The sequence below is a fragment of the Conger conger genome, chromosome 17 (genome assembly GCF_963514075.1).
Source record: "Conger conger chromosome 17, fConCon1.1, whole genome shotgun sequence".
Classification (NCBI taxonomy): Eukaryota; Metazoa; Chordata; class Actinopteri; order Anguilliformes; family Congridae; genus Conger; species Conger conger.
This window is the reverse complement of record NC_083776.1, coordinates 15,976,441-16,048,529: the sequence shown is the minus strand read 5'-3', so window position 1 is coordinate 16,048,529 and position 72,089 is coordinate 15,976,441. Positions and strand designations below refer to the sequence as shown.

The following is a 72,089-nucleotide window of genomic DNA, read 5'->3' as shown; positions in this document are numbered from 1 at the left end:
TTAAAAAATGAGCTATTAATGTATGACTTTAATGTGATTTGTAATTCTGAAAACGATGCCATGATTTGATATATTTTACCATAGTTTACAAAAAAATGGCTTTAGCTGCACCATTGAATATGCAAACCTCAGGGTAACCAAATGTTAGCTTGGCTCACACCTAAGGCATTGCAAACCTTAGTACAAAAAATTTTAAACCAACAATCAACTGAGACTGGTTGACAACAAACGGTAAATTCTTTCTGCTCTCAAATAGGCATTAAAATCAGTTCTGATTATCAGCTCTGATAACTTATTTTTACAATAAATTTGTGGCTAGAACCGTTATTAATTTACAATGTAACATAATCCAGTCCTTTTGTGGTTATATAATTGTTATATAATATATGGACACTCATGGGGGAGCCAATAAGGACACAAGCCACCCAACACACAGTATCATTCTGACGGAGGGCAGCTGATTGAGAGGATTAGTAGTGAACCAGCTGAAGCGCTGGCTAATGGTAATGAAATACAACAGACTCAAACACACTGAGCTCCCAAACACTCTGTCAGACAGACAGCAGCTCTGGTAAATAATTACCCCTTGCCGAAGAGTTTACTGAAATTTTTTTTTCTTCATATAAAAAATGAGTGCACATACTTTTCTGAAAGTATAATGATACATTCATTTCATGGTGCTGTATTTCGTATATTTGCCCATACAGTATATTTCTAAGTGTTGCATATTTTATTTGAGTGTATTGCCATACATTCTAAATGTTAGGGACTGTGGAGTGGAAATTGGCTGAGATAAATGCAGCGAGAAATAAGAATGTACACTGATTAACTATTCTCACTCATATACATACGCACACACACACACACACAAGCAGACGCACAGAGATATAAATTGAGTGGGGTCACCGGACCCAGTCTCACGCATAGAGACAGATTGGGGCGAGGCCGGGGTACTCGTCCTTTTGTTTGGCGGCCATGTTGTGACACTGAGCCTGCAGGCTCCTGTGGTGAAGCCAGGCCTCTGGCTACGAAGACCTGGCGGATGAACAGGTTGGGCCCATTCAGCCACCCCACAGTTTGTAATTATCTGCCTTCAGACAGGTGTCTTCCTGGAGACGGAGAGAGAGTCAGAGCGATCAGCGGGGGATTGTGGGTAACGGCCTGGCTTTGTAAGAGCGCTGAAGTCCTGGAAGGGTTCCACAGCCACAACTCCACTGTGTGTCCTAACCCTCACATATGTTCCATCAGCATTATTAAGGGAGTGAGTCTGAAGACTGCAGAATTAGCCTGTAATCTTTAATAATCCCAGCATTATGAAACTGCTGGGGTACAGTCTCCTCCTGCTCAGGGTCTGTCTCAGCGCTAATCTGGGTATGCCCATGAAGCCATCCCTCTCCTGCAAACCATGAGTAATACGCACTTATTTTACCATCTTGGAGCACGTGTAAATTCATGAATAAATCTGACATGGCATATTTAGATGTGTACTGACACTGCATTGCATTCTATGAGGTTTGAGAGTAAGGTCGAAGTATTGTAGCAGTATCACAGCTATAATGATACCGCTGTACGACAATTCTCAGTAATCCAGGGGCTTTGAGTCACTGCTGTTAATAAAGGGTGATGTAACCGGTGTTGTGACGGAAATTCAAGAATTAAAATCTGCCATTCAGTATTTCTCCTGCCTCGTCAGTGGTTAAATGTCTCTCTATGCTGACAAAAACCTTTACAATCATCTTTTTTTTAGGATTAAAGTCCTCTTTTTGAGCGAGTCTGAGGATATTGGCAGAAATGCAAATGTTAACAGCGAGGGTAAAGCAATTTTAAAGAAGGCCTGCCAAAGTCTGGTACAATGATTAAAGATAAAATACCACAACAAAAAAAACAATAGTCTACCAACAAGTCATTTTTGTATTGAGGAAATAGAGTTCACAATATGATCACCCAGAAATGTGTTATGAGCCCTATGAGTGTAATCGTCCTTGTGATGTTTTTTTGTTAGTTTGTTTTCTTCTTTTGTTTTCCTGTTTGTAAAGGAAGGTGAGGTGAGCCTCACCTCTGTGTGTGCACGACCACCCAGCCCACTTGGTTCCCTTTAACTTTTCTCCGAATTACTCGTTCCATTTCCCTGAAACAATCAAGGCCTGATTAGCAGAGACATGCTGGCATCTTGCGCTACATTAGGTTCCCACATTATCTGACCTGGGAAGCACTGCCCTGCCACATGTCGCCCGTGTGACTAACTGCTGAAATTATACCTCCATAGCTTCTCACACTGCAGACCTGCTTTCTTTCAGATGGGGGGATTAGCTCTTGTTTTATAGACTGTTTGGTCTGCAGGTCTCAGGCTTTCTCCCGTGGGCGTTTTTAAAGGCAGTTTGCAGGATTACGGGAGCCGTGTCAGCCCTCACCTGTTGAGGAACCCGGTGGATCTCAGACAAAGTTTCCCAGGGGGCCCCAAATAAGCGCGCACAATGGAGGGTGTGTCCCAGCTGACACTCAGCGCGAAGATGGCGTGTAAAAATACCCCTCTCCCTCCGCCACGTTTTTCTTAAAAGGATAAACTGTGAAAGCAGGAAGTGAATTGGGTCCGGTGTCGTAAAATTGACCTGACAGGCCATGTGATGCCTTATGACATATGGGCTAGCACAGAGAGTCAAGATTAAACCTGCTTATGGACCAGGCCGGGCCATAGTCAAACATGCGCAAGGCCCGCTGTTACAATAGCTGCACCTGTACAATGCTGGACGCCCTACTGATAACCACGTATGGCGCTATGTAGATCGCCCCCGCGTCTTTCTAAACCCCCTTTTGAAAGATTACCAGGCCAGCTTCACTGCAGCAGGTCACTCAGACTTCTCAGGCTCCACATCTTACTGCCCTAGTCAAATAATGTGCCTTGGTGCTCTTGTCAAAGTGCGTGGTCACACTCCAGCATCACGCTGAACCTTATTGTTGTGGCCGCAAAGGGCCGTCCGGCAGACGCAGAAAGGAGAGAATGGGCCTCTGCGTCCGAAGGCCTCCCCCGTTCATACGCTGCCCATTGTCTCCTGCCTGAATTAGAATGCGCATTGTCGCGAGGCCGTGCTCATAACTCCAGCCACATGTGTTACGTAAATCGCCTCTCAACTGTTTAACAGAACAATGCAGGGATGCCGAACCAAGGGGGGACCGTTCTGAATGCGCTTTCATACTGTACGCATTTAAACACGTCCTGTGAGCCGCTGTCGTTCCGGATGGTTTTGCTGACTAAAATATCGACATATATATTCAAGTTTAAAATGCTAGTAGTGATTTAATGATATTTTGATTAAAAAAATGTGTTGTCAGTGTCTAATTGAATTTGAGGACACGTATGATGGTGAAATTGAAAGCAGTTATTTCGAATCAGTAACAGCAGCCTCCTGATAACACTGTTTGCCAGATATCCCATCTACCTTTCTGCTGAGTGCACAGTGTTACATATTAACAGGATGCTTTTCCGCCAAGTCTGCCGACGTCTCCCTGGTAACTTATCCCTACAGTGGACCGTTTCTGCCAATCTGCGCTACGGTACTTTACTTTAGTGAGGTCCGTAAGTATTTGGACAGTGGTACAATTTCTATAAAGTTAAAGTCCAGACTGTCACCTTTGATTTGAGGGTATTTACATTCATATTGAGTAATCTGTATAGGAATTACATCCCTACATTTTATATATAGTACCCCTATCTTGGGGTACCAAAAGTAATTGGACATTCTCAGCTGTTTCTAATTATTCAGGTATATTCAATCGCTTCCTTAGTGCAGGTTTAAGAAAGCTTTCAGTATCTATCGTGATTCTAAGCTTTTGATTTCCTTTGGAGTCTGTTATTGGTGGTTGTCACCATGAGGACCACATTTTCCTGTTCAAGGAAGCCATAATGAGGCTGAGAAATAAGAGAAGAGCAGTCAGAGACAAACAATAGGCCAATAGGTGTAACAAAATAAACTGTTTGGAACATCGTTAAGAAGAATGAGAGCTTAGGAGAGACAACAGACCCGGTGCAGAGGGGTCTGCCTCTCTCTCTCAGAAAGAACAGACCCTCGGACACCATGCGGCTGAATCTACAGGCTGTTACAGGAATCCGCTTTCCTCACATGACTTCCCTGTGAAAAAAACTCAAGCTATGTTTTTAAACAGGTGGAAGCTGGTTGACCAGTTCAGACCAGCTCCCAGACATTGTTTGACCTGCTCAAGCAATGTTTTGAAATGGCTGGTAGCTGGTTGACCAGCTCATACCCAGCTAGACAAGCTTTATGACCAGCATGCCCAGCTCAATTTTTCAAGGTAGTCAAGCTGCCATAGCTCAATTTTACAGCAGGGTTTAGATTTGGCTACTCACAGGGCAATGTTTCATGTTCAATAGTCAGTGATCCCAACCTCAGAAAACCAAAATGTCAGAGTAACTGAACAGGCTGTGAAATTGGAAGTATAACATTAATACAGAATGGCGACTGCAAGACACACCAATGAGCAGTTTTATCAGAATTTGGAGTGAGATTAGCTGCTATCACAAAAGAATACCCTGTAAGGAAAGTACCACTTTTGACATAAAAATGAACCAAGACAAAATTTTTGGATTACTTTGAAGGGTTTTGTTGTTTTGACATTTTTGGTCAATAATAATGAGTGGTTAAAGTACAGATTCTCGAGGGTATTGTTATGCATTTTACACCAGGCAGACATTCTAGAATTTCTTATACTCAGCCCCCCTAGTATTTAGTTTTCTGTAATGTAGGCATGGTACTAGACTGGTTCTAGTAGAGGGTTAAAAGCTGTCTGATCAGAAGCCTGTACATTTTCAGAGCTCCACCGGATCCACAAACAGGCGTTAAACAACACAGCTGATAGGTGAGAGCCATTCATCCATTATCTTAACCCGCTTATCCTGAACAAGGTCGCAGGGGGGCTGGAGCCTATCCCAGAATACATTGGGCGAAAGGCAGGAATACACCCTGGACAGGTTGCCAATCCAATGTAGGGCACACACACCATTCACTCACACACTCATACCTACGGGCAATTTAGACTCTCCAATCAGCTTAACTTGCATGTCTTTGGACTGTGGGAGGAAACCGGAGTACCCAGAGGAAACCCACGCAAGCACGCAGAACATGCAAACTCCACACAGAGAGGCCCGGGCCGACCGGGATTCAAACCCAGGACCTCCTTGCTGTGAGGCGGCAGTGCTACCCACTGCACCATCCGTGCCGCCTGGTGAGAGCCAGATTATTATTATTATTATTAATCTCCCCCTGGAGCAATGGGAGGTTAAGGGCCTTACTCAAGGGCTCAACAGCTGTGTAGATCTTGTCGTGTCGGAGCTTGAACCACCAACCTTCTGGGTCTTAGTCATGTACCAAGACCACTTTGCTACATGTTTCCCCAGATAAATACTTATGTGCCATAGTTACAAAAACTAAAACATCAAAAATAATGTTTTTTGGAGTCCCCAAAGCAAGCACATTGGCCTGAAGATATCAAAACGGCAAACTAGCCAATGCAAACTTTGAATTTACCTGACTATCCCATCTTTGATTTGTGCCTGAGAAGCTGCATTAGAAGTGATTTTTAATGTAAACCACCTCTGCTCTCTCTGGTGCCTCGTCTGAAAGCAGAGACCCCTCTGTACCAGGAAACACATGGGATTATGTCCCATAGCAACAGCAAGACCCAAACCGAGATAACGGCAGGTGTACTTTTTACCTCTCTGCTCTGGACCTACTTCAGAAAGCCTACACGAGGATTAGCCAATTTAAATTATTAATATTAAACTGCAGATTTATTTATTTTATATATTTATTTTATATATATTTATATATTTATTTGATGTCTGGCAGAGACTCTCAATCAGAAATCTCTGGGCCCAACTTAAAGAGAATATTTTGCATGCTTCTGATGCTTCTGCAAATGTTATGTTGATTAAGAAACAGAGTCTTTAGAGGTCTATTGATATTCCCATTATTAAACACACAGTTAGCTTGTGTGTCAGAAAGCCTCATTGCTCATATAACACTAATCATGCTTTACTGTTTCTTTAGCCATTTTTCATCTTTAGTCTTTCATTTCCAGGGCAATACCTGTTGTTATAGATGCACAGCATCTAGGTGCGTAGTGTATGTGTGAGCTTTAGCAGATTTATTCTGTTAAAAGCTCATTAACATAAACGAGCAAGACATAGTCCACAGGTTGAGTTTCACAGAATTAAATTAGTAGCAGTAATGCTGCCTGTATTAAGAGGGATGAATTATCTTTCAGCTCTCGGAACCCCCCTCCCCCCTCACACACACACACACACACACACACACATTCACAAACACACACATGCACACACACAGTCACACATACACACACAACCTCACATGTATACACACACACAGACAGGCACACACACAGACAGACACACAGAAACACAGATACACAAATACTGTGCACCCACACACCTGCACACACACAGACACATACACACAAACACACACAACTTCACACGTACACACATACACAGACAGACACACAGAAACATACACACACACACACACACACACAAACACCTGCTCCCCCTATGGATGTATGCTCAGAGCCCAGGAGAGGGGTAAAGAGAAGGATCAGGTCTCTATGACAACTGCCCCCCCGCCATCGAATGCCCCCAAAACCTCCGCCTCCCTGAGGAGAGCCCCACCTGAGCTCCCTTAAAGGTGGCGGGGGCCTCATGACCTCATCAGTGCTGTTGGAATGGGGCGGAGCCCTGGGGGCGATAGCTCATTAGCGGGCAGGATTACGCTAATGACAGGGGGCTGATGGGAAGGGAGAAGCAGCGAGGGTCTCCATCGATCCAACACACCCAACGAGCCGGGAAGATGTTTAAAGAAAACTGTCACTCGTAAATAAACACCATGTCCAGACAAGATGGTTTTGCAGATCTACCTCTACCTACCTTGAAGGATAGCATTGTTTAAATTCTGGTGTGTGCATTTTGTGTTAAAATAATCCTTCCTGCAGATCATCAGGTAAATATTTAATGGTGGTAGAGTCTTAATCCTCTCAGCAGTTTAAAACAAGTCTAACTCAAAAGACAAAGTACAGGTACAGTATATCTGCTGAGGCAATGAGAGTACCTATGTTGACTCATGTTACAGTACATATGTTAAAGTTCTAGATTTGCACTTAAGCTTCAGAGACTATGGTGCTGAATTACCGACAGTAATACCTACTAAGTAAGACCACAAGTCTACAGAAGCCATTTTGAGAGATGCAGCACTGTCTACAGTCTGCTCGCGTTGTACGGTGTGTGAGGTCTTGTGTGCAGTTACACACACACACACACACACACACACAGACTGTGAAACACGACCCAGTCGGAGGGAAGAGCCATCTGTTCCACCACGGTGTGAGGGACAGCACCTCCCCCAGTGGAAAGGCTGAAAGCTGGGCTGGAGATCCTGCAATCTATGTGCTAACAAACTCTGATACCCACAGACTATTCGATCACTAATGAACCCCTATACCTGATTCCCCAGACTGTTCCAACACTAAGGAACCCCTATACCTGATTCTACAGACTATTCCAGCACTAAGGAACCCCTATACCTGATTCGACAGACTATCCCAACACTAATGAACCCCTATACCTGATTCTACAGACTATTCCGGCACTAATGAACCCCAATACCTAACTCCCCAGACTATTCCAGCACTAATGAACCCCTTATTACTGATTCCACAGACTATTCCAACACTCTTGAACTATTTCAGTGCTAGTGAATACTGCTACCTGATTCTACTGCACTCCTGGACTCTGATCACTGATTGTGCAGTGTGGAGGTGGAGGAGGGTTTATTTTCAGCCATTACTTCAGGTGGCATTAGATCGAAGAATTGTTCCCCATATGGTTGACATATTTCTCTCTGAATGATTGTCTTGTAATAGTAAAATGCCAGTAAGCTAAAAATTAGAATGAATACACTTGCTGAAACCACTCCTGAAAATCCATTCACAATCATTTAATGCAGTACCATACACCTATCATGAAATTTGCACAGCATATGGAAGTCTGTTTGTGAGATACGTATATGCTGTTCTGTACGCATTTATTTTCAAAGCAGTGAGCAAGCCTCACATTACATTATTGGCATTTGGCAGACGCTCTTATCCAGAGTGACGTACAGTTGATTAGACTAAGCAGGAGACAATCCTCCCCCGGAGCAATGCAGGGTTAAGGGTCTGGCTCAAGGGCCCAACAGCTGTGCAGATCTTATTGTGGCTACACTGGGATATTCAAGCATATTCAGTACTTTCTCCTTTCATTGCCATGTGATATTATGTCAATAATGCATGTAAACATTACAGCACACATATTGCACTGGTGCCACAAACCCAGGTCTTTGAAGTGAACAATGTAGATCTGTCAATGTAAATCTGTCACTCACACTGCACCCAGCAGGTGATTCCTTCCTCTCTTGCCACCTATTGGTCAGATCTATTATTGCATGGTCAAGTTATTGGTTCACAGGCTTAAAATACAAGTGTCTGTTTTGGAACCACTATAATTCAAACCTTATTTTTAAATTTTAAATTTGCTGAAAACTTGACCGTCATAAGGTAGGATTACATAGCGAATGAAAATGATTAGGAAATTCAAGGGATTCTGTCGCATATGAGATGCTTGAGAAATTAATTGTTATGCAAGTAATTTTTTATGTTATTAAAGTTACGTTTGGAAACACTTCTTCCTATCCATACAATTAATTTGGTTATTCGCTGTTCAATAGTAAATATTGTAAATTATAAATGGGAGGGGGGAAACCCCTGTATTATTTTTAGGTCACACTTCACAACAAGGGTCATGAATTGGCATTAACAAATATAGTTGTTAGTCATGAGTTAATGTTGTACACATACATTAACAAATTTCAGGTGTGAGGTGGCGTTTCGCTGTTAAAAGGTATGAGGTTTAGAGAGATGTGCGTGATGGTTCTTCTGTGGGTATAATACGCAGGTTTATGGCCCAGAGGAGCGGACTGTTTTAGGGGGCAGAGCTGGCAGTTTTAACGGTGCTGAAGAAGTGGTGAAGTGTCTTATGTGCTGAAGTCCCCATCAGCTCGACATTTACGCCCGCTTTCCCAAAAGCTGTCCTCCCACTGGTCAGCCCAGTCCAGTGTACAGAGATGCCCCACAACCAGGACTATGCGTAGACCTGGTGCATTAACAGTGTTAACACCCTGTGCTTTCATTTAGAGAATGTTGGCAAATAATGAAATGATTCATTTTGGGAATAAAAACATAATTCTTGTTGGCCAGTGAACATACGTAGATTATATGAAGCAGGTGGGTTTTGCTAAACTCATTTTAAAAATTAAAACAATCAGCTTTACTCAGATTAGCCTGATAGGCCATTTTAAATATCTTTTTTTGCAGGTCAAATTTTATATCTTCTCTCCAGTCAGTAGCCGTTGGCCAGTTCAGAATTAATGCGGCAGTCCATTATTTAGTGCTTGGAATGTAATAGGAATTTTGTTTTTGCTATTTCATTTAAATGCCCTCAGACTAATTTATTGTATAGCCACATTCAGCTTGTCCTTTTGTGCTGACAACATTAACTGTATCTGTGCATGCATGTGTGTGGCAAGCCCCAAACATAGAATGGCCAGGTTACCGTTTGCAAAAATGTACATTAAAAAGCCTGTAGAGTTCTGGAACGAAGTGTTATGGACAGATGAGACTCAGATGATCGTGTACCAGAGTGATGGAAAGAGGAACGTGTGGAGAAGAAATGGAGCAGCTGGTGATCCAAAGCATCCCGCTGCTCCGTCCCGCTGTGTCAGGGCTACTCTGAGGGACGGTGCCAGCGGGGAGGGGTTCTGAGGACGTGGGACGTGGTTTTCTCACTCTGTAAAAGTGCTTTACAGTGATGAGGGAGAACTCTTCTCAACCACCACCAATGCGCAGCACCCACCTGGGTGATGCAACAGCAGCTATTTTGCATCAGGATGCAATCTCATTTATTCTGGTGGTTTGGAGAGATGGCTCCAGCTCGGTACACCCCCCCCACCCCCCAAACAGGGACGTGCTGGGGTCACTGTTTCTCCTCACTGGCACGCACTCCTGGGGGATTATGGGTAAACAGTTTCCATCACAAACAGGAAAGACAGGTGCTCCCAGGGGAACAGACGCATAATTCCGGGATTAGTTCAGTCAGCAGGGACGGCTGTCATCACTCCCAAATCTCTTCCATTGCGGACATGAATTTTCACGCCGAGTGACTTTCCAAATTCTATTTCTGAGCCAGGCAGTGAACAGGCATATCTTCTTGAAATATCATGTAAACACATGCAGAGACACAGAAGCAAAATCCATGTGTACTTACAATGTACAAGTACAATGCATTGTTAAATTTTCATTAATTGTTTAAAAAGTCTGATAGAAAAATCACTTGCAAGCTCCTTATTAATATTTTTTCTTAACAAATTCTAAAGACAAAACCACATGCTTTAACTTACCTATTTAAGGAAATCAATATAAAAAGAATTACCGCAAGTAAATATGTTAAACCAATTCTCCCGTTTTAAGTGGAATGCAATTAAGGGCTCTCGTATCTGTGTGTTGTTTGATAGAAATGACATATGAATTAGTGGCTCGTAATTAATTTACCTGCAGTGGGGGCCCTTCGCGTGGTGAATATTTCCGAGCTGTTTTCATCAGACTATCAGATACGCTCGAGTGGAAAATCACTGCGTCCCATTCATCTGCGGAGGCTGGGGAGACATTAACTGCCTTATGAATATTCATGTCGGCTGCTTAATTAAGTTAATTGTTCTGCAGAAGTGCTCGCGTTACGCATTACCCTGGGTGCTTATTTATTTATTTATTTATTTATTTATTTATTTACTTACTTATTTTCCCCTGACGGAGCCCTGTATGCTCTCCCTCCCTCCTGTGTTGGTGGGGAGGGGAGGGGTGCTTCTCCTCTGTCACAGCTGGTATACCCAGGATCAGGGAACAGGAGAGGAGCAGGGGGGAAGGATTTGGCAAATTCTTTAATAATTTCACTGCAAAACAGTGTGAACCGCAGTACTGACGGACAGCAGAGAAACCCCACTGACAGAGCAAGGACACGCATGATTTAGGCTGCATTATTTAATGTCCTTATTCACTCTTATAATCAGATATGAGCATAAATGTGTATGGCATTGAGTTGGCATTTCCTATTATTTAATTTCCTCACTCATCTTGTAGGTCTGTGCTGAGATTTGGTCATGGTCTCAGGGCTACTCCTGGTCTTAATGACCGGGTTTGGGAACAGGGTCTCAGTGCTGCTCCTGGTCCTAATGACCAGGTTTGGGAACAGGGTCTCAGGGCTGCTCCTGGTCCTAATGACCGGGTTTGGGAACAGGGTCTCAGGGCTGCTCCTGGTCCTAATGACCGGGTTTGGGAACAGGGTCTCAGGGCTGCTCCTGGTCCTAATGACCGGGTTTGGGAACAGGGTCTCAGGGCTGCTCCTGGTCCTAATGACCGGGTTTGGGAACAGGGTCTCAGGGCTGCTCCTGGTTCAAATGACTGGGTTTGGGAACAGAGCCTCAGGGCTACTCCTGGTCCAAATGACCGGGTTTGGGAGCAGGGTCTCAGTGCTGCTCCTGGTCCTAATGACCAGGTTTGGGAACAGGGTCTCAGGGCTCCTCCTGGTCCTAATGACCGGGTTTGGGAACAGGGTCTCAGGGCTGCTCCTGGTCCTAATGACCGGGTTTGGGAACAGGGTCTCAGGGCTGCTCCTGGTCCTAATGACCAGGTTTGGGAACAGGGTCTCAGGGCTGCTCCTGGTCCAAATGACTGGGTTTGGGAACAGGGCACTGGGACTGACCTCAAGTCTGCAAATTAGAAGTTTACAGACCTGATATTTGACCTACAGTAAAAGGTAGACAGAGTATTACAGCAGTGTACAGGAATAGTGTCAATTTGAGGACAGCAGAAATTTCCGCCAGAGAAGGGATTTGGGACGACTGGCATTTTACAATCCCTGAAAATCCACTTCAAAGCGTGTTAGTGCTCTTTAAAGATTCTCACGATTAACCCTGTGCTGACCCCCCTTCATTCACGAGAGCCTTGCCGTGGCTTACGAGGAACGCCATATGGTGTTGTAATCCGTTGTGTTTAGCCATAAACTTGGGTGCCTAGTGATTGACTTGTTCTGTCAGTGTCTGTATTTCTGAAATGTGTCACTAGGGTTACAGCACATCAGATTGTTATGCTTAACTGAATCAGAGATACAGTGGTCAGGCGAGACAATTCTGCCCTTGCAGCATTTGATAAATTTATTGGGACTTAAACAAAGGTGATACATTATATGGAGGCGTTTTCAGACTATTTATGGTTTTGTAGTTCTGGGCTAAAACAAAAAACGAAACCTGCACCCACATTAGCCCACTAAGGGTAAGACCATCACCCCTGGTTCTGAACAGGTCACAAAAACATGGATGGAAAAGCAAAATATTTTCTTGATAAAATATACTGTCATTGCTCTAAAAAATCAATCAGTTGAAAAGGTTCATGGTGCATTTTCTGGTGGACAGTCTTGGGGTTGTTAATTTCTAATTAAGCAAACTTCACATGTAGCAGGATTTCCCAGTACCATGAATAATGCATGAAACATCACAAACCCCAGCAAGACAGGACTAAGAGTGCATAATCTAATCTACTGAAAGGACTGAAGCGGGCTCAACACAAAGAACAGGGATCTTTCCTCCAACCAATAAACACTAATCATATATCAACACTAAGAACAGGGATCTTTCCTCCAACCAATCATCGCTAAGCAAACATATCAACACAAAGAAGAGGGATTTTTCCTCCAACCAATCAACACTTTTCATACATATCAACACAAAGAACAGGGATCTTTCCTCCAACCAGTCAACGATAACCATACATATCAATACAAAGAACAGGGATCTTTCCTCCAACCAATCAACGAAACTCATACATATCAAAACTGTCAAATAAATCCTTTGCAGCCCTTCAACAATATTTGTTTTGTTTATATGTACATTCTAATGTTAACAATAATCACTGCAGAACAAATTGTTGATTAGTTTCAATTAATTAACTAAAGAATGATTGAATTAATTAATTAATAAATGGATGATTGATTTAAGTGGAGTGGGTGTCAAAAAGACTCAGTGGCCATGTTAAAGTTTCTCACTGACCTAACAACAGACTTCCTAGGCACAGTATGAGACTTTGGAAGTACAGCCAGCAATTATCCACCAATCGCCATGGAAGCTGTCATCTTTCCTATTACGACTCCTACTCCTTGGTGGAGCATCTAACTGGTTTCTATGTAAAAGGCAAGTTTTTGGCAACAAAAATTAGGAATGTCAGAGAGAAAACAGGAAGTAGGCAGTATTTGATAAAGGCTTACTCTCAGACCTCTTCCATTCAATCTCAACACCCCACAGAAAGGTCGTTATTTCAGTAGTGCGGTCATCAAACCTTCCGTGCTTAATTGCCCACTGAAATGAAACCAATTGCGTTCAGATATATGGGGCCATATAATTAATGCAAATGGTAAATCCTGCATTTACACAAATGTCTACATCAGCCATTAATGCATGCTTAATTAAAGTACTCATGCACATCTCCATCTATAGTAAAACATCCACCCACATGGGTAGAACTACAGCATATCAAATCCAATGTAATGTTACGCTACAATATGTAAATGCACACTGCCAAAATTGTGATCCAATAATTACACAATTACCAACAGTAACTCCGATTCTGAAGTACTGAATTAACATTATCATATCTTGTTGGTAATTCAACTAATTTTGAGTTTACCTTCCCAACCAAAATATTATTTGTCAAACTAAATGTTTAGCTAATGATGCACCTGACTAAAGTTAATTACTGTTGTCAAGTAGTGAAATTAAATAAAATCTGCCTGTCTAAAAACTGGCAAGGGAATATTTGCATGAAATGGTTGGCATTTATATAGCGCCTTTATCCAAAGCGCTGTACAATTGATGCTTCTCATTCACCCATTCACCCATTCACACACCAACTGCAATTAGCTACCATGCAAGTCACCAACCAGCTCGTTAGGAGCATTTGGGGGTTAGGTGTCTTGCTCAAGGACACTTCAACGCAGCCCGGGCGGGGGATTGAACCGGCAACCCTCCGACTGCCAGACAACTGCTCTTACTGCTTGAGCCATGTCGCCCCACTGCACTGTGTATTTGCTCATTCATAACATGGACCAGCTAAAAGGGACACTGCAGTTAGAAACAGCAAACGGCTCTGATCAGCAAATACTTTTTTTCTGGGCACAAAATCAGAAATGAATTCCTCCCAAAAGAGCCTAGCTAAAGGTGACACTTTGAGAGCTTTCAGAGCAGTCATCTGGCAGTTGGAGGTTTGCTGGCCCAAGCCCTGGGTGTGTCAAAGTGAGCAACCCTCAAATGTTCTCCTCTGCTCCCGAGGAGCTGGTTGGTGCCTTGAATAGCAGCCAGTTACCGTGAGCGTGTGTGTGAATGGGTGAATGAGAGGCATCAATTGTAAAGTGCTTTGGACAAAAGGACTTGGGGCTCATGAGATAAGAGCAGTCGTCTGGAATTTGGAGGGTTGCCAGTTCAAGCCCTGTTCAAGTGTCCCTGAGCAAGGCACCCAACCCCCAATTACTCCTGACAAGCTGGTTGGTGTCTTGCATGGTAGCTAATCGCAGTTGGTGTGTGACTGTTTGTGTGAATGGGTGAATGAGAAGCAGCAATTGTACAGCACTTTGGGTAAAGGCGCTATATAAATGCTGACCATTCACCAATATTTAATCTCCAGCTTTTAGTCTCTGTGGTAGAAAAGAGGGCCAGAGAAATGGAGACCACCATGGTGTCAAACGGGGGCCTGAACACTGAGGGGAAACCATAGATATACCTCCAGGGCTTCCTCCAGAATGTCCCCCACACCATGCTCCCAGGAACCCCCCAGGGCACCCTCAGACACCTGGCCTGGAGTCAGAACGGCAGGGTGTTAAAGTCGGCTCTCTATCCTGGTATATCCTGTATATGTGTTACTGGGGTAACGTCCCGATATCAGGTCACTGGATCAGCTGATGTCTGGTTGAAGTAGTTGGAGATAATGCTGGCAGGTTAGTGTGTTTCCAGGCCACTGGGCTAGTGCAGGTTAAGTGCAGATTCTTGAGGGGGGTCACTTCATCCCCAAATCTGTGGAAATTTGCATCAGAGAGCCTTGACTGTCGCACTCCCCTGCTCTGTATAATGGGGACAGAGCTGTGTGTAATTTCTAATATCAGAGAATGTTCAGAGAATGCACAGTTACCATATGGATTCTCACACTCACCTGTCTGAGTGTGCCTCTTGACAATACTGAATATCCAGCAACCACAAGTTTTTTTTGTTGTTGTCAAATGAGTGTCTTGAATAGATTGATTGTATAGATAGATAGATAGATAGATAGATATACACTCACCAAGCACTTTATTAGGAACATTTTTACTTTATTACACCTATTTATTCATGCGATTATCGAATCTGCCAATTGTGTGGCAGCAGTGCAATGCATACAATCATGTAGATACGGGTCAGGAGCTTCAGTTAATGTTCAGATCAACCATCAGAATGGGGAAAAAAGTGACTTTGACCATGGAATGATTGTTGGTGGCAGACAGGGTGGTTTGAGTATCTCAGAAACTGCTGATCTCCTGGGATTTTCACACACACGAGTTTGCAAGGAATGGTGCAAAAAAAGAAAGAAGAAGACAGAAACACCTTGTTAATGAGAGACGTCAGAGGAGAATGGCCAGACTGGTCAAAGCTGACAGGAAGGTGACAGTAACACAAATAACCACACATTATGCAGCAGTGGTATGCAGAACAGCATATCTGAACACACAGTGCATCATAACTCTGAGTGGATAGGCTACAGAAATAGAAGTCTAAAACATGCCTAATAAAGTGCTCGGTGGGTTAAGAGAGATATGAATAGATAGACTACTGCTATCAATCAATCAATCTATGATCCAGACCACAGCGCAGTGACTGACACTGATGGGGTTAGCAGCCATTCTTACTCAGGTAGAATTAGCACACAGGCAGGTTATGTTTGTCACCATTTTTCAGACTCAGACTGTAAAACACTAATGCAGATTAGCCCATTTGCAACCTGGCCTCATTTGCCCAAGCATGCAATTCAGGTCCATCTGTTAACCTACTTAAATACCTGCTTATGTATGGAGTGTAATGATGGCATGCAAGAACTGGCAACAACAAAAATGATCACATGCACACACCCACTGAGAAACACACATTATTTGCCAAAATATGGACAAAAAAATATATACTTTCATCATAAATGCAGCACTGAAGGATGGTTTCAGTACACCCTGCTTCTTCACCCTCAGGTTTGGTTTTTATATAACATCATTAACTTGTTATTATTGTTCAATGTGATCTGGCAGTATGGCAACCATTAACCATGCACTCTATTGATATTGTTTGGAATAGAGATAAAGATAATATATATATAGAGAGTATTTTTGCATACATTATTTTTCTGTCTTATCCCAGCAATGCACTGGGTATATTTGACCCAGGGTAACAGTTCCATCGATAATAACAAATAAACAGAACACAATGCTGGCAAATGTACCCATGAACAATGTCACACAGGAGACACTGAAGAATATATAGAACATTTGTAATTATATTGCATGTGAGACCAATTTGAATCTTTTAATAGGCACACTATTTTAGTGTTAGTCCTCAAAGCAGACTGAGAGGATAGTGCTTTAGATGCTTTAGGGCTGCCCAATCCAGTTCCTGGAGATCTACCATCCTCTTCAACCCTAATGTGACACACCTGATTCTACTAATTAGGAGCTCAACAAGGCCCACTGTCCAACCTTTTACGGGGATTTCCTTACCCAGTAAAAAATTATGTATTATTATTATTATTATTATTATTATTATTATTGTCATAATCCTAATCCTAATCCTCATTGTTATAATTATCTGTGTGAATTGTCCAAACATTAGGATTAAAATGTCCAATCACAGTCCCTGCTAAAATATAAATATGAATCAGTAATCGTACTTATTTTGACAGTCAATCAGATATAATTTATACCAAGGCTGCCAAACCCCATTTCTGGAGATCTACCGTCCTGTAAATTTTCATTCCAACCCTAATAAAGCACATCATATTCACCAGCTTGTTGAGCTCCTAATTAGTAGAATCAGGTGTGTCACATTAGGGTTGAAGTGAAAACAGAGGATGGTAGATCTCCAGGAACTGGATTGGGCAGCCCTGCTTTAGATGATTAGGGTGATGAGCACACTTCTCCGCTAGGCTTGGGGTCGGAGGTCAGCAGTGTCCCAGAGGTGAAGGGTCACTCCAGGTCATGACTGGGGTAGGGGAGGCCTCTGTTTCGGAATCCCTGCTTGTTGTTCATCAGCGCCCCCTTGTGGCTCAAAAAGTAACAAGGACAGAAATATAGCAGCAGCATCTTTATAGTGTTTTTATACGACATAAATGGCCTCATCTTTAAATTCCTTATAGAGTAAAATTATCTTAACTTATATTGTTATTTTGGGAAAAAGGTCCCACAACAAAACAGAGATTTTCCTTCTTGGATGCTAACAGCATTTGTGACTGGTGATTGGTACTGCCACTAGCTGTAGCGCTGATTTGCGAACACTGGCAGGTATGAGGACAGCCATCCTGGCCTCCCCTGCAGCTCTCTCAGAACAGCAGAGACCCGAGGAGACCCTGCTGTGCCAGCTTGACAATTGAGCTGTTCAAGCTGGTCATGGGCTGATCTAGCTGGGTAAGAGCTGGTCAACCTGCTAGTGATGGTAGCTTGTCTGAGCTGGTCAACCTGCTAGTGATGGTAGCTTGTCTGAGCTGGTCAGCCTGCTAGTAATGGTAGCTTGTCTGAGCTGGACAACCCCCTGGTGTTGGTAGCTGGTCTGACCAGCTACCTGCTAAAGCATCAGCTTGAGGTGGTCAAACCATGTGGAGCCCGAGGCTGGTCTGAACTGGTCAACCAGCTACCAGCTATTTCAAAACCTAGTTTGAGGGTATGGCTGGAGTTCTGGAGGGGAGATGTAAGGGGTATGGTTGAAGTGGTAGCTCAGTTGCCTAATCTTTTAATTAAGCAAAAATCACACTGTTAACCATTATGAGATCTGTGAGATTTCACTCTGACACATTCAGCCTTCCTGTGACTGGCTGCCTGACAGCAAGCCAGTCACAGGAAGGCTGAATGCGTCTGAGTGAAATCTCCCAGATCTGATAATGGTTAACAGTGTGGTTCCATCCTCAGCTTGAAACTGAAACTGCAGGCTCAGTTCTGTTACAGAGCATGATAGCTCAGCTGAATTACGACTGAATATATATAGTTGTATTAAAAATGGCACACACATACACACACACATGTAAGCACACACACACATACACACTGCCAGACACACTTGCATGCACACACACACACAAACACACACACATAGCCACACACACACACACACACACACACACGCACGCACACACACGCACCCACATACACGCACAAACACAAATGCACAGGGACACACACACTGCCACAGGCACACAGACAGACTCGCACGCACACACAAACAGCCGCTCTGGAGATCGCATAGACACCATCCAGGTGCATTTCTGTCCTGACTTGGCTTCAGTGATGTTTTAATGGAAAGAGCAGTATGTTGAGCTAGGCCACGTGGCACTCTTTGTTTGAATGCTGCAGTCACACGGTTTCATATCTCATCCCCGGCAGCTGGGACCGAGGCTGAACATTCTCCATTTCAGTGCAGCTGTGATTAACCGGCCTCCTGTCTCACACCTAACCAACATGAACTAAGTGCACACACAACGCCACACTTTTCACATAAATAACACTAATAATAATAATCTATAGTGTAGCCATTTACTATAGCGCTATTTCTTTACGCAGAAAGATGACACATTACTACTTGAACTACATTCAATCTCACGCATTTCTGTGGAAGAAACTTTTTACACACAAGTTTATTTTTCAGAAATAATAGCTTTTAACACACGTACAAAAAATAAAACAATTTCTTGAACACAATGTAGAATGTGCTTTTTTGTAAAAAAACTAAACAAAAGGATGACCATCTTCATCAGGTGTCAGAACCCTAAAATGGCAGCACATTATCACCAGCAGGGAAGCAAGCGTGTTCAGAATCCCCCTCTGCAGAGACTGCTGAGGGCTCGGCATAGCAATCCATCAATCAATCATTCAGCCTTGGCTCCACCCCCTGGGCGGGGCTACCTGCGGGTCTGGGAACCAAAATGGCTCATACATCCAGTGCATGGTGTGGTTTACTAAAAAAGTTTCCCTGCAATGCATTTAAAGTTCACCGGGCTGAATCATTCGTGTAAATGCAGCTGTTCGTCTTGCTCGTTCTGCTGTTGTCCTGTAAACCGGAGCCTTGCTCTAGTTTTCGGGGTGAACCGTGGGAGACTGCGAAGGAGTGTGAAAATTTGCTACATCCTGCTGCTCTCAGGCCCCGCCCGCATCCTCGCTTTGCAACTGGCGCCATTCCACCTCTGACATCACCGTCCTGACCTCTCGGTTAGCGGCAAAACCGCAACTGCTCCAGCGGGGCTCTAAGAAAAGCGTGCAACGCACTGATATGGTGTCATAGGTGCAAGCTCGGCTGAAAGAATCCTGCGCAGAGCAACAGGAAGCAAATACTTGACTCAGGCAGGAAACCAAACAAGTTTTACTTTCTGAGTGCGGTTTTCAGTTCAACCCGGAACCCTCTTCGGTTTTCACGAGGCACCAAACGAAAACATTAAAACAACAATAGAAACAATAAGGTGAAGGCCTGTACATAAAATGCACTTCTATATAGATGCCTATAAATACACATATATATGCTGTACATAAATATATTCACAAATGTATTTATAGACATGTATACACAAGTGAATTCAGATTTGTGATCAGGGAATCAGCAGTGCACTATTTTACAGCAGACACAATCAAATATGTGCTCTCACATCTACATACCAAATGTTTCCTAGATACAGAATGCACTTTCAACACTTCCTGGTGTATTTCTTCAAATAAAATTCACCTTGAGATTTAAAACATCAAGTGGCACTGAAGAACATCCAACACATCGATTCAAGAGATAAAGTGCGCGTAGTCCTGCTGACAGAGAACCAGTTCGACTCATCAGAGAGGAGTTCCTCTCCTTGCTTTGTAGCCGTAAAAACATTAGAATATCCAATGTTCTCATAAATATCTGGTGCTGTCATATTTTCTGACTGTGGGGAGCTTGTCAAGGTCCAGCAGGCCGGCATGTTGTCCCTTGAATTTCCATGGAGGCTGTGAGAGTGACGTTAGCGGCTCTCTCCAGCGTGGGGGGCGGGGGAAGGGGGTGTGATTCGGGTGGACTCCATTACGAAAGGCTTTCGTTTTTTGGCACGTAGTCCCAGCTGTCCCTATGTGCCTCCTCCTTCATCTTATACCCCCTCTTAAAGAAGCCCACCTGCGAAGGGACAGAGAGTGGGCTTAAACACACAGCACACAGAAAACATGCTAAACACACTGAACCCGCTAAACATGCAAAACAAGTTAAAAACCCCAAAACATTCTCAAACACATGACATGCAAAACATGCAAAACATACGATACACACTACACAAGCTAAATATGCTAAACATGCTCAAGACACATAACATGCTAAACACCCAAATATGTATTTGCCTCATTATGGCTTCCTTGACTTTCATTGGCACAACTGAATTTCAATTACTTTCATTTCATGTTGACAATCAGCAATAGAGGAAGCCTAGAATGAAGGCTAGATACTAAAAGCTTTCTTGTACCTGCACTAAGGAAGTGATTGAATACACATAACTAATCTGAAACAGCTAAGCCAACTATCCAATTACATTTGGTCCAATAAAATGGAAATTTCACCATCAACATTGCTGCCCCAGGTCTCTAGATTCCAGTCATAAACGGAGTACAGTTTGGATGTCTCGGTTTGTTACCCATGCAAGAATTAAATGTAACACTAGTTTTAGTGTTTTTTGTAGAGATACATGCGCAATCACAGAAGCTGGGCTATAACAGCTTCTTTTTGGATAACTTTTCATACCCCATCACAAACGATAAACCACATTCTCACAGATAAAGTTGTGAGTGCTGGCTGCCACTACAGTCACACTAACAAATGGGTTTTGTATTGACAGAAACTTACTTTTAGTCTATTCATAGAACCATTATTCACACATGGGGCTATGTCTGTGATGCAGAAGGCCTAATTCACTTATAGCTGGGATGTGTCTGTGTCAGTGTACTGAGAGAGAGCGGAAACGCACCATCCAGAGGCAGTAGATCACCAGGGCCAGGATGAGCACCCCGAGACCCAGACTCACGGCCGTCACAAACACCTCCACCCCTTTCGTGGGCTTCTGGTTAAAATGGCCTTCCAGATCAACCTGCAGGGTGGAGAACGTGCAGGTCACATTTAAACATGTAGAGGCACTTACTGTGCGGTTAGCTTACACGCTCATTCACACCCACCTATATTCACTTACACACTCATTGACACACACCTACATTCATTTACACGCTCATACCTGCACTTATACAGTTTAGACTCTCCAATTACCAGGAGGAAACCCACAGGGACACAGGGAGGACATGCAAACTCCACCCAGAAAGGTCCCAGCCGAGATTCAAACCCGGGCCTTCTTGCTGTGAGGTGCTAGCCAGTGCTCTACCATGCTGCCCCAAAACATAATGTGATGTGATGTAATATAATGTGACAAAGAGGTAGAATTGATTGTGGAAAATGGTAAACAGTTACACCGAGAGTGTACAGATACATTATAGTGTATGAGAAATGTATGAGTGAACCCTGCCATCGGCCACACAGCGGGACTGGCACTTACCGTAGTGAAAGGGTTCTCCTGGATGTACAGGTTATACGGATCTTCCCTGGGCATTGCTATGGCGCTGCTCTCAATCACCATAATCCCTTGCCTTCCCTGGACAAAAGAAGAAACATAACAAGGCAAATTTAGATGGAGCCTTCATTGGAGAAAATATGAACAAGGTGAATTCCTGCTTTAAAGATCTGTGTGCTTTGCTTACAAACACACGACAAAGGAGTGCACTATGGGATGGCTGGGGGGGGTCTCCGGCGTGGAGGCTAATGGGGGACCCTCACCGGGGACACCTGGAGGACCGCAGGGTTCAGCTCCACCTCCATGTGAATGGTGGCCTCCTTCCCGATGTCCAGGTCTCCCAGCTTACACACCACGTGCAGACACTCGCCGTCCTCCTTCATACAGTACTGCAGCACACAAACACAAATCACATCTTTACCCCTGTAACTGGCACAGTGCCTTAGCAGGGTGAGCCACACAGCATTCCTGTCAAACACACATGTCACTCCAAGGTCAGGGGTTAACTTCAGAGGCCTGTTGCAACAGCTGTGAATAAGTAAGAACTAAACTAGCGGAAATAGCTACTACATTTCAACTTAGTTGAGCACACAACTAAAATAAAGCATGTTGCACCACACAACATACAGTAGCTAGAACATAACCCTATGTATAAACTAAATATTTACGCAGGCCCTTGACCAGGTGCAATTGATAACTTTTCAATGGAAGACCGATTTGAATATATTATATAATTGCTTGAAATCCTCATCTGTGCCAATGTTATGAGTATATGAGTATAAATATTACAGGCAACCCCTTTGGTGGGAAGAGGCAAGAGTTTCTCCATTTATAGCCTAGGGGGAAATTGAGAAGTGTGGTGTGCAGGAATATTGGCTGCTGCGGTTACGGGTTATATCCATTGAATTGACTGACTGGATGACTCATCATTTTGCATGACTTTACAAAGAGCGTATGCCCTACTATCTAAATTTTGTGTTCAGGACACATGGTGCATGTAGCTGCCTGGCTGTAAACTAACTTACTAGCTACCAAACCTCTTGTGTGAGCTTTACGTTTCAAGTTAAGGGAGAACTTATGAAAAGCAACCCTACCCAGGTTTTTACACAGGTGTGTGTGAGCCCTCTCGTAGTGCTGTGCACCTCTGTCCCAGATTCAAGGAAAATGACTAACAATGACCTCAGAAGTCATTCTGTTTGGTGTAGAAAGATGAGATTTTGTATGCATATCTTAAAGGCATCATGTACATATATTAAGTACATTCTAAGGACATTAATGGGCTAAAGTTAAACTTCCGGCCAACACGACATCCCACTGTGCAAAGGGAGCATTTACCATCCGTCGGGTCAGGGTCTTGGAGAAGAAGAAGACCAGGTCTTCGATGAAGCGCGGTTTTGGGACGGAGCAGTCACCGCTGGGCTCTCTGGCTGAGTCGGGAGGGTAGCACCAGCCCATGGAGGACTGCAGAACACGAGAGGAAGAGGAGGGTCACTGGAAGGTCACCGGATCTGTTACGCACACACGGGTTTAAAAAACGATTACTGCCGTACCTGTATTTCCACAATGTTATGTAACCGGTAAGGATGCGGTACCAAGGAGTTTGGAATATCAATTTCAACTTTTGCGTCCAGAGCTCTGCTAGGGCCGGCATTTAAAACCTGTAAGTAAAGAGCACATTAAAAACGGAAATAAAATTATACAAACACAGGTAACATAATAAAAATACACAGACTTAAGTGAAAAGGTCGACAGACAGGTTACTAATGCGAATATCATCTGCGTTCTTTACCTAGCTCTCACTTACCTTGAAGGTATAGTTGAATCTTTCAGTATAGCAGGCAGAGTCATCGTGCTCTCCAAAAATAAACGCCGTTGGAGAGACAAAGCTACAGGCGAAGAACAGACAAAAAGATGAACACTGAGGAACAGAAATAATGAATGGAGAGAGAAAGAGACTGAGAGAGAGGGAGAGAGAAGCGAATAACAAAAAGATAATAAAGAACAGAGGAAGACTGAACAGTTTTGGGGTATCCTCCCTACTCAGATATCATAGCTCCACCCCCCTCCACACAGCTGCAGAAGGCATCACTCACTGCTACAGCCCACAGGGGTTAGAATGACTGTGCATCTGAACCAGGGCATCGGCCCTGACCGCAGCAGTGGGTGGCATCTGTGGTTAAACCCAGAATCAACCAACCTCTCCATTTCCTCAGCATGCTGGTTTTAGCCACTCTTCAAGTACATTTTACATTGATAGATCACTTTTTAACCCTTTTTGAACAAAAAGATAACTTTTTGTTCTTCTTTTTGTACCCCAAAACTCAATTAAGAGTTCAATTAACACTATATTTTAGTGCAGAATATAATATATTAAAAATAATATAATAAATATAACCCCATATTCCGGCCATCAAACAAGTCTAACTGAAATGGGAGCTGCAACAGTGCTTGTTATTCTGTTTCATTCACCAAGATTTCATCCTAAGAGTCACCTTTCATCATGCAATCCAGATTACTGGCTAAAGTAATGAGTTACCGAAGGACTAATTACTCACCCATGAACATTCAGACCAATCCCATGTCTCAATGGTAACGTTAGCTGGGCAAAGTTGTCATGGAGAAAGTCTTCCTTTTCGTAGTTGTCACTAAGAAAGGTAAAATATGAGCCATTTATTTTAGGAATAAGAAAACGGTCTGAATTTACATCAACAGCACAATTGTACTCTTCAAAGACGCATCAGTTAACCCTCCATGCAATAACTACACACACCGAGCTGTGCTTTTACCTGTTCTCTTGTCTAAAGTTAAAACACACAGTGTCTATATCACAAGTGTCCATTAAACTGCCCATACCCTCTCAGGTAACCTTCAAAGCCCTTTAACGACAGCAGGATATGAGTCATGAGACGGTCGGTCCAGCGCATTCTAATGGCCTCTGCTGAACCGGCCTGTAATCACACAGCCTGAGCGCTTACCAGCGAGCGCTAACCGTCATGTTCAGGTCCCCTGCGTTACTGCTGTGGTTCACATCCATCAGGAAGCTCATTTTCAGCTGAGAGAGAGGGAGAGGAGGGGAGAGGGACAGAGAGAGGGAGGAGGGGAGAGAGAGACGGGGGGATTGTGTTATTGTTAATATATTCAAATGTACAATTATTGAGAAAAATCAAAAAATTGTTGTTGAGTTTTTTGTTTGTTGTTGTTCCTCCAACAAGCCTTGGCAATACAAATGTACTGATTTGTCATGCCAATAAAGTGTTTGGAATTGAATTGAGAGAGAGGGAGAGAGAGAGAGAGAGGGAGAGAGATTGAGAGGTCAAGCAGGGTGACCACAATGTTCTAGCATCTGGCCGGTTTCTGAATATGTTTGGAAAAGGTTGAGGAGTTTATTACAGACAGATGTATTATGAAGACAGTATGAAAGCGTTTATTTTTGAGCAGTAAATTGTGAGTGAAAGGCTGCCCGTACTTTGTCCATGCTGCTCATGTACAGACTCCCCACACTGCAGTCCATCCCGACCGGAACGTTCTCCTCCTCTGCTGCTCTGCACGTGACATGCCGTTCCTCCTGGAGAACAACGGAGAACTCAGGGTTAGGGTTAGCTACCAGCACTCACCCCATCGCTGAGCGACTGACACCAGCACTCTCCCCTTCTCTGAGCTACAGACACCAGCACTCACCCCTTCTCTGAGCTACAAACACCAGCACTCACCCCATCGCTGAGCGACTGACACCAGCACTCACCCCTTCTCTGAGCTACTGACACCAGCACTCACCCCTTCCCTGAGCAACAGACACCAGCACTCACCCCTTCTCTGAGCTACAGACACCAGCACTCACCCCTTCCCTGAGCGACTGACACCAGCACTCACCCCTTCTCTGAGCTACAGACACCAGCACTCACCCCTTCTCTGAGCTACAGACACCAGCACTCACCCCTTCCCTGAGCTAGACACCAGCACTCACCCCTTCCCTGAGCTACAAACACCAGCACTCACCCCATCGCTGAGCGACTGACACCAGCACTCACCCCTTCTCTGAGCTACTGACACCAGCACTCACCCCTTCTCTGAGCTACAGACACCAGCACTCACCCCTTCTCTGAGCTACAGACACCAGCACTCACCCCTTCCCTGAGCTACAGACTCCAGCAGCCTGCCTGTCTGTCTTTGAAAATAAAAGAAAAAACTATTTTCTGCCAGTTCTGTGTCTGCGCTTGGTTCCAGAGATTGTGCACATGACACAGACTCACACACAGAGACAGACAGACAGGCACACACACGCACACAGACAGGCACACACACATACAGATACACACGCGCACACACTTTGTAGGGAGGAGCAGTGAGGTTCTTACTGCATTCAGCACTTTAATGAAGTAGAGGTTGCTGGGGTAACGCAGGTGTATCACAGGCAGAAAGGCATCATCCCCCGCATTGACCAGGGTCACGTTGAGCATGATGGTCTTCCCATTCCCCAGCGCGAAGTAGGACAGGTTTCTGTGGGTCCTGCACGAAAGAGGGTTTATCATAACGTGATCCATCCATACATCTGTTATCTGATGGTATAACTGCACCGTATCACTCCTCTGGCAGAATGTTTCTACACGTTAAATGTGTCACACATGAAACTCAGCCCTATTCAGGTCCCTTTGGAAGCACCAGTGAAACCAACAGGTCACTGTTTCCCAGAATGCACATGCAAAACATCAGGCATCCAGGGAAATGGGAGTCCCCAAAAGCTGCTCAAAGATGAAAATGGTATAGTGTATCACACAAGATTATTAGAGGAACTAAAACCTCACTGAGCTGTCAGCTCAGGAGATTAACGCGGGTTTCAGGTGGTTCAGGAAAGTTGGCCCGTGTGCTGGTTGTGTTTCCATGGCAATGAGGGACTTACCAGCCTGTTGGTTCTAAGCTCAGCTTCTTGGAGTGTTACATGACTCCTCTAGAGGTCTTGCACACATTTACTTTAGTGTTTTTCTCAATGTTCCTCTAATATGCCCTCATACATTTTCCCTTTGTGTACAGTGCAGTATTTGGACAGTGGTACAATTTATGTTCTTTTGGCTCGGTAATACAGCACATTGGACATAAAATGAAGCAATCAATAACAAGGTTATAATTCAGACTGTCACCTTTAATTTGAGGGTATTAACATCCTTATCAGGTAATCGCTGTAGAAATGACATCTTTTTATACATAGTCCCTCCATTTTAGGGGATCAGAAGTAACTGCACAGTTGGCTTTTTTTGATTAGTCTGGTGGATTCAATCGCTACCTCTCTACCTGATTTTGTAGCTCATCAAGTGTAAAAACAAAATTTCAATGATACCCCTTTTACCATGTTCAGGCACATTTCCCTTCGACACAACTCTGCTAAAGAATCACAAAACATTTCCTGTGCTAATGACCTGAAAGCTCATGCTTTCTGAGAACGGTACTACTCAACTGCCTGTGTGTAAAATTATCCATTTTAAGACACGTGATTTTGCCTTTCATTTCCTTCTTTTGCTGAGTGCCTCCTGTTCACACGCTTTGGCCCATTTCTGAACTTCAGGGCTCCGGGATTCTGTACCTCAGTACAAAGCTCCTTGGAGGCAACCAGCACAAGCAACATTGTTTGTCTGTTCAACATGATTAACACAGGTGATGAAGGCTGTACCTCTGTGGTTGAGACAGCTTGTACTTGACAAACAAGACAAGTTTTGAGAAAGGAAACCACATCAGAAAGGTGCCAAACTTTAATTTTAAGAAATCAGATTAACATTATGAGAACAGGAAACAGTGTGTGTGCAGAGTGTTCCCTAAACCCCGGCTGCCAGCTAAATGGCAGACTATTCATGTGTAGCTACTCTATGAAACATAATTATATCTTTAAATATATATAATGGTATCTGTAATTATAAAATCAGTAGCCAAATAATATTGTTCGCTGCTTTGTCACAAGCGCTAGCTTCATGTATCAATGTAACATTAATTTATGTGCTCTCTTGGGTAAGAGGGAAGTGCCTACTGCAGCTCTGCGCTGACAGCTCGTAGTTTTCTCTGCGAACGCTATGTAACGTAGTCACCTAATCACAATCAGCGGTGAGTCTGTTGTATTTTCTGTAGGCTATTTCACATATTAGCTAGCTAGTTAACACATTAAGTTCTATCAGCGTTTACCCGGTTAGCAAACTACCCTCAACAATAAAATAGTTGTAACATTAGAAGAATAAATAAACCATATTATAGGCTACACTAGGTTTTCTAGTCGGCCTAATATCCTATATCGTATTCCATTTCATAGCCTAATGGCTAGCTAACTTTACAATTGGCTACTCTGACACATTCTTGGAACAGTTTGCTGACTTCATGTAATGTGATCTCAATTAACATTGATATTAATAGGAATTTTGCCTTCCGGGCACCATTTGCAACAAAACGTCAATTTCACAATTTCCCACACAGGCTTAGAGTGGACAGCGACTTCCAAAAAAGGAAGGAAGATCCCGGAACTGGACAGCAAACAATGACGGGCTTCGTAAAGAAAACAGTTATAGATCACTTACCTAACGTTAAGTGTAAGATATAGATATCCTAGATCAATTATTTAATTCTTAAGATCCAATTTTGTGGACTCGGAAATCTGTCAATAACGTATGAGAATTCAGGGGTGAATGTCAGTCACTCTTAACATTAGTGATATATATTCTATATTTGTCTAGCATAGAAAGGAGAAGTTAGGCAATTGTAAAACGGAGGAGTTAACATTAATATAAACCTTATCTAACGTTACTATTTTATGAAATTGAAATTCAATTCAATTCATTAGCCGTCACAAACTGAACGGCTTGACGAAGGTAAAAGCGAAGGCGATCGACGTTGTGAAGCCCCTTCGCTTTTTAGGCTATAAGCGAACAGGAGAAACCACTGTATGAGTGATTCCGTTTGTGTCCTAAATTAACGTGAAGAATATGAATGATGAAATATCATATTGGAATGGTATTTGGTTTTGTAGGGGGGTCAATCTGCCTCCAGACCAGAGCCAGTCAGGCCCCAGTCAGTCTTACAGACAGGCCCACAGAGAGCACCAATGCCAGCCTCACAGAGAGCCTCCATGAAGACCAGAGATAGAGGAGGAAGAAGCCCATGCCCTACAAAACAAATCAGTTCAAATTGACCCGACATCAGCCCCCCGTCCCCGAAAGAGCTTGGTAGAGCAGTGGTGTCTCTTGACATGGACTGGAAAGAGGTCCAAGGGCATAGGTTTGATTAGGGACACAAATGGGGGAGGTTCCAGAACCTTAATTTATAGATAATTATAGTGGCCAACTCACTTGTTAACAGACACACAGACACAGGGGTGTAGCACATTAATGAATCCTTTACTCAAATTTGCCAGCTGAATGGGACTTTGAAGACCACATTTTTGTACTGCTGCCTATTCAAACCGATGATCTGTAAACATGTATTTACATTAACAATAATAATAACATTGTTGTTATTGTAAGACTAATAAGATGATGAAGATTGGTGGGATTAATTATTATTAATTATTATCTTATTCAAAATACAGTGGTGTCATGTTCTAGTTTATTTTCCTTCGCTTGTCGCTGGTGTTCCCATGTTATTTCCATGTTATCCTCCGGATGTCATTTTTTTCATTAGCCTACTTTTGTAATTTTTTGGTCGGATGTGAAATAGGTCAGATGTCGCTCTGCTAGCACCAGCACAGGGGACATGTATCGACCACCAATCGCGGTCTTTCTAAAAATGGAGCCAATCTAAGCCATAAAAGGTGGCATACATGAAACTCTATGATATTTTAGCTACATCATCTGAACCCCCCTGGCCGGCTACCTTTTCTCTTTGGCCTACTACTTACATTTTTGTGGAACACTCTGGTGTGTGTGCGTGTGCGCACATGTTTCTCAGTATAAAATGAACCCAGGATCAACCCTCCAACAACAAAAACTGACAAATTCAGAGTTACACATGGACAATTTTGCACTTACTGTGGTAAAACCAGTCTAGCAGACAGCTGCAGGTTGGACGAACAGTTGGGCCAGGCACAGTGTCGTGCAAACTCTGTCTGCGGGTGAACAGAAAATGATTATTTAAAAACAAAATTCAATAATGAAAATGTGCAATGTGTGTGTGTGTGTGTGTGGGGGGGGTGTCTTCCACATGCTGTGCAGAGTGCTGAAGTTCCCTGATGAAGGCACGTGGTTTGCGGACGCGGTAAGACGCACCTTGTTGAGCACGGTGTTGCTCCGTCCCTCTCGCTGTTGCAGAATCGGCTTCAGAGGCGGGAAGTTCTTAGACCGAATGACATTGTGCTCGCCCAGCTCATAGGTCGCCTCAAAGTAAATTGGGGTGAAGATATCTCGCACATCCTTCTGCGGAGAGAAGATAAATCCACAGCTGAATGCTTGCTAACATTAGCTCAAATCAGGTGCACGCAGCTGGTAAGCTGCTCAGGTACTTTTCTGGTGTTTCTCAGTTTTGCATTTGTAAGCATTCGCACATTGTCACACACATTAACACCACACTTTCACACACATGAATACACTTTCACACGCTAGCACACACAGTTTTTTCACAATTTGTGGCTTTGGTGGATTTTGGGCATGAAATGAAATGCCAAGCTGCATGTTGGTGCAGAATTGTATGAACAATAAACTAACAATAAACTAACTTGTTAGCAATTGTAAAAAAAAAACTGTGATACATTTTCACACACTTCCACAGACTTGAGTACTTGCATGGCCTTTCATATGCTTTCACACGCTGCATTTCACACACATCACACACCGGACTTTCACACACATTAATTCACTTTCATGCACTCCCACACACTTGTTTACTTTCATGGCCTTTCCCACACTTCCACACATCATACTTTCACAAGCTTAACTCGAGTATGTAGTAAGAGTGCAGGTCATCTGACTGCCCATGCTGTCACACGGCCACTGTTTAATCAAGTTGGATGTTGGGGGTGAGGGAAGCGTGACATTGGATCCGTGTGGCTGTGTGTCTCTGGCTAGCACTGCAGTCCTTTGGCTCAGTCTATGCTACCAGCTCTGACTGCCCCCCTCCGGCCTCAAAGCAGACATACCAATACCCCTCTGGAACAAACCCCCCAATCAACAACTGATTTAAACAACTGGATCACAATCAGCTTCTCAGAAATACGATTGTTGAATAATTAAAGTGATCTACAGAGCCAGTGTGTATGAATACTTTTCATTTGAACAACACCAAAAGCCAGAGCACATGAAAATATCATACTGTGCACTAATGCCACGCTCAACCAACACAACCAACAGAATCTTAAGAAAAGCAAAGCGAAAGCAAATTTCCATCCTGTACACTTTTCTCTCACCAATGTAGGGATGTACAGATGGGGGGTCACTAACTACAGAACTCTTTGCTGGACTTTGGCCATGAGGGAGATTGAAAAAAAGAAAGAAAAGTACAAACAGCAACAAAGAGAGCTAAAACATCAACCAAATCCCAGCCAATAAGCTTGCACATCACCCAAATCCTGGCCAATGAGCTAACACATCACCCAAATCCCCGCCAATCAGCTTACACATCACATAATTCAGTCCATTGCATCGGCAGGTCCCTGGTGACTCACCCTCATGTAGACCTGGTGGGCGGCACAGGTGAGCTGCTCGTGTTTGGCTTTGATTCTCCCTGTTGTGGTGTTGGACGTCCCGTTCCCGGTGAAGGAGAAACGTGGCGGGAAGCCCTCCTTTCGGCGTACGTCCACGGTCAGGTTGTACAGCAGCCCTGCCGAAACCAGAAGAGAGGCACGGTCAGGCTCCAACCACCATCTCGCCACTATCCTACTACTCCTGCCCTAAACCCTAAACCAGCTGTGCCTGCTGGTCTAAATTCAGCTCTGCAGGGGGCACTGTGTCTGCTGGTTTAATTCCAGTCCTGGAGGAGGTGCTGTATCAGCAGGTTTAACTCCAGTCCTGGAGGAGGTGCTGTATCAGCAGGTTTAACTCCAGTCCTGGAGGAGGTGCAGTGTCTGTAGGTTTAACTCCAGTCCTGGAGGGCTGCAGTGTCTGCAGGTTTAACTCCAGTCCTGGAGGGCTGCAGTGTCTGCAGGTTTAACCCCAGTCCTGGAGGGCTGCAGTGTCTGCTGGTTTAACTCCAGTCCTGGAGGGCCAGAGTGTCTGCAGGTTTAACTCCAGTCCTGAAGGAGGTGCTGTTTCTCACCGATGTGGCCGGATAGGCGTCTCCCACGCACTCGGACGCAGAGGCTGGCGTTGATGCAGATGGCAGGCTGGCCGGAGTCGGAGCAGAGCGGTTCGCTTCGATTTACACTGGGGGGGAGGAGCATGAAGGCCTCCACAATCACCACTGGCCGTGTCCTGTCAGAGAGAGAGAAGAAAGAGCACCACCCCCATCAAATACCATTAACCACCCTCAACCACCATCAACTGCCATCAACCTTCATTAACCGCCATCAAACGCTGTTAACCACAATAACCCACCATCAACCAGCATAAACCAACATCAACCACCATCAACCAGCATCATCCACCATGCAACACCATCAACCACCATCAACCGCCATAAACCACCATCAACTGTCATGAAACTCAGAGATGTCTGTTGAGATTGTTTTTCTGCACTTGTGGAAGGAGAGATAAAGAGCTGCTCTTACCTCAGTATAACAGCTGAGTCAGACAGCAATGCTCCCACCGCTACATCTGTGAACACACACAAGGTTGAACGTGTTATTACGTAGGAGAATAGATGTAGATCCCGGGGGACACACACCCCCTCTCCCAACTTTGGGAAACCATGAAAAGACTAAATTCACTAGCATTCATTTCATACTTTCCCCTCTGTGAGAATTTCCATGTCCTAACAACTTAAGGTATGTACAAGCCAATGGGAAAACCACTCGAATAATGTGAGATTAGTCTCGAGTTAAACATGAAACCACTGCTTGTATACATGAATAATAATGAAAAATAAATTCCTGTTTTTTAATGTGATTAAGCAGCACTTGCAGTACCCTTGCTAAATGTTATATATGTTCCTTTTCCCTGGCTTTATAGCCAGATAGACGGTCCACGTCACTGTTGGCTAATACCATGCCATTCAATAGCTGCTAACCCCATGTAGTTACTATGCTTATCTTAGTATCTTAGCTTTATTCAAACTAGCAAGCAAAAGATTGTCAAAAGTTAAGACAATGCTTGTTCTGCATTCAACTCAGTAGCAAGTATTCTTCATAAAAATTACTTACCTTTTGATAAATACTTAACTTTTGATTTAATCACCTGTGCCCCCTCATTAAACATAATATATATACTGTGGTTCAGTTTGTTCATTTTTATGAGTTTAAGAACCTAAATCAAAGCATAGTGTGTTACCTGGGTAACCGTTGCTATCGACATCGATCCCCCCAGACACCGATTGGCCAAACATCATAAAGGCATTGCCCAGTACAGCTCCAGTGATTCGCTGAGGGGAAAGAGGCAGGGTCAGGGACAGAGATGAACAGGGGAACATTTCTCCTCCATCCGTTCTACTGGCACAGAGAGACGACAACACAAATGCAAGCTTTCTGGAAGCAGTTAACCTAATGATGTCATTATTGGAGCCAGTCTATTTATATTATCAAAGGAAGGTCTTTCTCTCCCAGAGTTTAATATGGCGGTCGAGCACTCGTTACAGTGAAAATGATGAGATTTAATGACCCCACACAAGCGTGGCGAACAGCAGCTAGAGGAAATAGCAGTGATTAATCTGGGCGCTTCCTTTCCGGTTGTCTGCCCATGTCTCCCGAGGTGGCGGGGAGCGGGGGTGTGAGGGACAATAGGACAGTGTCAGCCAGTGGTGGGATGAGACAGGCCCAGTCTCAAACACAGGTCTGCACTCAGCTCTAACAGCACAGTCTCAAACCCAGGTCTGCAGTCGGTTTTAACAGCACAGTCTCAAACCCAGGTCTGCAGTCAGTCTTAATAGCAGTCTCAACCCTAGGTCTGCAGTCAGTTTTAACAGCACAGTCTCAAACCCAGGTCTGCAGTCAGTCTTAACAGCACAGTCTCAAACCCAGGTCTGCAGTCAGTCTTAATAGCACAGTCTCAAACCCAGATCTGCAGTCAGTCTTAATAGCATAGTCTCAAACCCAGGTCTGCAGTCAGTTTTAACAGCACAGTCTCAAACCCAGGTCTGCAGTCAGTTTTATCAGCACAGTCTCAAACCCAGGCCCACACAGTCAGCTCTAGCTGGGTACATACTTGAGAGAAGGACTGGGCGATACTGCTTTTCCTCCCGTTGTAAATATAAACAGCTCCACGCAGGTCTTCCTCCTGAGGCGCTGCCACGGCAACATCTGCAACATTCAACCGTCACTCACGGTTACCAGGTTACACGGACGCACTGGAGTAACTGTCACTCACAGCTACAGGGACAGACTGGAGTAACTGTCACTCACAGCTACAGGGACACAGTGGAGTAACGCACTCACAGTTACAGGGACACACTGGAGTAACTGTCACTCACAGCTACAGGAACACACAGGACTAACTGTCACTCACAGCTACAGGGACACACTGGAGTCACATTACCTGCAGCATTGTATTTTTAGCTAGATAGCTTACATTCCTTTTTAGCTGATTACATATTTAAAATGTCTTCCTTGCTCAGGGCTCTGAAAACAATGAACAAGGAACTGAAAGTGCGCTCCGAAGCAGGCTCCAATTTTAATTGTAGAACAAGAGAGCTTCCGGTGAATCCGATAGGTACTCGCCAGGTTCTGTACTTGAGTTTGGGACGCACTTGATCACATGTCCGTTAATTTCTGTGCTTGATTTATAACTAGTCCCATAGACACAACAGAATGCACTATTCTCTATAATCAGGTCTAGAGTGTGAAGGGCTGTTTAATCCTATCATTCATATCAAACAGAAAGGACAGCGGAGGGTAAACTAACCTGGATACCCGTCATCATCAATGTCTCCCAGATTGGTTATGGTTTCTCCAAACCGAGCAGCGTACGAGTCACTTCCGACTAACTGAAATTCCTCTTCCTTCATATTAGCCTGGAAAAAGACACACACATCATTATGAGGGTAACAATGAAAGTTTCCCATCTTGCAGGACTCTCCTGTTCACCACAGACCAAACAAACTGATATTATTGACAGATATTCTAAGATCCGATCCATTCAAACACATTTGGGCTGGAATTGCTTGATAATGTGCCATTTGCTCATGATTTCAGTCTAAGCTCCAGTAAATCATATGAATGCAACAAAAATCATCACAGACATTTTTAAGGCTAAGGAAACCACTCAAACGGTAATCTATCATGAGACACAAGACTGTTTACACTGCTCATAACATGACAATACAAACATAATCGTACACTGTGCTATCTTATTCAAATTTATGCAGATATCCGGAATCAAAATAATGCAGAAAGGTACTGAATGAGTACAGAGGGAGAACAGAGGTTCCTTAAAGGAGAATAGAGAGTTAAACTTCATGCAAGCCAACAATAAAAAAGCAGAAGTGGCCTATGTAATGGAGATCCCTTCACTACCCTTCATAGCCCTGCCAAAAGAAAAGCTCAAGGTATGTTTTGAAACAGCTATGGGAGATTACTGAAGTTCTGGGTAGTGAAACCCCTGAGTGGTTTGTGGAAACCCCAGGGTGGTTAGTGTTGCAGGACTCTGGGTGGTTTAGTAAAACCCCTGGGTGGTTAGTGAAGCAGGACTCTGGGTGTTTAGTGGAGCAGGACTCAGGGTGGTTTAGTAAAACCCCTGGGTGGTTAGTGAAGCAGGACTCTGGGTGTTCAGTGAAGCAGGAATCTGGGTGGTTAGTGCAGGAGGACTCTGGGTGGTTGGTGAAGCAGGACTCTGGGCAGTTAGTGAACAGGCCCCCGGACTCACCGCTCCCTGGTTTATGTAGACATGCACTCGGCCCTCTTCCCGCACGGTGCTGTACATGGGAGCCCCCACCAGCAGGTCAGAGAGGCCATCCGAATTCAGGTCCACCGCACAGACCGTCGCCCCAAAGTAAGAGCCAAGCTGGACACAGGGAGTAAGAGCACTCCTTTACATTTAAAACAGTGCCATCCTTCTGGGCTTTACTACATCCATGAAGCACCGCACCATTGGTAATATAAGTATTATTGAAACACAATAGGATCAACTTTATTCGCTGTATACATTTACATGTATTAGGAATTTGCTGTGGTGTATTGGCATGACAATTATCATGATTATTATCATCAAAAGCATTACAGTCATAAAATTACAAAATCAGTTAAAAAAGTTAAAAGTAAAAATAACATTCAATAGTTATACAGAATATAAGCAGTGGCAATAATTATAACACAACAATGCAAATTAAGATTAAGTATAAGCAGAAATCATGTGGAATAAACATGTACAAAATACCATCCAGTATATGTAAATTATATTATGCATTATTATTATGGTACTAACCTTATGACCCTTGGCCTCGAAGATAATTTTCAGAATCGTGGACTGCACTTGGAATATGTACGCCTGGAAAAGAGAGGGAAAAGGTCATATTTTGGAGCTCTAATAAGACCCTGGAAATCTGAACTATTTACAGAGTTTCACAGACAGACTGACTGCAGTGAGTATGGTGCTTCCCCCAAACCACAAAGACCCGACATTAGATACAGTAAATCCTCAAATTGTGTCCGGGCTTCTATTTGAAGCCGGGCCTCGGATAATAGCCGGGGGCGTGGCCGATTTGGACAAATAAAGGCCGGCCCCCAAATACAAGCCGGGGTAATATTGCCTACCAGTAGGGCTATCAGTCCATGAGCACTAGAAGACATTGTTTCGATTTAACTCAATTAAATAAAAGAGCTCTTCTTAATATTTGATATTGTTGGTTGGTTTAATACTGTTGCCAATGAAAAGTTGTTGTCCTACACCATGGGTCTCCAACACGTTGCTCTCAAGCTACCAGTCGGTTGCCGCCCCCTTCTAAGTAGCTTGCCAAAGGCTGAAGCAGTATATATTTAAAAACAATTGTTGCCGCAAGGCATTCCAGCCTACGCATTTAATAAAAAGTAAATCAGGAAAAAAAAAAAATGAACTCAATTTAGGCCACTTGGCTACGCAATAAGGTTTCCATGTATTTACAGCACAGCGCACGTTCAATGAATGAATGAAAGCAGCTTCCTTGGCGCGCAATAAACAGACAGGTGGAAATCCCGACACTCTTTCAACTACATAAAACTAGTGAACCATCAAATACCCCCCAGATTTCAGTACCCATCAGTCCCAACATTTAGCAATAGAATCAAACAGTCCAAAAGTAAATTAAATCCCAAACCAAAGCGAAAATCTTTTGATAGCCTACCGGTATGCTGCTCCAAACGAAACGCATGTCTCACAATAGAATACAAGCCTGCCCCAAATAAAGGCCTGTGCTTTGTGCACAAGTAAATAAAAGACCCCGGACACAATTTGAGGATTTACGGTATACATAATTTGATCTGAAGGATATGTTACTGTGTGAGATTCTGATTGTCCCTATGTGACACAGTAATCCACTGTGCCATTGGGAGTAATCAAGCCATGACCAATCGCTAGCCATGGTCGAGCAGAGGCGAAAACACACCTGAATGGAGTTGGGGGCTGCTAATGTAACAGTCATTATTTCTGTATATAACAGCAGCAGGCTAATACCCTCCTCTACAGAAAATAACAGCACAGGATCTAAATTTCCCACAGTGTTACCACAGCTGATTACTATCAGGTCTTCAAAGAGTTCATCCACTTCAAACACCATATATGAATGAACTTATTATGATCAACAGGCCATCGATTCAACCAGCAATTTAATTCATTTTGAAAATCATTTTATTGTATTTTCTTTCTTGGCAGACATCTTAGCTTGTTCGGTTATCAACTATTGAAGGTGCCAAACCGTTTTCTTGTGATACAAACTAAATCCAACTGTGTTTGATTCAGACCTACAGTATAGCTTGTACACCATCATAAAGGCTTATCAAGTCATTCGATGGAGGTACATGTGCGGAAACAATGAATTAAATTATACATAGTAAATAATATTTAAATTGATCATTTTAATAAACAGGGACTGAGAGGTGTGGAGGAGTAGATTTAATCTACCCCAACACTTCAGTTATGGTGCCAGAAAACTAATCATGAGTGGAATACAGGTTTGCAGATCATAGTTTAGTGTACGCAGCACCTCCGCGTACCTTTAGGGAAATGCCCATGTGAAGGCCAAACGCTGGTCACGTGTCCAGTAATGAAATCCTTTTCGTGCCACTTAAAAACAGCCGTTAATGTTAACGACTGAAGCCACACACGCCCTTAGCGTTCGCACACACAGGAGAAGACGCAGGGGAGAAGTTACTCTCTCCCAATTAAAGATAATACGCAACCCGCGGAGACCACTCCTCCAGCGCAGAGTTATGTTCAGGACCTGCATGCCAGCCAATGCTGATGAATATTCGCTTTGTGAAGGGCAATCCCCTCTGGCCACCGCAGTGGTACAGTATCACACAATCTTGCAATAACAGTGTATGAAGCCCCCAGGCCTCCCTGTGTGAAACAGGCTCCTCTAGAAACGCCCGACTCCTTAAACCGACTGCTGCCACAGATACCGCGTCCCCACCTTCCCCATATCGCCCCGCTCCAGACAACCAAAAACACAAAGCCACAAACCGTCAGCCACAACCTTCTCAACGACAGCCTGGGTTCAGTCCACGTTTCCCCTTCCTTTCACTCTCTGTTCATCTCAGCTTTAGGGACCAGTTCATTAACTCACTAAGGGAAAAAATAGCTGATACATGACTGGGACCTGGAAGATTGGTGGCTCAAGCCCCAGTGTAGCCACGATAAGATCCTGAGAGCTGTTGGCCCCTTGAGCAAGGCTCTTAACCCGGCATTGCTCCAGGGTTAAGAGCCTATTAATGTAGTCGCATTTATTTGCAAGTCAAAGCAGATGGGTGATGTTGATTGATCCCAGGCCAGTGTCTTTGAGCTGTTAGGACAGTGAGAAAAGGAAGCAGAATTAACTCTTACTTTACCAGTCTGCCCATGCTGGGGGGCCCCGCCCACCACCTCGGTGTTGCCCGGGTGACTGAACTGGCCCGCACTCACAGAGTACCCTGCAGAGAGAAAACAACACTGACGGTGTTAGACCCCATCATGCACACAGAGTGCCCTGCAGAGAGAAAACAACACTGACGGTGTTAGACCCCATCATGCACACAGAGTGCCCTGCAGAGACCAAAACAACACTGACGGTGTTAGACCCCATCATGCACACAGAGTGCCCTGCAGAGACCAAAACAACACTGACGGTGTTAGGCCCCATAATGCACAGAGTACCCTGCAAAGACCAAAACAAGACTGACAGTGTTTAGCCCCAGGTAGCGCCTGCAGAGACCAAAACAACAGCGACAGTGGTAGGCCCCAGGCAGAGCCCCATATGCACTCCTCACATGCTTCACACACAAAGGCTGCTGTTATTGAGCCGATTGTAGTCATTACCGCTCACACCGCTAAACTAGGCCCAGCAGACTGACTCATGATTAAAGCCATTGTTTACATGCGTGGCTTTCAGACATGGAGGCATGTGCTCAGGAAGAAGGCAGAATTATGTCCTTCCCAGTCTCATGTTTTTCAGAGGAAACATTGTGTTCTTTATGGTTTGAGAACAGATTGCTATTACACACACACACACACACACACACACACACACACACAAACCTTGAGCAACAGTGCCCGCATGACAATCAGCTTCCTGTTCAAACAGGCCATCAAGAGTCTGTCACACATTAATTTTCCTTGCCAACCTCTCAGCCACGTCTGAACTTGCCGCACTGTGAGGGCCACACAAAACCATGACAAACACTGGACTAAGAGCTAGAAACCGTTCTGCAGACTATATTCCTCTTTGCTTTACACGGGTCAGTAAACAGTGGACTATCACAGCCGGTTAAATGGAGGTTGAACAAAGTTACCGAGATAGCTTCCATAGACCACAGTGGTGCCATCATCCACGTAGGCAGACAGCATGTTGCTGGACGTGTTGTAGACCAAAACCGACCCGGTCCAGTAGGAGGTACCTGGAGCCCCCATCACAATCAAGTCCTGTGAAACACGAGCATTAGTGTTAAGACCACTGTAGATGCAGCCATTTCTACATGAAAGAAAGACTTCAACCAAAACTGAAGTTCCCACAGTTATTCTTTGTCTACGATGTTGATGAGATGTTGGTTTGACGGGAATTGGGGTACTGTGCCAAAGAATGATTTTGCCCACGATGACGGAACTGTAAAAAGGTCTGATATACAAGCTTATTAAGATTAATCAAGATAAATGTGGAATATATTATTCTAAAAAGCATAAGTAACAACATTATGCATTTAACAAAACTGGTGACAATGTCCTTTCAGCCAGGGGTATAGAAGTCACATCTTGCAGGTCTGCTGCTTATTGATTTCTTCCTGCAGTTTAGTGCTCGATTTAACACAATCACTGATTGGCCAGTTTGCACACGTTGTTTCCAAGGCCTAAAATGGCTGCTGACTGAAAGGAAACCTAGCAGAGAAAGCAGCCCTCTAGGAGTTTGACACCCCTGCTTTTTTAACAGCACAACAGCGAACCAGTACCAACCCATAGAGAAAAGGCTTTAAGTACCTCTGTCAGAAAATTTGACATTCCAGCCTGGCAGGACCCGTAGTCTTCACCAAATTTCCTTTGATGATCTGTGTCAACAAAATGGAGGCAAATTAATTTTGAGTGTGTTCTATAAAAGCAATTTATCCAGTACCCGATAATTATAAAATTAGGAATACGATGTAACAGTATTCCAAATACAGACTTCCTAACCAAGTAGTTGGCCAAAGAATATACTTTTTTCTGCCATTGATAACAGAGAAATTTCGGAACACAAAACACAATGAACAATGAAATTGGAAACTACCTTTGTTCAAATAATCTTATTTTCCAGCATATCATCTAATAGACCTGTTAGCTGATTGGTAGTTCAGAGAGCGTAAACACTTTAATTAATATGATGACTGCGATAATTGAGGTCAATACAGAAACAATTTGTTGAGCCTTAATTCTCACTATTCACACTATTGCACTCAGGTAACAAAGTTTTGCAATGCACCCATAATTCATCTGCATTGTCACATTTTTTTGCAATTCGATTTAGTTTCAGTTTATTTATGCAAGGAAAAATAACAAAGTTTGTAAACTCAAAATAAAAATGTAGTCGTATTGTTTTTGACCAGGAATTGTGTCTGGATGTTGTTTTCAAGAGCCAAGCCAAAAATAAAACAATTTACATTTAAAATTGTATCAATCATCTAACTTAACAGCATTACAATATCAAAAGACTATTATGTTTCTCTGCAGCACATATTGGGTCCATTAGATGAGTGTACTTGTGAGGTGCCAGATGAACTGTTAGACGCAATGCTTGGGAAGAAATATTAGAAAAGTGTTGGAAGCTAAAACCGATTATTCACTCTGCAAGTGTTTATCTTAAAGGGCTACTGTAGATTGCTGAGTGATGTATTTTCAATGTAAACGTCCCTTAAAAGGTTCATTTGGCTTGAATTCAAAATCAAGCTGTCTGAGATCTTTCCAGATTGTACAAATCAAGCTAATACTTTGTAAATATTCAGCCTTCGTTATCAGCACATAGTCAGCAGTTCTTCATGAACAACATTCAGTCCTTACACCAGGAACATTGGACAGTCCATTTATTAAATAAGCAGCCACCACTCAAATAACAGAAGTCTGTTTTCAAAGGTGACAACTGCCCCTATCCCAGGCCCTTCTGACACTGACACCAGGCTGACCCAAAAACACGGCTAGTTTAGTATTTCATAATTCACATCATGCCTGGGGGAAAGTAGCAGAGGAATTATTTAATACACACATACAGGGCCTCAATTATCAAACGTGAGCTGAACGAATTTACGAATTCAATCATTTGTAAATGCATTTACACAAACAATGTAGGACGTATCAAAGTTTTCTCAAGTCAGTTTGTTGGTAGGAGCCAAACGGATTTCCCAAGTGCTCTAAACAGTTCGTATTGTGCACGTAAAAAAAACCAAAATAAAAAACATGGTTGTAAAGCTTGTTTTCTGCTTTTATCCCATTCATTCATATGTTATTTTCATTTATGAAAGAGTGGCTAAATTATTTTAATTAATAAGTCAAATAAGTGTTGCTTTATTTGGGTAATCCAGATTCATTCATGCTTAATTAGAGTTTAATATAAATGTAATAAAACACGTAAACAATATTTGCTATAACTACAGCGTAGAAGTCATATGGCTGTCATCCTCCAGGGTAATTCCAGACAGAGACTGTAATCCTATAATTTGGCTAATGTGTTCATCCAGTGTAGACAATTGGGAAACAACAACATCCCCTGGGGCTGATGTGCATAGTTTGTGGGCTAGGACTTTCTGGTTTGGCCCCAGTTTAATGACAAACCATTTTTGTTTTACCTGTTCTATGGTACGTGAGACGGAACTTACAACAACAGCTATATCTCGCCAGGCTGTGTTCTACTCAGCCCTAATATTCCACTGCTTTCACTACTGAATACATTTTTTTTTTTGCCTTGCACTTAATTTACCATTGATTGGAATTTATAAACATACACACAAAGAATGCAACAAAAAAAACTGCGTCTACACCTGTTTGATAAATCTTGTGAAATTTGTGAGTTCGATTCCGATTACGCATAAATTTACACACGGATAAACAAAAAATCAAATCGAACCATACCTCTGTAACAGGGAATCAGTCGAGTCGACTGGATCAGATCAGCCTCCACTTTATAGCACACACCATGTGGTAACTTATGCTGATTATCCTTTTTGGAGTAGAAAACATTTTTCCAACGATGTCCACAAGCCTGCAAAAAATCATGCAAAACACACTATCTCAGAGCCTCGCTCCAGGGAGAATATGCAGACATTCAGAAATGCCACACTGAAATAATAAAGTGAAGGGCCAAAAAGTGATTAAATGAAGACATGGTCTGAGTGCTGATGGCATCTTCACAATATGTTTTTCAAATGTACTTACTGTAAGCAGGTCTTTACATATTATAATGTAATGACTGAATGTCAGCCAGAGGGATACATACCAGCATGAGTCCATCGCTAGGCTGTCGGGACAGACTGACACCCAGCCACTGATTGTCCATCTCGGCAAAGCATGTTTTCCCACAGCTCTGGTTACTCCTTATACCTGAAAGATGACAGGGCACACACTTATAACAGGGGACACGCTAACAACAGGGCACATGTTTATAACGGGGCACGCACTTACAACAGGGCACACGCATACAACAGGGCACACGCATACAACAGGGGACACGCTAACAACAGGGCACATATTTATAACAGGGGACACGCTAACAACAGGGCACATATTTATAACAGGGCACACGCATTCAACAGTGCACATGCTTACAACAGGGCACATGCAAACAAGAGGGCACACGCTTACAACAGGGCAAATGCTTATAACAGGGCACACGCTTATAACAGGGCAAATGCTTATAACAGGGCACACGCTTATAACAGGGCACACGCTTACAACAGGGCACACGCTTATAACAGGGCTCACGCTTACAACAGGGCAAACGCTTACAACAGGGCACACGCTTATAACAGGGCAAACGCTTATAACAGGGCAAACGCTTATAACAGGGCACACGCTTACAACAGGGCAAACGTGTATAACAGGACACACGCTTATAACAGGGCACACGCTTACAGCAGGGCACACACTTATGACAGGGCCACACGCTTACAATGGTACATATGTTTAAACCACAGCACATGCTTATCACAGGGCACACACTTATAGCACTTAGCTATTATAACTTCTATATAACTTCTATATAACAGGGCGGCCTGTAGCATAGTGGTTAAGGTAAATGACTGGGACACACAAGGTCGGTGGTTCTAATCCCAGTGTAGCCACAATAAGATCCGCACAGCCGTTGGGCCCTTGAGCAAGGCCCTTAACCCTGAATTGCTCCAGGGGAGGATTGTCTCCTGCTTAGTCTAATCAACTGTACGTCGCTCTGGATAAGAGCGTCTGCCAAATGCCAATAATGTAATGTAATAACTGCTAAGTTCTAATGTTATCTGAAAACAGGAAATGTATAAGTGCTAAGTGCTAATGCTGAGGGAACCCAGGTGTGTGCCTATCAGCAGGGCCCTGTGTCTTAGTGCTCTGCTGTCCCCCGCTTTCGCTACAATGAGGTCATTGCATGTCCGGATAACATCACCAAGCTGCACATCCTTTTTGGACCCATGAGTGCACACACACACACACACACACTGTCTGACACAGTGTGTCCTCAAAATATGTAGCCTACTGCCTATTCATATTAGTGCTCCCTAATGCAGACCGTGAATACACTGGATGAGTGTAAATTTTCTCTCAACATAGGGTACTTTAATATACATATTTCCAGGGTTTTGATGAGTGCCCTAGTGCAGTGTTTTCAGGAAGCAAGCCATGCTTTTTAGGAGGCCCCACAGAGAGGAAGAGGAGGAGCCATCCAATCGCACCCCAACAGATTTTAGAGGAAGAGGTGTCTTACAACACTTCCACTGTACAATAGAATGGGGAATATATGACGCAGGCTGCAGTATATGACGCAGGCTGCAGTCATATGGTACTCCAAGCGTAACTACCGTAAAATCCAGCCTTGACCTTATACCCTTTCAACCAATCAGAATGACTGCTATACTATTGTTTTGAGCCCCTATTAAAACCCTACTAAATTTTCTCTACTTTCTCAACCAAAGCCAAATACCCTTGGGATGAGCCACTTCATATTGGGCTTGGGACCAAAAGTGTTAAAAGAGAGTACATACAGTATTTTGAGGAAGTTTCCGGCACTCCCACCCTGGAAACCCTGGAAATGCGTGTCCCATCAACCCTACATTCAGATAAACTTTTCACCTTCTTAACGGTATTCTCATCCAGTTTACTCAATTCATGTATTCTATCGTGAGCAAGCATGCTGTTTTGGACACCATCACACCCTTGTGCGCTTGCACACACGCACACTTTTGCACCTTCCCGGCAACTGTTCTGACCAATTGGCTGCCAGCAACCTGCTAGCACGTTACGTGCGGCTACTCAGTTAGTGCGCATTACTGCCATGGGACGGGTCGCCTCATTACACTAGGGGCAGGCAGCCAGGTACTGGACTGCACCATAGCATAATACCAGGGGCAGGCAGCAAGATGACTGCAAGGATGTGTTTCAGGTTTTGTACCTACTGAGCTTGACAACACAAATTTGATTAATTATTGAGAGATTGAGTTTGAATATTTAGAGTCAAAATCAGCACTACTCAACTCCATATCCTGTGGGCCACAGTGCCTGCTGGTATTTGCCATTACCGTGGGCTACACCACCTCACTTTACTTTTCTGAACCAAGCAGGTAAAATAATTAGTGACACGCCAACAGGGCGGGGCCTTGAGTCGCGCTGGTCTAAATGCTGAACAACCGAAATGGAGTGTGTGTGTCTGTGCCTGCGAGCATGCAAGCGTGCACGTGTGTGTTTATGTGTGTAAATGCTGAACTGAAATGGACGTACAGTAGTCTATGTTGCAGAATGAAAGAGTGAAAATGAACGGCCTTGACCAGGTGGTTCCTGTTTTTCCCACAATCATACCACATTCTGCTCATTGAGCGGAAGCCCCCTTAGAAACCTCCCCACATCTTTACCCATACAATGCAGGCAGGATGAATGACACTGGCCGAGCTTTAGAAGTCAAATACTCTCTGGGAATAGGAGTTAAGGTACTGTACGAAAGACATATGGTTCTGTTAATGATCAGAGCTACTCTACCATAGCTGACGAGCAGGCTAGGTGTTAGTTTAACTTTAGGCTACAAAATGATAATGCTTGCTAGCAAGGAATAAACGTCCTACTTCTTAAAAGTTCTGCATAACCCTCTGTTGGACACACCTTTAATGCAACAGAATCTCTTTAAGAGACATATACAAATGAAAATATATAAAAAGAACGTATATATAATTTCAACAAAACATGGTGAGGATACACATGCCACATATGTCATGCTTCGTGCCTGCAGCTTGTAGTGGGAATAAACAGCCGTTCAGTGTCTGGCTTTTTCAAAGCTAATTATCAACCAGTGGTAATGCAACGTACTCCTACCACGGTAACGGCGAGTGATAACGTTCGCTTGAAAACCATAGCAAGTTGCTGTGCTATTAGCAATACAACGGGGAAGACAATCAGCCCCAGTTTAGGGGGTATAAGCAGTTTACAATGTGCCCCGCGAGGAAATGCAGCACATGCAACATTCACAATGCACGCTTGTCTTCTTCCCGATGACATACTGCAACATAGAGGCCTCCTGTGCCTTATAGAGCCACGCCACACAACACTGAGCCTACACTAAGGTCACATATAAGCATAGTACCACGGAATCGATCCTAACTGAATACTCATTCGTGCGACGACTATGATTTTAAGTATAACTTTATGGTAATGAAGTTTTGGGGAAATCAGCGATCGACTTCAAGCGGCCAGCCCAGCATATGATTTTAAGAAGGAACAAAAATCATGCGACCACAATTGTAGAAGCAACACCAGAGTTGCGGGCACGTGTACGCTTCTGCATTAAGCGTAATTAAATTATATGTTTACATGTACTTCGACCCTGCCAATTAGGCTAAAAAGCTAATTAAACTTTTAAACTAAAAAGCTGATGGTGTACACATACATATATTCAATCATATAATTTTATGTCGTCCCTGTTCGGACAAAAACAGTTTCTCAGGCGTTTACCACGGTAGGGCCAAGGACACCCCAAAACGAACAAAGCAAACTCAGGTCAGTAATTATATTACACTGTAAAAGCGACGTGTGATACTAACCTATTTGCATCTGCTCACACTCCGTCCGTTCTGTGATTTTGCACTTGTAAATTGCGCCGGGGTTTCTGATCGACTGGTCAAAGCTTGAATTTGCAACTGGGGCTCCCACTAACAGCCTAAAACAACAAAACTGTTATTAATAATGCACTACAGGCAGCCGTTCATACGATAACATAAACATATGCAAATAAACACACTGAAAAGTAAGTAGGTGACATTCTATAAACTGGAAAAACTTTTTTTATAGCACAAATTCATTCATCTATACAAAAAAAGGATTCAAAACAAACATCAATAGACTGAATTGCTCTTTTCAGAAGTCTGTCACTAAATAGGACTTTGTTCTGCAGATGGCGGGGCTGCATGGTTCGTCCCGCATTTCAATGCATTTTAACCATTAAACGGGCGCTTTATGAAGGCTGCGCCTGTAATAAGCCACAGGACACGGATAACATCAGTCCGCCAACTGTAAAATATATCGCATATTTCCACTCAATTGTTGTTTAGTGTTAACGCATACATACCACGTCTGCTGTCGATGTTTGTGAAGTAAAACTGAGTATCCAAATAAAGAACCACTGGGACCACTGATCGGGATTGAATGGTCTACATCCAAATTGTAAGAGTCGGCGTGACTAAAGAAACAGCAAAAGTACATGAAAACTGCTTTGCGCACGCCGAAGCGCCAACGAACTTTATCCGGCTTATTTCGTTCCATGTTCCTGAAAAAAAACAACCCTTTAAATAAATGAGTAGAACTGTTTTCAATAAAACGAGTCAGAGATAAATACAATTAAAGTCTTTTTCGATATGATTCACATTAGCCACCTATACTTAAAGCTAACGGTCCCGGTCCGCAGCGCAAACTGTTCGCCTCCTGTTGCTCTTGCCGCTGCTACGCTATGGTACACTAGCACACATCCGACTCCGCTCGTCACATGAAACTTCTGAAACTCCATTGGGGGGAGCTTTGAACTGGGGAAATGCCACCAGTTCTAAAGTTCTAAAGCAAGGAAGCCTCTGGATTATCGATTAGTAAACTGGCAACAATCTACAATTACAAGTTTGGGTTTGCATTGCTTTGCAATGGTTTACGGTGATTTTCTACTATGGAGTGTGAATTAGAGCTGTACTCGTTAAGCAAAACTATGAAGACATCCGTTAAAATGAATTAAACTAAGCAGCCCAACCCCTTGCTGGCTTCGCACTAAATCACTTTACAAACGTATTTGTTGTAGCCTATGCTCAACGTTGACAATTGAGACCGCAAAGCGTAGAATGGAGCTCTACAGACTACTGTTTATTTTAGTTGGGCCAGGAGCACACAGAATGTGCGAATTCCATGTAGTAATATGCATAATCATTTCATATGATAACGGTAACTTCGAATAAAAGGGGAAATACATTCAGTTGACCGTAATAAATGGATTTAAACTCCCAATAATTCAATTTGCTTTGGGAAGCATATTAACTAGGCTATGTTTAATAAAAAGTCAAATTAGTAAAAAGTTACACAAAGGTCATGGAGTCATCCGTTGCAATTCCGTCTAAATTATAATTTCGAGATAAGTTTTATTGCAGTTGCACAAAGCTAAAACAAGAGATAGCTCACGTCTTCTACGTAGATCTGGTTCTTGACGCATAAATAATTTAGGATTCATAATGTAATGTAATGTAATGCATCCTTCAAAGACTTTACGTCTCAATAATGCCCGGCAGCGTTGGGTATTCCCACTAAGAAAACAAACGGCGCAGCGGTGGTCTCGCACTTTTAGCGAAGGTTTCTTTTGGAGTGAGTATAATTGGTTTTCTCAAAGGGCTGGACCAAGAGGCACTTGGCCCAGCACGGCACGTGCTGTGCGTTGGGTCGCTATTACTTGACCTATGATAAATCCACATTTCTGCTAACGATGCATGCCAATGCATTCACGCGTCAGAATTGTACAGGCTCATTTCCACCATCAACCAAGCATCTATTCCAATCATGCAAAACACACATAATTACATTTGTCAAATAAACTACATGTAAGTGGCTGTTCTAAACTACAGTTCACAGCATCCAAATGGTTTTATTCCCATAATATACTGACTGCGAATGATGGTTTTTAGCCATTGTGAAACAAGCCTGCTTTTCTCAGTTATACAGCTATGTGACCCAGCATGGCAAGCCAGGCCAGCCCATAAGGACTGGATTAAATTCCAGGTAATTTAAGTTTGTTAGGGATTCTGTGTGCTTTTCATCCTGAGGAAATGTCAGAGCTCAAATAAACAGTGTCTTGCTGTATCTCTCCTTAAATTGAATGTAATTGAGCAATTTTGCCAAACTGCCTGTGGGGTCTATGGAGGGGGAAGAGGAACTGGATTACTGTGCTCTGTATTCGCGCACTCACGTGCAGAGGGAAACAGAGACCGGGATCCCGTTTGACACACACACACACACACACACACACACACACACACACACACACACACACGTGTGGGCTCAGGAACATCCCATTAACAAGCCGTCCTGAAGCCAGAGCCCTACTGGTAGACCAGAGCCAGAGCCCTACCATTTACCTCCACAGTCTGATCCCTACCTCTACAGTCTGAGCCCTACAGTCTGATCTCTACAGTCTGATCTCTACAGCCTGAACCCTACAGTCTGATCTCTACAGTCTGATCTCTACAGCCTGAGCCCTACCGTCTGATCTCTACAGTCTGATCTCTACAGCCTGAGCCCTACAGTCTGATCTCTACAGCCTGAGCCCTACAGTCTGAATTCTACAGTCTGATCTCTACAGTCTGACCTCTACAGCCTGAGCCCTACAGTCTGATCTCTACAGTCTGATCCCTACCTCTACAGTCTGAGCCCTACAGTCTGAATTCTACAGTCTGAGCCCTACAGCCTGAGCCCTACAGTCTGATCTCTACAGTCTGAGCCCTACAGTCTGAATTCTACAGTCTGATCTCTACAGTCTGAGCCCTACAGTCTGAATTCTACAGTCTGATCTCTACAGCCTGAGCCCTACAGTCTGATCTCTACAGTCTGAGCCCTACAGTCTGAATTCTACAGTCTGATCTCTACAGTCTGAGCCCTACAGTCTGAATTCTACAGTCTGAGCCCTACAGCCTGAGCCCTACAGTCTGATCTCTACAGTCTGAGCCCTACAGTCTGAATTCTACAGTCTGATCTCTACAGTCTGAGCCCTACAGTCTGAATTCTACAGTCTGATCTCTACAGCCCGGGCCCTACAGCCTGATCTCTACAGTCTGAGCTTCACCTCTACAGGTTCCTCCCTGGCCTCCATCGCTGTGACACTGAACATAATTAATGCTTAATGAAAAGCAAACAGAAGCAGCCCTTCTGAGCCCCGAAGAATCCGGCTGATTCATGGCTTTTTTCGGGGGATCGGTTTTCCCCCAGGCGGTGGCCTCTCTCTCAGTGCCCCGTCCCCCGTCCCGATTTCCCAAACACTGCACTTTCCCCGGTCCCACGGCCCGGCCCGGGGGTCACGGAGAGTCCCGAATCTCTGCCAGCACACAACACTCTCCGCCCCGCTCGGGGAATGTGTTTCTGCAGCCTCCATCCATCACGGCTCCCGAGCTCACTTCTGTCTCAACAGAAAACAGAGGCCGCGTTTCAGAGACATACGTCACTGCGTACAGGAACCTTCTCAGTATTAAACGATTAAAATCATAGTGGAGCCAAGCTGTGTTTCCGTGTAAACTGTGATTCTCGTTTCTTCATATCTTGTTTCTTCATACCTTCAACACCTAGCTGTTGTGACAACTTCATTCTTTAATGAAAAACAAATTATTACAAATACCTAAAAATAGGCCAAAAAAAAGAAAGGAGGCCAAACCCCTTCATCCCCTTAGCCTGACACTTTGATCACATGATCTCTCACACACTCAGCCTGGCCCAATCAAGCATAAGGAAGGGAAAAAGAAAAAAAAAGAAAAACCAAAAATATGAACAAAAAATGAACACATAAAACCGCACTTTGCACAAAACTAAACATTTCAAAACAAAATTGTCAAACCATCCACCCCCATGGCATCCAACCCCAAACCTTCTTAAACCCCTCCACGTCGTTCCTGTTCATATAATATGCATATTCCAAACTCCTCAGTCTTTTCTAAACAGTGATTCCCATTTCTGCATCCTTCCAGCAGCTGTTCTGGCTACCTCATTCTTAGCGGTGAGAGTGAAAGGGTCTGCTGTAAGTTCACAGCAGTGGGAATGTTCCTAGATCCCAGCCTCTTTGCTGTTCCTGGGAGAAACACTGGCTACAATTCAATTCCCACAAAATTTTTACTTTTACAACTCGACTGCCCGTTAAGGTTAAAAGTAGAATTCTGAGAAGGCACTTGATTTGCTGCCAGCGCTGTGTTGTTTTAGCGCCATCATAAAAAAAACATACCCGCTCGCTACGCTGGCTACGGTACCTCCCTGTAGGGAGCTCACAGTGACCAGGAATCTGAATAAATCCGAAGTAGGAGATGCAGCAGGGGGTGGAACATAATCAGGTCGTCATTTTTCTGGAGATACGGGAGGTAATTAGCTTAACCTCGGAGCCCAGCGTGCCACAGGATGCGGTTAAGCAGTGAGATAGGAACTGGCTCTCCCTCCCAGCATGCAACGGTTTCTGCACTTCTTCACTCCGCCGATGAAGAAATGTAATTAAAGGCGGCCTCAGAATTAAAACATCGCTTTACGAGTCAGGCATGTTCTTATAGTCGTGAGCGGGTATTTATTCACTAATATTTAAAGAGAACTGCACCCACCCAGCGATCAAGCCTTCGGCTCTCCTTTTGAGGTCAAGCAACATGGGCCTTTCATAAAAGTCTTGGGTGAGGAAGTCTTTGAGATTAGAAAAATTTAAATAAAGCTAAGGAGTACTCTGAAAAAGATAACACACCGAGAGGGCTCTCTGACCATTTGGTCTATGGAAGCCCTCCATGGTGAATAGAGGAATACTGTAATTGGTATGGCGATTTTAATGAAGATTGCCCTGCTAATCAACATCAATTACACTACAGAAAGGAGAAAATAAACACTGATCACTGCACGTGCAAAGAAAAGCAAATGCGATGTGATTATCGCAGCACCAATGCTAATTATAGTGGCCAAATATCTTTTTGGAGATGTCCCTGCATTTTGAACGAGAATCAGGAGTCAATTGCGCTCTTAAAGGCTGTTGGGTGTGTTGTGCAACACCTGGCTATGGTGGGTTGGGGGGTTACGGTGAGGGTGGGGGTGTGCTGTCCCCTGTGTACAACACTCTGCTTCTCTGAGCTCTGAGGTGAGGGTTATAATTTTAGGCTGGTTGACAGGGGCAGAGGGCTCCACTCCTGTTTCAGGGGAGACCAGCTCTCTGCGGGATATCACAGCTGGAGCACTCGGTTTCCTCTCCAAAGTCGCAGCATTGCGACAGAGCAGGTGGGGGGGCACTCTGCACTGGGAGGACCATACGAGAGAACACCGGGACCGATCCGCCCGAGGCAGCCCAAAACAGTTTATCATGACAGCCAGAGCACACTACAGGAGTTGTGCTCAAGTGAAAGCCACAGGAGAAAGCTACAGGCTAAATCAGGAGCATAGAGCCCAATTTGTACAAACACCCAGGCCCTCGGGGCTGCTAAATCAATACGGCCCCTGTTAAAATGCAGCCAATTGTATCCAAGGGCATGTGTCAATGCAGCAATATGGAACTCTTTCCATAACCACGGAAACAAGAGAAGATTATTTAAAAACAGACTGATGCCGGAGGGAACGGGATGAAACGGCAAACAGAATTTTCTCTTCTATTTTAAGGGACAGATCAATAATGAATAATGCAGAATATGTTTTCATCCCCAGTGACAAAAGGATATATTACCAAACACAATACCCAAAGCAGAAAAGGAGATAAAAGTTGAAAAAAAGGTTCACAATTTAAAAAAAAATCAACATAATGAAAATTAATATTAAATACAAAATATACAATTTTATCCATTTGCTAAAATCAAAGTGATTAATGCACAAATAAATTACTACTGATCAGATTGAAAATAATGGCTTTTACTGCAAAAACTAAATATTTGAAATATAAATGCTAAGAAAGTACCATTTAAAGCACAACAGTTATTCAATTCAGGAAATTCATAATTATGAATTATCAATGCTCAAAATGGTCTTTCTCTCCAATTTAGAAAAATCTGTATATACACTTAATAATAATAACAATTAATTAAATGAATTCAAACAACACAAGAACCATCATAAATAATAAAAATGGGACAAGCAATAAAAACAATGGTTACAAGGAACCTGAAGGGAGCATAATAACCCCAATGACCAGAGAAAGAACATGCTTTGTGTGATATGTGGGGGATACAGCAAGTGTACCAGAACCAGAGGAGTGAAGAGGTGGACCGGAGTGTAGGGGTTCAGGAGCTCAGTGAGGTGATGGGGTGCAAGACCAGATAGAGCCTGTAGGTCAGTAAAATGACCTTAACCTCTATCCTTGATGAGAATTGAAGCCAGTGGCGGTTTTTCAGTACAGGGGATATGTGCTCACTTGCATTTGTGTGGAAAAGAGCTCTCTAGGCAGGGTTGTGAACCATTTGGAGATGAGACTGTGAGTTAGAGGAGACCTATCAGCAGAGAGTTGCAACAGTCTTGCAAGGAGTGATGTAATAAAAGCATTGACTAGCTTCTCTGCATCAGAGAGGGATAGAAATGAGCACATATGGGCATGTTACGGAGGTGGAAGAATGACAGTTTTATTACTTGATTTATGTGAGCTTTAAATGAAAGGGTGGAGTCGAAGATAACACCAAGATCCCTTGCTAAAGGAGTATTGATAGAGTAATGTTATCAGTACCCACGGAGACATGGAAAAAGGCGGCTTTGTTGATTAAAATCCGTTTGGACCTAATTTTAGGACAGTAAGCACAGGCAGAGGGTGAGTCAACATGTCAGTGAGCCCTTTTCAATGATAGGAAGGGATTTGCAATTGTCTTGTAGCAATGGTTTAACACAAAAATCTTACCTATTGTACCTTTAAATGTAAGAAAAAATGACTAGAGATAGCAGTGAACAGTTAAAAAACAAATGAAATCAGCTCAGCTGTGTTCTGGGGTAACCATGGCGAGCAGGTAAGTGGGGGCCCAACACACCTCCATCTTCTCCGTGGAATTCCGCTGATCCCAATCCGCTGCAGTGGAGACGTTTGACAGGCCTTCGTTGGGGGCTGTATGGGGAGGGCATATGTCCTCACTCCCCCCGTGCGTGTGATAGGCTGTGAGCCAGTTAAGCTCAGCTGTTGCAGATGGGCACCACCGTCCCAGCGTACCTGCGCCATTTCAGACGGCTCACCCGCCATTCAAGGCCGTGATTAATGCGTGGGCCTAATGTAGACATACGCGGTGCTCTCCTGAGGAATAGCATCCATCCATTGTGCTTCACACATGGGTATACCGCAGATACCAACACCGAGTCCTCCAACAGCTGTGTCACATCCAGGGACCGCCCCCTCCTGCGCCTCAGCCAATCAGCACGCTGCCAGGCTCGTCACCCAGAGGATCGTTCCATGAAGAACCAGCGCACATCACAGAAATTCATGCGTTACATCCCCCACTAATCAACCATAACGCAGCGTTACAATGCTGCATACAGCTGATATTTATACTGAGACACCTGCTCCATAATACAGACTCCTGCACACTACACCCATTACAAGCAGTTTAAAACAGGGTATAAAAAGGAGGGGAAATGTGACCTGGATTAATGTTGCTCCAGGTGTAAGGATGTTGGCAGACTCTGTAGCATTGGTTGCGGTGTGAGTGGGACTCATAAGGAAACGGGAAGCGTGGGAAAGATGTACATGTTTAATGAGCACACGTGGATCACATCAGCCAGCACCACGCATCTCTGCACTTCCCCGAGGTCGCCATGGAGATGACTGACAGTCTCCTCAGTGTAATAAATTGTGTGTGTGCGCATGTTTGTGTGAGCGTGCACGTGTTTGTGTGTGTGTGTGTGTGTGCACGCGAGCGTGTATGTGTATGCATGTGTGCATGTGTGCGTGCGAGTGTGTCTGTGTATATGTGTGGATGAGTGCGTGTGTGTTTGTGTCTGTGCGTGCATGTGCGTGTGTATGTGAATACGAGTGTGCATGTGTGTATATGTGTGCACACGAGTGTGCATGTGTGTGCATGCACAAGAGTATGCATGTGTGCATGTGTGTGTGTGTGTGTGTGTGTGTGTGTGTGTGTGTGTGTTTGCACGTGTATGTGTGTGTGTTTTCCCATTGTCATCCATTAATTAGTAACAGCACATTTGCTGTAGGTTGTGTGTTAGTGGTAGGGTACCCTGTCAGAGCCCCACTGAGCCAGAGCAGCAGAGTTTACCGCTACAGCAGAGGGCCGCCGTGGTCAGAGTCAGAGCGCAACGGCCGAATACCTGAGAGGTCAAAGGTCACAGCAGGCATGTGGCCAGGGAGCTGATCCCAAACACACTGACAGCTCGGAGAGAGAGAGACGTACAACCGTCCAACCGCGGGGACAGGGAGTGGGACCCGGGGAGCTGACCTGGACAACATCACAGCAGGGTCTGCTCCTGCCATTCCTCCCGGCCAGGCTGCACATACTCCGCCCGATCCGATTGGGCCCCTCACACATTCCGCCCGCCCTGATTGGGCCCCTCTCCCGCATTCCGCCCGCCCCGATTGGGCCCCTCCAGCCGGAGAGAGAGGGGGAAACAGTGTGTGACGGGTCCTAATTACTGCGGAAAAAACAGCATATGGAGACTTCACTGCTCATTTCATCCCAAAACCTTCAAGTCACATTTCTGTTCCTCAGTCATCCCTAAGGGCAGAAGGGGCGGAGCTTATGACAGTGTCACACAGGGAGGGCCTTATGAGAGTCATTCAGGGTGGGGGTGGAGTTTATGGGGCTGTCACTCAGGGTGGGGGCGAAGTTTATAGGACTGTCACTCAGGGTGGGGCAGGATCCCATTGGCAGTCCCATTGGCAGTTCTGATTAATTATGCTTAAATCATAAACGGATTTTCTGATAGGTAGTTTTACTGAATGGTTCAAAGCATGTCAGTATGAATACATGCAGTACTTATTCATGGTCCGTAACCCCCCCCCCATCCCCCCATATGCCCACACTCCTGCAACCTCACCTCATGCAACCCCCCCACAGACACACACAGAAATCCCCCATATCCCGAACCCTCCACTATCACCACCTCTGGCTACAGCAGCCCTGTTAATGAATCAGAAAAAGCAAAGCTGGTAACCAGATGTTCCTGCTTAATAACAACCACATCAACCACACTGTGGGCTATAATACCATACCACAGCGAGAGATAGGGAGGAGGGCAGTGAGAGAGAGAGAGAGAGAGAGAGAGAGTGAGAGAGAGAGAATGCGGGAAGACAAAGGAGAGAGAGGAAGACTAACAGACGAATAAGCCCTGAAACCATACAGTTAAGTGCAAAAGCATTGGGACAGCGACACAAATTCTGTTAATTTTGCTCTGTAATCCAACACATTTGATTTGTCAAAACGAATATGAGGTTAAAGTGCAGAAATACATTTTAAATTTAGCTATGAAACTATTGCAATGAAAATACTGACACTGCTTGCACTATTTATACCGACATGCCATGAACAAACAAATGCATGTAAAAAAAATTAATATCCTGTTCATGACTTATGACATGGATGTAATACAGTATTTCAATACGATGTTAAAGCGCAGACTATGTGCTTTGGTTTGGTATTTCCATCAGTATTGGATGAACCTTGTAGGGATTGCAGCCCTCTTTATACATTGTCTCCCCATTTCAGGGGAGCTAAGGTAATGGGACAATTGGCTGCTCAGTTGTTTCTTGGCCAGCTGTGTGTCTTTGCATCATTAGTTAATGCACAGAAAAGCTAACAAAGGGTGAGTTGATTCTAGGTGTGGCATTTGCATTTAGAGTCTGTTGTCTGTCAATGTGACGACCAGGAAAAGGCCAATAAAGCAAACCATCATGAAGCTGGAAAATCTGAAAAAATTGGCTGTGTCAAAATAATGTTTTGATGCATTGTTAGGAAGCAAGACCACACTGGTAGAGCAATAGCAAACAACCTGGTAGACCACAGATGACCACTGTAATGGATGACCAAGTAATACGTTCAATACTTTCAAAAGAACCCCTTTTCAACAGATTAAGAACATTCTCCATGTTATAGACATAGATGTGTCAAAGACTACCATGAAGAGAAGACTACACCAGCATAACCTCAGAAGGTTTGGCACAAGAGGGAATCCATTGGTATGCATCAGGAGTAGAATGGCTGGGATTCGAGTTTTATGAAAAAAACAGTATGTAAAAACTAGAGCTCTGGAACCAAGCCATGTACAGATGAGATGAGTATTAACCAGTATCAAAGTGATGGAGAAACTAAGGAAGTGCTGATGATCCGATTGTATCTGTATTTTTAGTTGGCTAGGTAAGCAGTGTTTGGATAGTTAACTTTGGTGACTTTTGCTCTGTTTGTTTGTTTGTTTGTTTGTTCAAAAAAAAAAAAAAAAAAAAAAAAAAAAAAAAAGGCCCTTGTCCTTTTCTTTGTTGTACAGGTAGCAGTTGAAATTGTACTTACCTCTAGGGTCTTTCAGCGAACTTATCCCTGGTTATGGGTATGCACTTTGTTGTACGTCGCTCTGGATAAGAACGTCTGCCAAATGCCAATAATGTAATGTAATGTAATGATCCAGAGCATACCACCTTATCTGTGAAACACGGGGGAGGTAGTGTCATAGCTTGGGCATGTGTGGCTGCTATTGGAATGGGCTCACTTGTCTTCGTAGATCAGGTGAAGAATGAATTCTGAAGTGTACAAAAACATCCTCTCAGATCCCAGATCCAACCACATGCCAAAAACGAATTGGAGGATGCTTAATCTTGCACCAAACATACTGCTGAAGCATCCATCTTGAATGCAGTTGAAGATGCATTTCACTTCCTGAAGGCAAGACTGAACGCCAACTGCCTCAGAAACAAACAGGAACTGAGGATGGCTGCAGTACAAGCCTGGCAGAGCACCACCGGGGAAGATAGCCAATCTGTTGATGTCTTTGTTTCGCAGAATTTCCGGCAGTGAACAAATTTGAAGGATTTGCAACTAAGTATTAATATCATCATAGATTGTCCCATTACTTTTGCCCCCATAAAATGAGGGGAGGGGTGACTGTAATGTAATGTAATGTAATAACAAGGGCTGTAATTCCAACAGAGATAATACAAAATTGATGGAAACACCCTCAAGTTAAAGCTGGCAGTCTGTACTTAAATATTCATTATTTTAGTTCAAATCCAATATGCTGGAATACAGAGGCATAACAAGAACAGTCACTCTCCCAATACTTTAGCATTCAGCTGTATGTGCTACTCATGCTTATAGCTTCATTTCCCCCAGGAATGTGATGCTCCAGTGTAAGACACAGCTGGATGCCCTCACCAGGCAGACGTGCCGCACTATAACCCCCTGCATTCTGTGACCGCTGCAGAGAAGAGAAGAGTGGGAACCAGGCCTGCCAGAACCTTCCATATCATCTTCCACTTCCTGTCTTCCATGTACCGTCTTTCATCTCCCATTTCCTGTCCCCTGCACACCCTGCCCCCTCACTCCCCCCCCCCCCCCACCCCCCTCCAACCTCACCACACCCCCTGCCCCACTCTGGGTGGAAATCTTCCAGCACTCGGTTACCAGGAACGTTCTAGCACCCGAGTATTTCTCAGGAAACAAGAAATGAGAATTCATGAGAATTATGTCCAGAAATGTTGAGAAATTATACCTAACTCACTTACGTCCAGAAATGTCAAATACGTGATCCTGTGCATTCTGATACAGAGCTAGCTCCATGTGTTTAAACCCCAAACTGCTCGCTGACTTGGAGGCCTTTATGTGCCTTTCGCCACAAACTATGAGATTTATTTAAAGAAGGATTCAAAATAAAACAAACACTTTTCAAATCAAAACACACGGGAACAGCCGAAAGGGCCGCTTGAGATGCCTCACTTGAGTTCTCTCTAAATAGAATATAAATAAATATCTGCATGCTGGTCACATACTGTACACTCAAATACTGTTCTGGGGGTAAACATAATACAGATTAAAAAGAAACATCAGTTGAAATAGAAATGTATGCAGGTTAATGAAATTGGATTAAATTAATTCAACTCCAGTGTGACAGTACACCAAAGATTAGAGTCAGGCATAATACATTACAAGTTGACTTTATGAGGATATATTAAATTCAATTTCAGAGTCTCATTCAATTTATATAATGCCATTGTTAAGACTTATTTTGCTTTGTTTTGCTTTTCCTATTTGATAGAGTAGTTAGTTAGTGGGGTGCATTAAGATGAAAATTCTTACAGAAAGAACTAGATTTGTCTAGAACTACAAGTTCGAGTGTAAGGCCATTGTACGCTTGAGGAAGGTGCCGGAATTAGTTTAATACATGTCCAGCTGTTACAATGGACTGAAGATTAAGAATGGCAGGAGCATAAATCAATGGGCATTAGCAGATTTACTAAATCCTTAACTGTAAATGCATCTCTGTCCATTATTCAGTGCACCTTATATACAAATCCTATTCTTTCTTTTTTTTACAAAAACTATAGTGGGTCAATTTCTATATTTTCTTTATTTTTTCAAATCAAATGACACTTAGATGGGGAGAAGGCTAATGTTTGGGGATGAGATAGTGGAGGGTACAGTATGGAATGCATGTGAATCATGAAATTATCCGTGACCGTTGCCTTTGCCCACAGGGAGAATCCTCCTCACCAAAAAATAATTTGAAAGGTGTCCCTCAACTCCTGCAAAATTCCAGATCTAGTTCCTTTCAGTCAGGTGTTATTGTCACCACCAGACTGGACTCTGGTTTATATATTAAACAGCAAGAATGTACTGGCGAAAAAGTTCCCACTGGTACTGACTGCCCACACAAGAATCATCAAAAAATGAAAAACAGGCTCAATAAGACCTTCTGTGGGACCCAGATCGTCTGAGGTATTAGAAAAAAGGTTGAATCTCATATTTTAAGTGCTCATGTCGGAGTTCATGTCTGGATAAACATTTGACCCTGTGAAATGCATTGAGCGAGTGCTACCACGCACACAATCTCAGAATTGTCTGAGCTGTAGCTGAAAAGCAGGTGAGACGATCTGATTGGCTAATAAACAACACTGCGGAAATATTACATCTTGCATATGATTGGCTAATAAATAATAGTGTAGATATGCTCCAGCTCGCACCTGTGTATTAATTTTGGCACAATGCTGAGGGAATTTAGCACTACGCCCTTGGCCTGACAACTCTTTCATAATTTATTTCAAAACAGCATGGCACAAATGCGGCGAAACATTATTCATCTGGGCGTTCATTAATTATGCAAATGAGTTGCAATTAACTTATCTACTCATACGACACCATTTGCATGTTAATGAGCTACATATTTGCAGCTCTATTTAATAGGCTAGATTTGAGTTAAAAGCGCAGTTAATTCAGCAGAACTCACACTTATATTATAGCCAAACACACACAAGGCATTTCGCAGTGTGTGTGTTCAGTGGGATCCAGAGTAAAAATGTTGACTGCTGTCTGTACTAGATATTCTTTTGCGTCTCTATGACAAAACACTTCCCCAGAACCATATGGTGGCATCACTACAAAGGAACGAGTGTGCTTATCTCAGTGGTCATCGACTGACCCCAAACATTACTTTGGTGGAGATTTCCTCAACGTCGTAGTTGTCTCTTTGTAATCTCTAGAGTATCCCTGCCACTTAAGAGGCTCTGTACATAAAGCAAGCATGCAGTTAACGGGCCCACGTCTTTCAAGGATATGTGATGGAAGAGGTACTGGTCACAGTTGATTGGTGTCTAAAAACATTACTAGTGAGAAGAAACTGGACTGTTTAATAGGCTGGATCATTCAGAGAAACATTAGTGATGGTGCCTTCTGAGAAAGTGGCTGTTTGACGGAAATCACCCAAAAGATGATCATAAGAGACATTTATGAGGGCACTGCACTGTTAATCACACTCAGAGAAACTGTCTCCTCATCTTCCATCTGAAATCAGAGACAGACTCACTGCAGGGGCCTTTTCCCTGCAAGCCCATCAGATTTAGGTAGCATGAGTGCTAATGCTGAAGCTGAGGCATTAAGGCGAAACTGGGATTCAGGCTGTGAGCTGAAGCACTGAGCTGAAACTGGGATTCACACTGTGAGCTGAAGCATTGAGCTGAAAGTGGCATTCAGGCTGTGAGCTGAAGCACTGAGCTGAAAGTGGCATTCAGGCTGTGAGCCTAAGCACTGAGCTGAAACAGGGATTCAGGCTGTGAGCTGAAACTTGGACTCTTCCTGGGCTCCTGTCTCTCTGCGTTAAGCTTGCCGCGAGGCCGGCTCACCTTGCAGAACAGTCTGGGATGTGACCCGCTTCCTGCAGGAAGCTGAGGAAACGCAGGAGACAGCTGGGCAGTGCAACAGACGCATCACGGCGAAAGCTGACCGGAAGGCGTTCGGGGGAAAAACGCACTCTGCAGTGGTGTAGGAAGTGTCAGTCAGGCAGTGGCCCCAGACCTCACTGGAAGCACTTTAACACCTCTCCCCTGCACGAGCCTCCACTTCCCACCTGTCCCCCCAACAAGCCTCCATTTCCAACCTCTCCCCCCAACAAGCCTCCGTTTCCCATCATCTCCCCTCCACAAGCCTCCATTTCCCATCTCTTCCCTCCACTATCCTCCATTTCCCATCATCTCCCCTCCACGAACCTCCATTTCCCACCTGTCCCCCCAACAAGCCTCCATTTCCAACCTCTCCCCCCAACAAGCCTAAATTTCCCACTAACTCGACCAGGCCTGAAAAAGTGGAAATAATAAGGTGGCATGCAATTTGCTGAGATGCGGCATAATTAGTGGCTGCACACAAGCAACAGCAGTGTTCATTATTACAATTAAAACATTAAATATGCAGATCAGGCTCTTGATGTGATGAAATGGCCCTGTGGCCTTCTGACCTGCATGAGCTCCTTAGAGCAGCATAAGGAGGCGGTGTAACTGTGCAGCCAGCGTCTGAAGACGCCAGTGTAATTAGCAGAGATGGGGGAGGCCGTTTGGAGGACATCCAAATTAGCAACCTTAATGAAAAAGCAGGGTTGGTGAAGGGTAGTCTTTAAAAAAAACTACCAAACGTTTCTGTGTGACCTGACTACATTTAAACGGGATCTATCAATTCCATGTGAAGCTTGGGACAAGTGGGAGGGGGGGGGGGGGGGGGGGGGTTGGGTGAACAGTTTGGGACAAAACCAAACAGATTTTGAGCTGAAACGGGTTTATATGAAAGTTTAATGAGTCCATTCATATGGACGACAGAGACTTGCACAGAGTGTTGGAACGTGCCCTGTGCCCTTTGTCAAGCAAATTGAAAACATTTGTCTGATACATTCCTTTTTTCTTTGTCAATAGAATGCCCAGTACAAACAGTGAACAAAATTGGTTTTATTTTTGTAAATTGCAGTGACCCAGCTTTGCTGAAAAAGGAAAAACAAAAGGGTCTAATTATCTTTTGTCTCCATAAGTTGCCACATGTTATTATGCTATCTAACCTGAACAACAAATAAGTAGCCAAGCCAGATTTTCTAACCTACTAAAAAAAATGACAAATGGCTCACTTTTAGATGATATCAGCTGTAAAATAAGTCAATCTAAATGCCCTGGAATCCGCTACTGCTGGTCCTATTTGTCTCATTAGTCTAAACGATCTCTCAGGATGGCGAAAAAGCGATCGCTCCCCTGTACATTAAATCGGCAATATTCATAACAAGACGTGAACTGAATTAATGGCTGAAGAAATTAATTGATGAGCCCAGTGTGCGGCAGTGTTCCACGAAAGACAGCGCGTGCAGATGCTTTAGAAAAATATGCATATTTTTTCACTCAACGTGCTGCGTTCCTCGAACAAAAGAAAGAGTGACGGCGAAAAGCGTCAGAACAAGCGCGTGCAGCGCCCCTATCCACATAGGCGTAACGCTATGTGCTAATGAAGATGCTATAAACATAACCCTCAGCCCTACGATTCTAGCACATTCCAATTAACACTCTCCGGCATGAAGCCTTCCATTACCAATAAATTGAGCAGGCAAAACACCAGCACCAGTCCCTTGTAATGGAAAATAATTGACGAGCTAAGAGGGTATGATTAGTCTACGGTAAGGCACTGTGCTAATACTTCAGTTCGTCCCTGAAAATGCCTTTGAAGATAATTAAATTGGCTTCCAACGGATGATTATTCATTAACAATTTATTCTTTCCTGGGTGATCTGCTTTGCATTTTCCGCACTCTTTCGGAAAACGCATGCGGGAGAGACGGTGGGAAGGAAATTGAAACACAATTAGCTGCATAAAATGCCAAACACCTGACAGCTCTCTCCAGGCCGCTGCTACGCCGCCTCCCGGCTCCCGCACCTGCTTTCAAAGTTACGCGGTTTGGAGAGGAGAAGCTGGGAATGAGAGCACGAACTTGTTCGATTTTAGGTCCGTGCAAAATACAACATTTCTATAGTAATAATAAAAAATAAACAATAGGCTATAGTCTCATTCTCTTTTGAGCAGGAGTCAGCCATTATTCAAAGAAGAAGCAATTTTTCACACCTTAGGCCTACTTGTTTGATTTGCAATGGGTAGACAGTCAATAAAACTAAATGAAAATATGAACATAAGACAATTTTATGAAATAATAATAATAATAATAAATAATGACAATAATAATAATTTTGTAGACTACAACACTATACGGACTTGCTACAGGGTCCATCCTCGTCCATGTTCATGAAGTATGTTTAATGAAGCTGTTCCTGTTGTTAAACTTTCTTAAATACGGTAATTGACACATATAGGCTAGACTAGACATACAGCTAGCTAATGAGCTTTTGAACGAACCTAGTTGTTCATATAATTGTTTGCTCTTTGCATAGGCAATTCACAATACACTGTATATAGACCTATATAGATAAAGATGGTATGCTATCTCCAGTATGCTCTTCAGTGGACTGTAACCCTAATACAGTTTGTTGATTTGCAAACCAACATTTCCATCTTGTCATGTCCACCACCATTTTTGATTCAGGGTTTGGCCAGCCTCATTTCCATATTGAGACAGATGAATCCTGGAAAACGACAGCATTGCTCTAGTCCGGAACAGGGAATATGGATTCCTGGCTGAAACCACTGCCCTGGGAGAGCATAGCCGTTTGTAAGACTTGGGCAGCACAGTGTGTGGCGTAGCGGTTGAATCCCAAACCACAGACTACAACGGGATTGTCACTACACCATGTAATCCATTTAATGACTTCCTGGATGGTCCTGTACACCATAAACTTGGTCTGTCTTTGTATTGCTCTTAGAAACACATGGAGACAAGGTTTCATTGTGTGTAATAGGCTTACAAGGCACATCCGTAAATCCGTAAAGTCTGTAGTCTGTTTTCAGGTTTAGTGCAGCACAATATAGTATATCATCTCCAGTACATTATGTTAAAGGTGTTTTCTTTCTAAAATAGTTAAATTATCAAATCTTGATTCTCATTTATACAGGAATTGCTCATTTGTTTCATATAGCCTTTTAGCTTCTCTAGAATTTGATTTGCCTTAATTCCAAACATACAGTAAAAGTTTCACCAACAAATTAATATTTCTAATTTAGTTTGAAAAGAATTATAATGTAACGTGAATGTAATGCTGCTGAATAAACTTCAGGACAGCACTCACTTCTTGTGAGATATTCGTGAAAATACAGACTGGCGTGTTTCAAAGACAAGCTCTATCGTCAGAGTAAAGAAAGGTTTCAAACAGAAGAAAATAACAAATGTCATCACTCCAATTAGTTGCTTTCTTAGGATAACCATGGCCACATTCAGCCCCAACAAAACATGTATTTAAATGGTTATTGACTGACTGAGGTAGGTACAGTTTGCTCCTATGGCATCTCAGAAGGCCATTCTGTACATTCTCCAGGTTTTAAAGCAGAGGCCTATGTCATTATTGATTTTGGCAATACCTCTGACACACCCAATGAACGGGAGGAAAAAGCCTGTTGCAAAAAGTTGCACACCATTGGGAGGAAACACCTAATTCACCAATTTTCCGATCAAACGTGCCCCATGTGTGACTAGGGAATTCAATCAACCAATCAATTAGTGGTGGTACTCCATAGTAAATCGTAAGAATTTGAAAGCATGGGCAAATAACAGGCTTATCAAAGGAAGTAATGCACACTGTTTAGGATTTAAAAGAAAATGCTATGGCAACTCAGATGAAACAAGTACCCCTTTCATGTTTGAATCTGTATACTGGAACTGTAAATCAAGTGCGTCAGGCTTCCTGTACATCTACTGGAGTTAGAAATGCGATTGCCACGGTACTGAGATCAACTGTAACAGCCTCACTGGTGGTCTTGATGAAACACTCTCAGGTGGGCCTACATCCCTCGTCTGTTCCATCATTGCCTCTGTCCTATCCCATCATGCCCTGAAAAACATCACGGTAAACTCAGAGAGTGCTCATCACGGGCTGAAATTACAGGCTACACTTCAAAGGTTTTCACTCTGGAAGGCAAGCTGTCATCTCCTTGCACGCAATCTCAAATCAGCATTTAGTAGGACACAGCAATTACAGAGATTGGGCAGCTCTAAGATACTTGGCACGCCTTCCTTTGCCCAGTCATTAAAGCACCAATTATCTTTGCTGATTTTTATCAATAAACATCTAAAAAATATATGAATGGGCATGGAGACAGGCAGGAAGCAATAATGGCTGGACAGAGTCGGGGTGTGGATCAAAGATGGCACATTGTGGTCACTGGACTGAACTACGGGTTTTTAATGTATGTTTTGCAAACTGTAACCTAGCCATTCTATTCTTGAGGCTTGCCAGGTGTTTGGATCTTGTGGTGAACCCTCCGAGGTTATGCTGGCATAGTCTTCCCTTGATGGTTGTCTTTGACACATCTACACCAACATCCTTGCCAACATAGAGTGCTCTTCATCGGTTGAACAGTTACTAAGGGATGTTTCTATACCTTCTACAAGAAGTTCACAATCCTATAGATTTATCAAGCTCATTGACACACACTAGACTAACTGTTAAGGGACTGTGTATAGGAGAGCACTATACAGGCTGTAGTTTCCTGTAGTTTCCTTGCTGTATTAAAGTTACCTAGGTCAAAGTAAGTCTGTAGAAATCTGACAACTTTTCTCCTTTTTGATAAAGTGTATCTGCCGTGCAATATAATGAAGGCTGGGTTTCAAACACATATTTGAGTCATCATCTTTCACTTAACCGGGCTGGAGACTGTGCAGCTCTCCACAGGCCGTCTGCGGCCCGTATGTTTTTCATACGCCATAGCCTTGAGGGATCCCTCGGAAGCATCTGCCGCATGTCAGCAACAATAACAATAACTGCTGCAGGAAATGGGAGAGAGAGAGGAGGGAGAGAGAGAGAGAGAGAGAGAGAGAGAGAGAGAGAGAGAGAGAGAGAGAGAGAGAGAGAGAAAGAGAGAGAGAGAGAGAGGAGGGAGAGGAGGGAGAGAGAGAGAGGGTGAGAGAGGGAGATAGGAAGAGAGAGAGGAGATAGAGAGATGGAAAGAGAAGGAGAGATAGAGGGAGAGAGAGATGGAAAGAGAAGGATAGAAAGAGGGAGAGACAGAGGAGAGGCAGAAAAATAGAGAGAGAGAGGAGCTAGAAAGAGGGAGACCCCAGCAGCACAAATGAACACAGAAGCCTTTCTCTGAGCGTGTTATTGATGAAGGCAGCCCTCATAGGGGAGAAGCTAAGCTAAACACGGGCCTCGTGGAGGAGCGCCACTGGAGAGCTCTGACTGTGCGAGAGGATGAAATACTAACAGGAAGCGAAGGAAAGGGCCCAAGGAATGTGGAAGAAGTCTGAAGTATGGAGAATTGGAAGCAGAGATTCAGCTCCCTATGCATCATGCAGAACCTCATAACCCAATCTCAGTCTAGACCAGAGCTCTTTCCGGAAAGTTCTCGCTGGTTTTTGTGGCTTCCTTTCAGACTGTTAAGCCAATCAATTACTTACATTTAATATGGTTGTCCTGCACCGAATGCTACATTTAAGCCATTGATTGGCTACATAGTTTGCACAACTGGTTTCGAAGGCCTACATTCCCTGCTGAAACCTCATTAACCAGCTGAAACTTCCAGCACTAGAGTATGAGACCACAGTGTTTGATCAAATCCAAAAGATTTGTCTTTAGGAAAGCGGTTTAGAAATCCATAATGACAAGAAGACTTTTTCATCAATAAGAAGCAGTTTACCCACTGAAGTATATCAAAGCTTCTTAGGTAAGCACACATTAAGAATCAAGGTACTTGGACTGTTACTGCTTAAAGTAATATTTTATTGATTGGAATACATCGTCGTTTTTTTTTATAGGCTACTCTTATGTTGAGCTGAATTTGTAATCTGTGTACTCCAGAATTCATGGCCAGATGAGACTGCCTTTGAGCCACTAGGCATCAGCCATTTTGCTGGAGTTGCATCAGTAAATAAATGATTATAAGATGACAAATGTAGGGCTGTGTGAATCGCCCCGAGTAAGGATTGACGCTAAGTAAATTCATTAGTAAAAATTATTTTTTAAATAATCATATAAGTAAAGTTGGAATATTTTCGGAGGAATTATTGTTACTGATTTACTGATGTTCTGTTCGGAGATACAGGAAGGATGATTAACCTTTTTTTGGGAAGAACTGGAAATTGTATGCTTTTTGCTAAATTCAGAGTGAAACTGCATGTTGTCTTCATTTATAGCTCTGAGTCACTGTTTCTGTTGACTGAGCAGAATTCCTTCTTAATGATAATTAGATGCAGATCTTCAGTGAATGAGTCTTTTATTAGCGGGAAACACAAACAGTGTCTATCATTAAGGCTTTTTAATAGAAAGCTTTTTAAGCAGAATCAGCTTTTATGATCGTAAAATGGAAATATGAGGGTACTGTGTTTGCCAAAGGGAAACCTTACATGAGATATCGGTTTGGCCCATCATGCAAAGTGACTGTAAAACATTCACTCTATTCAGCCCATTTTAATATGTATTTTCATTTAAATCTTGGGCCAATTGGTTTGATTATCATAACCAGCAGTCCGTAATGTTGTTCCTTGTCAACATAAAATGGCCCTGTCGCCCTCTTCCTATGTGCATTCCAGCCGATGGTAGGAGACTGATATTATTTCCTGTTCCATGCTGTTCAGGGTACACCTGCAGTAGTGGAGTTAAGGGGGTGTAGGAGGGGAGAGGGGGACCTTGCGGGGAAACAGAGTTCAGTGTGCCGGCACCACCCGAATCTGCCCACACCCATTTGGAAACATTTACTGGGGAGTCATTACAGGAGGCCTTTCTGTGCTGTCGCTATGGCAGCAGGCGTGCTGTCTGCGATCCCTGACGGTCCTGTGAAAAGGGCTTTGGTGAGCCATCGTCTCGACCGGAGATCACACCCTGAGAGAGTGGGGAGGAGTTTCCGTTCTGTGCCAGTCTCTCCGCAGCCTTGCTTTAGCATTTCCCTTTGAACAGGAAGCTATCCAAATGCTCCTCAGAGTGAAATGCACTGCGGTCCTAATGCAAAGTCCAGCAACAACCTGCCCAGCACTGCTATATCACTAATGATTTGCCAGTATGGATATTTTCTTATATTATATAATATTATATCACAGGCATATAGCAGGCACACTAATCGGGAGTGATTTACACAACTCTTGCATTATTTTACACAGTATCCATTTGTGTAGCTGGATATCCTGAAGAAGCCTGAAGTATGGAGTACAGGAAGTAGAAATTCAGTAGGGCTTCCTATGCATCGCGCAGAACCTCCTAACTGATCTTCTTCCTGCTTTTTGTGGCTTCCTTTAAGACTATTTAGCCAAACTATGACTACAATTTAAAATGGTTGTCCTGCACCGAATGTTTAAGCCATTGATTGGCAAAATAGTTTGCATAACTCAAGGGAAACCTCATAAACCAGCATAAACCTGAAACTGGCCTTCCAGGACTAGAGTTTGAGAAAAGATTAGTCGGCTTCAGGAAAACTCCAGGTTAAATACCTTGCTGAAGAGTACAAGGGCAGTATTCCCTACTGGGAATCAAACCAGTCCACCCTATCAGCAACCAAGTCCAGTTCCCTACACCCATTGCGTACATTACAGGCAGCTGAGCTTGCTTATTTGAGCCATTAGCTCCCCGGCTCCGGGGCTGTATAGGCACCACTCCCCTGAAGAGGAAGACAAGGGAAAGAGGAAGTCTATTGTTCCCGAGGTGGGAGAACCAGCGCAGCTCCAGACGGATGCGGTCCGGCTCGTCTGCAGCCCCTCAGCCCTCGTCTGTCTGCGCTTTGAACGGAGCATGAGTTTAATTTCCTCTCGATAAAAGCCAGGAGAGTAATGGTGGCCTGGGACACGGGTCGCTTCCTGTCTGAACATTTTTCCACAGAGGAAGTCAAAGTGTGTCGCCTGTTTCCTCTGATCCTGTGTGTCTGTCAGTCTGTCTTTCGCATAGGTGAGTTCCTGGCCCGTGGGCGGAGTGACCTCAAGACCAAGAGAAGTGTCCATCCGCGCAGTGTTCTGTTTTGGGCGGTAAACTAAACAGAGCACTGTAGAGAGACTGAATTCATAGTCAATCCCATCTCTATCTGTACCCCTCTCTGTACTGTGATCTCATCTCTATCTGTACTCTTCTCTGTACTGTGATCCCATCTCTATCTGTACCCCTCTCTGCACTTCGATCCCATCTTTATCTGTACCCCTCTCTGCTTTCCTCCTGTCAGAATAAGTGAAAGGACAGATTAGGATGATTAAAATGAAAAGGGGAGTGTCGTGTGGTGTGGAACTGATGTGACAGCTGTTAACGAGTGGGGCATGACTAATAGCAGCGTCCTGCAGCCAGCATCCCAGCATGCACTGCTTCCTGAGCATCTGTCCTGTCCAGAGGCCAGAGACGGCTCCAGCAATAGACAAGGAGGAGGAGGGGCTAATGTCAACCCTGGGAGAGGGAGAGGGAGAGGGAGGAGCTACTATTTGCCCAAAACTACCATGGGCGTGTGTACAGCTGTAATCCTGGCAAGTGCAGGTCCTTTGCAGACAGGGTTTGGTTAGGATTTGGGTTGGGGTCAGGATTAGGGTTAGGATTTGGGTTAGGCTAGTAAAAAAAAGTTATCCCTTATTAGGGCCCTTTAGGAAAGAAAGTTGAGGAAGAATTTGGAATTTGGTTGTGTGTGTTGGAGTTTTATGTGCGTTTGTACAGTCCTCTTGGGAATAAAGTGCTAAGTTTTAGAATCCAGTGTTTTTCTTGCCTGTGTCTCCTCTGGTGTCCAGTTATTATTTGTTTGAAGGCCCAATATTTATAGTGCTTCAAGTCCATGGTGAAGGAAATGAGCCACCAGGTGTGTCTCAGTTAGGATTTGGGTTAGGATTAGGGTTATGGTTAATATTATGATAAGAGTTAAGATTAGTTTTATGAATATGATGAGGGTTAGTGCTATGATTAGGGTAAATATTTTCACTGGGAGTCCTACAGGCTGTCTGTCCTACATATTACACCATTGTCACCTATGACCAGTGCTCACACACAACACCTGTATAGGGTAAACCACTCCTTTATGGGGAGTGCCTTCAAATGAAAATGCTGGATTCTCTTAATCATTTTGTTTATATGCTCCAGTAATTGGTATCTGGAAAAGTACCTATGTTGCTCTACAGATTATTCCCCCACTTATGTTTTACTGTGCCCTACTCATGGAATAAGCACAGTTAAATACACGTAACAAGAAAGCAGAACATTTTCTAAAAATGAAAATGGGGCTATAACTCTAAAGAAATGTGGTATGGCGCCAGTATTCTTCTGGAAAGTGGTAACAGCATGTACTCCTCAGGTATTTCAGATATTCAAACATCAACAAAGATATGTATTTACTTTATGAAAGCCAGAACGTGCAATAGCCAACCACTGCTTTTCTTACGCTTCTGTTCTTTACCAATCTGAACTCTTATGCAACAAAATGTATTCTATCCCATAAATGGAGATGTAATTGTAGGGATTTGTGATTTTAGACAAGCTGGACAGCTGTTCTGGTAGTATCCAGATGCTCACATACAAATGATAGTATTCAATTAAAGCATATTCAAAAATGTGGCAATATACACTCACTGAGCACTTTGTTTGAATACCAGTTCACCTGCTTATTGATGCTATTATCTTATCAGCCAACCATGTGGCAGCAGTGCAATGCATAAAATCATGCAGATACGGGTCAGGAGCTTCAGTTAATTTTCACGTGATCTAAGTGACTTTGACTGTGCCAAACAGGTGGTTTGAGTATCTCAGAAACTGCTGATCTCCTGGGATTTTCACACGCAACAGTCTCTAGAGTTTGCAGAGAAGGGTGTGAAAAACAAAAAACATCTAGTGAGCAGCAGTTCTGAAGGCAGAAATGCCTTGTTAATAAGAGAGGTCAGAGGAGAATGACCAGACTGGTCAAAGCTAACAGTAAAGTGACAGTAACGCAAATAACCACACATTACAACAGTGGTATGCAGAAGAGCATCTCTGAACACACCACTTATCAAACCTCTAAGTGGATAGGCTACAGCAGCAGACTTACGTCTAAATAATAAGTCTAAGAAATACCTAAAAGTGCTCACTATTTGCAGCATGTACAGGAGGTTGGCCTGTGTACAGTCCACAGTATGGAACCATGCCTTCAGTCAGAGATGGGATATTTGTGGCTGGGTTCAGTCTTGTTGCATTTGTGCTGACAGTATTTATCACATTTCCGTCAGCTTTCGACAAGAGCTTCTCTATGAACAGACCTTACGATTCCTCACATACAAAGCTGAAATAAACAAACTGCTTCCATAGCCTTATCTATGCGGTTAACATGCATTACCCAAATGACTAAGCAACCTTTTACAGAAAAGGGTTGAGTGTTTACATAACATATAGATTTCAATTTATACAGCTGGATATGTACTCAGGTAAATGAGAGCCCTGCACTATGGCACAAAGACCAGCAGGGAGCAAAACCTTTGACCTACAACCCCA

The 72,089-nt window shown here is 43.6% G+C and overlaps 1 protein-coding gene across 1 annotated transcript; it reads right to left on the bottom strand.

Moving 5' to 3' along the window:
• Positions 1-19,053: 19,053 nt before the first annotated feature.
• On the bottom strand, positions 19,054-47,929 carry LOC133116558 (integrin alpha-4-like). Its single transcript, XM_061226242.1, has 28 exons — positions 47,479-47,929; positions 46,955-47,070; positions 43,162-43,265; positions 42,798-42,927; positions 40,680-40,747; positions 40,001-40,130; positions 39,057-39,142; positions 36,465-36,527; positions 35,907-36,044; positions 34,947-35,055; positions 34,251-34,345; positions 33,381-33,471; positions 32,663-32,708; positions 32,212-32,366; positions 31,622-31,776; positions 30,231-30,377; positions 29,994-30,070; positions 26,352-26,502; positions 25,463-25,561; positions 24,972-25,048; positions 24,552-24,641; positions 23,801-23,882; positions 23,547-23,654; positions 23,332-23,457; positions 22,260-22,385; positions 21,982-22,077; positions 21,406-21,525; positions 19,054-20,567 (listed from the first exon to the last, which is right to left on the bottom strand). The coding sequence occupies exons 1-28, from the start codon at positions 47,670-47,672 to the stop codon at positions 20,478-20,480; spliced, it is 3,069 nt and encodes a 1,022-aa protein (XP_061082226.1). The 5' UTR covers positions 47,673-47,929; the 3' UTR covers positions 19,054-20,477.
• Positions 47,930-72,089: the final 24,160 nt, after the last annotated feature.

Excerpts from the sequence above, each read along its gene's own strand:
- LOC133116558 (XM_061226242.1), bottom strand. The coding sequence starts at position 47,672 with ATGGAACGAAATAAGCCGGATAAAGTTCGTTGGCGCTTCGGCGTGCGC. Across the intron at positions 22,386-23,331 it reads AGACCCTGACCCGACGGATG|TACTGTATGAAGGAGGACGG; the intron begins GTAAATGCTCCC and ends TGTGTGCTGCAG. Across the intron at positions 20,568-21,405 it reads TGATCTACTGCCTCTGGATG|GTGGGCTTCTTTAAGAGGGG; the intron begins GTGCGTTTCCGC and ends GTCCCTTCGCAG.